A 72089-nucleotide genomic window follows, 5' to 3' on the forward strand; every position below is an offset into this window, starting at 1 on the left:
TAGAAGAAGCTCTCTGGAGGTGGCTGGAGCGCAGGCATCCTGCAGGACCTCTGCCTGAGCTGTTCTCTGCAGCATCCCAACTGCATCCTCACCTTCCAGCTTCTGCACTGTAGCTCTCTCGATAGAGGAAGAGATCCAGAGGACGTTGGTCGACCATGTCTGCAAATGCCTAGAAATGAAATTAAGACAGGGAACAAAGCTCAGCTGTCCCTTGAGGCAAACAATCATCACTGGCAAATGTTGCAAGATGAGAAATTCGGGCACTCAGCTGCCATCTAGGGAGGCAAAGCAACGTTTGGAGTTATCAACAGAATATTCTCAAGGGGGAAATTCAGGCCACCTCCCTCCAGCCCCCCTCTTAGATAACTTAGACCATGTTACAAAAGTTAACAACTTAAAACTAATGACAGTGTGTGGAAGCTGGTGGTGGGAATTGGCAGTTCAGACTCCATCACCCAGAAAATTACCTAAGGGGAGTCCGGGCCACAGGGAAATCACAATTCAAAATGAAACCAAACCATCATCTAAGCATCAAATCCAATCAGCAATTAAGGGAACCCCTGACTTAACGATCCTGCTGTTGGTCTTCATCTTTCCGAGTTTTTGCAGAGTTTGGCTTGGGGCTAGAAAGCCCTTCTATCCAGCTGTGCTCTGAAGTGACCCAGGGAGATGTTATTGTTGACTGCCATTTCCTTCTCAAATCACAGTCACACTTTCACATAAAATGGGCCAGCGTCCAAGCCACCATGTGACTCTTGGAAGTAATAAGTTGTAGCTGACTTCAGCAGCCCCCCAGGAACCAGTTAGCATGGAGAGGCAGCCATGGTGTTTTAACCAGAGTTGCTAACCTACCCAGAAAATCAGGGTATGAGAACCCCATTCACTAGAAATTAATGGTAAGATTTATGGAGCAAACCAACCAAGAGTAAGAAACCCAACATCCAGCCAGGTGTGGTGGTATAGGCTTATAATACCAGTACTTGGGAGGCTGAGACAGGAGGATTCCAGGTTCCAGGTCGGTTTCAGCTACTTAGTGAGACTCTCAGTAACCTAGTGAGATCCTTTTTCAAAACAATAAAATAAAATAATAAAATATAGGGGTATAGGTGGGAGGTAGAATATTCCTGGGTTCAATCAACCATAACAGGAGGAGGAGGAGGAGGAGGAGGAGGAGGAAAGGGGGAGGGGGAGGAGGGGGGGAGGAGGAGGAAGGAAGGAAGGAAGGAAGGAAGGAAGGAAGGAAGGAAGGAAAGGAACCCCAACATCTCCAGATCCACAAAGCAATGATTTAATCACTCCAAATATTTCCCTTCTAGGGAACTTTACCTTTTTTTTTTTTTAACCAACAGCCAAGAAGTAAATAGGATTGCAACCTCTAACAGTCACATTTTGGCTCTCCAAACATTTTCCTACATCAGCCTCATTTAGTAAATAAAATCACAGCTGAGAGAGGACAGGCCGATGCAGTGGGCATCGCTGTTTGGTGAAGAGGTCAGGCTGCCTTTGCCCTCTGCTCCCAGCCCTTGATTGCTGGCCTGGTGCCAGAGGCTGACTCTTGACTGCACATCCGTGGGCCCTCAGAGGTACCACGGCTCTCCCAGAGTCAGCAACATTGACTCCAATTCCTAGATGAAATTTAAAAAAAGAGAGAGAGAGAAAAAAAAACAGCTTTGCAATAAGGATAATTTTTTCGATGCAGAAAAAGTGTTGAAATTCTACAGATAACTTGAAAATCTTGAACATCTAGGCTAGGGTCCCAGGCTCAATTTATAAACTATGGCACCATCCTGTAAATACGCCATGCCAGCATGTCATTTTATAAGTAGATCCTATCAATCAGAAGGGTGGGTTGCTAACAAACAAGAATGAATCAGCATACACATTATCAGCTCTGTAGCAAAAAAAAAAATTAGTTTTAAAGCATGTTTTATGGGCTGAAGAAATTTTTAGCTCTGCAACAGATTGTAGTTTTCAAAGTGGGCAGGAATAAGCTCTCCGACTCCACACATTATTTTTACAGTGAGACCCTTCTAATTGAAAGTCATGATGAGTGGCCCCCTTGAAACTGATCTTGATCAATAGAATATTGCAAAAGTGATGCTATGGGACTTCGGAGGCTGGGTCACCACGCTGAAAGGCTCATCCCCAAAGTCCTCAACTGCCTTGCAAGTTGCCTGGCTCTGAAGACGCCATGTTGTGAGGAAGCACAGTGCAGCGAGCCCCTGCAGAGAGACAGCATTGAGTAGCTCCATGACTATGTGAAGAGAGAGTTGCGTGGCCAGCCCCTAGACACATGGGTTTACTATTAGTTTTAGCACTTGCTGCAAACTTAGGAGAAACTATGAGTTGGAAAAATCCAGGCCTTTTCCAAATTCTTACTCACAGATAACGAGAAATAATACAATTATTGTCATTTCACATACTGATTATAAAATTGAAATACAGATAGAAATAGGTAAGTGGAAAGAAGTTCGATATTTGACCTTTGACTTCTGGGTTAAAAGAAATCAAAGCAATTAAAGACCATGAATCTGTAGGTCAGCTTGCCTGGGTTCAAATTCCATATCACAATATTTGAGCCAAATTTAACCTGGGAGAGTCACTTTTCTGAGCCTCCATCAACTCATTTGTATCTTGAAGATGATAATTATAACAGTTCCTTAGGGTTTTATGAGGGTTAAATTAATTTTTAGCCATAAAATGCTCAGAGCGGTACTTGGCAAATAAAAAGTGTTATCAAGGCTTAGCAGGAGAATCCCAGGTTCCATACAGTCTAAAGCATATACAGTTTCTCCCCACACAAATATATAAAATTACAAACACTGGGAACTCAGCATTAGGCATGGGCTGGGTGCTAGGGATGTAATAGTGACTAGTGACAATTAGTCATAATAGTAAAAGTGACAATATGTCATACAGGAGCTTGTACTTCACAAGTGAAGACAGAAGAGCATGCAGGCATTTACAAAAAAAAAAGCCAGATTATTTTTTTTTAAATATCTGTCTTTGGGCATGCTCATTTTTTCTGAAAGGAGCATAAATCAGCTTTCTTAAGGCACTACCCATGTGCAAAGCAATAGAAATGGGGATTCTACTTTGGGGGATTTATGAAAGGAAATACTCATATAAGATTATATACCTATGATGTGTATATTTTAAATATGTTCTCTCTCTCTACACCATATGTATAGAAAGTCCATTACACATATATTTAAGTGTATTTGTTATTGATGGCATAGATCTCAAAATACATAGTTATTTAACAATGAGGGGGTAACTCATATGCTGCTATAAAATGATCTTTTATTCTAAGGCCTCTAAAGATATTTATAAAATATAATTAAATTAAAAATAGATTATACAATGGTGTGCATGATGAGGAGGGAGAAAAAGGTGTGGGGATGGTTTGGAACACTCCAGTCCTGGGCCCTGTTTTCCTAGGAATGGTGAAATAAGGAAAATGTTTTGAGCTTTTTTCCCTTTCACCCGTAATGTTGTTAAATTTATTCAGAGAAGATATGCCATGCTTGTGCGACAAACATAAATAAATCTAAAAAAAGAAAAAGAATGACCACATCTCACTCAAGACTCGCCTTATTCCTTAAGAGTCATCAACCTGCCTCGTTAAGTGTTCATATTTACCTAAAGCTCTTGACCCATCTTCAACAAACATGCGTATTTAATAAACCATCAGTTTTTCCAGACTTGGAATAACTTTCTGGCTTGGATTTGGTCATGTTAGCATAATAGTGAAATCCAAGTTTGTTAGTCGGGACAGGACATGAGCTAAGAAGACATAAATCCTTTTTGGAATATCTGCCAGTTCAAATCCAAGTTCATGGATGGAGCACAACTACATCCTAAAGATTCTGGATCACACGGTAGGAAATGCTAACAGAGGGGCCAGGGATGTAGATCAGTGGCAGAGCGTGTGATTAGTAGATGCAAGGCCCCGGGTTCAATCCTCAACACCAAAATAATAATAGTAATAATAATAATGATGATGATGATGGTGATGATGGTGATGATTATGATGATTATGATGGTGATGATGATGGTGATGATGATGATGGTGATGATGATGATGGTGATGGTGATGATGGTGATGGTGATGGTGGTGATGATGATGATTATGATGGTGATGATTATGATGGTGATGATGATGATGATGGTGATGATGATGATGGTGATGATGGTGTACCTGAATGCTAACAGTATTGATATAAAATAATGTGTCATCTCTGTGATTTAACTGGATCAGTTTTCTTGGAAATAACCAGAAGCATGTTCATCTCAAGAGTTTTTGGGTCTTGTCTTCTACAGCTGCCACTATTCAAGGGCAGAGGCCTTTCACGTTTCAGGGGTAGCAATGAATGAGTGGCTTAAATGTTTTGGCTTGCAACTATGTACAGGGTTAAAGTTGAATAAAATATAACTCATGTCCGCATGTCTTTCCTTTCTTCCCTTGGTTTTCAAGACAACTGCTGTTTTATTATTATTTATTGTAATAAATAGACTTGTACACTCACACACACAAACTAAGAAGCACTTCTTTAACAAATTTCGGGAATATGGTATAGTGTTGCTAGCTATGTATGATGTTGGGAGATCTTTAGAACCTTTATTATCTGCATAACTGAAACCTTTTGCCTAGTCAGCAGCCACCCTGGTCTGCTTCTCACCCATCCCTGGGCGTCTACTATTCTACGTTTTGCTTCTGTGGACTGGACTACTTTAGATATTTCGTATAAGTAGGGTCTGGCAGTATTTGTCCTTGTGTAACCAGCTAATTTCATTCAACATAATGTCAGCAAGTTTCATCTGCGTTGTTTCACATGCAAGGAGATTCTTATTTTTAAAAGCTGAATATATCCCAGGTGTATGCCTGGTATATACTCTGTTTTCTTCATTCATCTACTGGTGAAGATTTAGTTTGATTCCATGTCTTGGCTATGTGAAAAATGCTAGAACATGGAAGAAAAAGCATCCTAGAGATCCCAACCTCAGTTATTATGAATAAATACTTAGAAGTGGAATTACTGGATCACAGGGTAGGTCTATTTTTGATTTTTTTGAGAAATTTCCATAGCATTTGCACCATTGTTCTTGCCCACCAAGAGTGCATGGAGATTTTGCTGCTTCTGAATAGGAATGAATGCAAAAAGTCAAATTTGGGCAATAAGCACCAGTTCCAGGTATTGGATCAAGAATGGAAAAATATTTATTAATTTTGTGATTGTGATGGGCAAATTCAAGAAGGGCTTAGCTCTGAAGCCATGTAGAGCTCACATCAAGGGACTTAATATTCTTTTATATTTCATTTAATATTTATTAAATCTGTGCTACTCAGAGGATCTTATTCTGGGACCACTGAAGGATTCAATTTTTACTCATTTGTCTGTTTATATCTAGGAGTTCCTGTTCTTTGACAAACACTTAAAAATAGATGAAAGGTTTTTTGTTGTTTTGTTTTGTTTTAAAGAACATTGCAATTTGGAAGTAGGATGAGGATGACCCAAAACCTAACAAATGCCCATGCCAATTCTTCAGCACCCCTCTGCCCACTGACATCCCGCAGTGGAACACTCACCCTCGTCCTTGACTACACTGGAAGATGTCTTTGTCCATCCGTCACGCGCATGGGCTCAGTTCTTCAGCATAATCAGAAGATCCTGCTTCTCCTTTCAACAGAAGACAGCAAAGATTCTTCTCAATTGAGTTTATATAAAAGAGCCTTGAGGTAAGGGGGCATTACTCTTTCCTCTATGTATTTATTTTTTTATTTAATATATTTTTATTGGTGCATTGTCAAACATCTCAATGCAATACAAGACTTGTGAGGATATACAGGCATACATCATCCAATTAGCCGTTATCAATTCCCATCCCATTCCTTCTCCCTCCCTTGATCCCATACTTGATTTAGTGATTAACTTTGATATATTTGTTTAAGTACACTATGCACTTTAAAGAGATTCCATCTTCCCCCATCCCATCCTCTCTGATTGGTCGCCTTAATTGCTCCTCCATAGGGCCCTTTCTTCAACTAGATTTCCTCCTATTGCCCATTTCTTCTTAGTTTTTGCATATTGGGGAAAGCATCTGATTTTTAATTTTCTGTGATATTTCTCTATGTATGCTACATTGAAGGTTCTGATCCCACTCTTGAAGGCCCGGGCACTAGCCTGGCCCCGCAGCAGACTCTGATCCCAGCCTTGCAACACCAACACCAGTATGGCCTCATGGCAGGCTCTGATCCCGGCCTTGGAGGCCCCAGCACTGGCCTTGCCTTAAGGCAGGCTCCTATCCCAACCTTGCTGGCTCCAGCAATGGACTCACTACATGGCAGCTCCTATCCTGGCCTTGATGGCCCCAGCACCTGCCTCACCCTTGGCAGGCTCCGATCCCAGCCTCGCTGGCCCCAGCACCGGCCTTACCCTTCAGCAGGCTCCAGTTCTGGCCTCAGAGGCCCCAGCACCCACCTTGCCTCATGGCAGGCTCTGCTCCTGGCCTCACTGGCCCAGGCACTAGCCTTGCCTTAAGGCAGGCTCCTATCTCGGCCTCACTGGCCCCAGCACAGGCCTCACCACATAGCAGGCTCTGATCCCGGCATCAGAGGCCCTGGCACTGGCCTTGCTGTGCATCGGGCTCTGGTCTCTGTCACTATGAGCAGGTCATCTATAGATGTTCCCTTTTTTCTTTTTTTTTTTTTTTTTTTTTTTTGGTGGTACTGGGGTTCCTGGAAACCCTTCTACCTCTGGGCTACACTCCCAGATACCTATTTTTTTAAATATTTTTATTTGGAAACAGGGTCTCATAAGCCAGCGAGGCTGGCTTCGAACCTGCACAATCCTTCTGTCTCTGCCTCCCATGCAAGGGGATTACAAGTGTGCACCACCATGCCTGGCATTCTTCCATTTTTTTGTTTTGTTTTGTTTTACTATGAGAAAGCAGTACATGTCTTTTGCAAAAGCTTGGATCCCTAATACCTAGTGGCAATAAATTTTGTCTTCCCTCCAAAGGCAGAGGTCCATAGCTTCACATCCTGGCCTCCTGCTCTGCACAGAGGAGTGCGGTGGCCATGAGGGCTGATGTCACCCAGAACACACAGAGTGACGGCATATCCTGGCTATGTGGGGCTCCCTCTGATACCCCCCAAACTCTTTTACCACTTAGCATGTTGTCCAGAATTCCCGAGCAGGTGTGGCAGGAGCAGTCTACTTTTGGGGAGATTTCCTCAAAAGTTCAAGGTGGATTGGACTGGATCTGTCTGCCCCTCCAAATACCCGTCACCACCAACACCGCTGCCACCACCGCCATCTTGGTTCTCTCCTGAACACCTTTCCCATACAGTATGTTTTCCAGAATTCCCAAGCATGTGAGGCAGTAGCAGTCAACCTTTGAGGACATTTCTTTAAAATTTTAAGGTGGATTGGATTGGATCTCTGCCTCTACCAAATACTGACCACCACTGCCACTGCCACAGCCATCTTGGTTCTCTTCCAAGCACCTTATTCACACAGCATGGTGTCCCAAATTCCTGAGCATGTGCAGTGGTAGCATTCTACCTTTGGAACGATTTCTTCAAAAGATCAAGATGGATTGAATCAGATCTCTGCCTCTCCCGAATACTGGACACCGCCATTGCCACTGCCTCCACCATCTCAATTCTCTCCCAAACACTTTTCCCACACAGCATGTTGTCCAGAATTCCTGAGCATGCACGGTGGTAGCATTCTACCTTTGGGGCAATTTCTTCGAAAGGTCAAGGTGGATTGGATCAGATCTCTGCCTCTCTCCCAAATACTAGCCTCTGCTGCCACTGCTATCACTGCCACCACCACCGCCGCTACCACCATCTCACTTCTCTCCCAAACATTTTTCCCACACAGCAAGTTGTCCAGAATTCCTAAGCATGCATGGCCGTAGCAGCCTTCCTGAGGGGTGATTTCTTTGAAAGTTCAAGGTGGATTGGATTGGATCTCTGCCTCTCCCAAATACTGGCCTCTGCCGCCCCTGCCGCTGCTGCCTTCCTCCTGGTTCTCTGCTGAGCTCCATCCTTACATAGATTGATGTCCAGAATTCTTAAGCATGTGCAGCAGGAGCAGTCCTCCTTCGCAGAGATTTTTTTCCAAAAGTTCAAGGTTGATTGGATAGGATTTGTCTGCATCTCCTGAATCCTGGCTGCCGCCGCCACCATCTTGACCCCTCTCCAATATATATTGGTACCTGGGTTTCTGGAAGCCCTTCTACCTCTGGGCTACACTCCCAGACCTATTTTATATTATTTTTATTTGGAAACAGGGTCTCTTAAGCTAGCGTGGCTGGCTTCAAACCTGCACGATCCTTCTGTCTCTGCCTCCCAAGTGCAGATATTACAAGCGTGTGCCACCACCCCCGGCTTCCAATATTTTTTAATAGAAGGCAGTATATGTATTTTGAAGAGGTTATGAGATCGAGCACTCAGCAGCAATGAATTTTATCTCTTCTCCAAGAGCAGAGGCCACAGCCTCACCGTGTAGAGCAGGATCTGTTGTTCCTCGCGCACCACGGCCCCCAGAGCAGCATAGAGGAGCGTGGCGGCCAGGCTCGCTGAGTTCCCTGGGATGTGCGGCTGGGCTTCCCGCTCGGCGCTGCTGGGCTCCCTCCACCATATCCAGGTCATTTTTCTTACAATGTATGTTGTTAAGAGTTCCCCAGCATGCATGGCTGAAGCGGTGTTTTCTCTAATCTCTTCTGGGATGACCTTCCAAAAATCACTTTTCTTGTGTGGCATGCACCTCGTTGTCATCTTGCTTCTAATTCCACCATTATCCACTCTCTCTCCTGTATTCTAGACAGGAAGTCACGGCTGGAATTGTCTCCTTAAGTTGTCCCAATCAGATATTAAACCAAAATCTGGTGTCTAGGGCTTCTCAGAGAAATGCATGTCCTTTTCGGCAGCCGTGGTCACTACTGCGACCGCGGCCGCCGCCATCTTCCAGGTTCATTTCTTTCCTCTATTTAAAATGAACAAAGATGGCTGTTAGTTCAACAATTCTTATTTTTATTTTACTTTTTGTATTATTTATTTTTAGCTTATTTTTTGCAGTACTGGGGACTGAACCCAGGAGCATTCTATCTTTGAGCTACATTCCAGCCCTATTTTTTATTATTTTGAAACGGGGTCTCACCGGGCCTCACTAAGTAGCTGAGGGTGGCCTCAAACCTGGATTCAACTGGTCTCAGCTTCCCACATACTGGGATTACAAGCATGAGCTACTATGCTCAGCTTGGTATTTATTTATTTTGAGACACTGCCTCACTATGTTGCTCAAAGCTCTTCTTGAACTCCTAGATTTAAAGGATCCACCTATCTTGGTTCCTGGGACTATGGGTATGAATGACCACACCTGACTCCCAATTATTTTGGGGACAGATATGAACAGAAGACAATGTCGTGTTTGTGAAATAGCTGATCACTTTCCACGTGTGCTGGCCTTCTAGAATGTATCTAGATATTAGTACAAGTTTTGTCCCCCCAAAAAACTATGATATTTGTTCCTGAGAGTTTTAGGTGACAACAGATGTGATTCTTAGTGCAAGAAAAATCATTGACTACAGATACATTCATTTATCCTTATACTACACAGAGAAAAAAGTCAACTACTTAGGAACAACAAAATTTAGATGAAACAGTTTATGTTTATTGAGATGAAAGAGTTTGAATGTGGGTGTCTGCCAGTACTCAATGTGATAGTATTAAGAGGTAGGGCGTTTGGGAAGTGACTAGGTTACCAGGGCTCCATCCTCATGAATGGGATTAAGAGGCTTGAGAGATTTGCTTTGCCCCCTTCTATCATATTAAAGTGCAGCGAGAAGATACCATTCATGAAGCAGAGAAGAAGCCACATCGTATGGCAAACCTTCTGGTGCCTGGACCATAGACTTCTCAGTCTCTGGAATTGTAAGCAATACATTTCTTTCATTTACAAAGTACCCAGTCTAATGTGCTTTGTTACAGTAGCCTGGGCACACTAAGACATATTACCATGTTGGTAATTTCTAGCTATATTATGTCTCTAATCCAGAATTGAGAAATTCTAAGGGTCAAAGTAACTGAGAACTAATATTTTTCTAAAAAGTTGTACATTATCCCTGGATGAAGGTCTGAAGTTCTAAAGTTGTTTTTGAACTTGACCTTGCTAGTTTATAATATGTTGCATTTTAACTACAGCAATAGGCTGGTGAAAGAAACCTACATCAAGAAAAGCATATGGATTTGATAGTCTAAACTGGAAAATTAAGGCCATCTGTTTTTTTTGCTATAAACATTTTTGAAAGTCTAAACATAAAGTGCTGGTCCAATTAATCAATATTTTGGAATGAATTTAGTTATTCTATGTCATAATAAAATGAGTTTGTGGGGTTTTTTCATAGTTAAAAAGTCAAACATTTCACATTATCAGTTAAAGCCACATTATGAAGAAAGCAAATGTATTTTAAATAAACGTGGTAGAGGTATTCTAGCAGGAAGAAAAATCTCTGAAAGACATACAAATGTATTTTTTAAGAGTTAAAAGAAACACATATCATAGCAACCATTTGCTTATATTTAAAATATTCCTAAATTTTTATACACTGTACTGTATTTATTTAAATTGGCCATACAGTTTTAATTAGTTTCACTCTGGTAGAATTAACTTCATTGAAGTAGGCATGCTTCGCTGCAAAGTGCACAGCAGCCTAATGCACCCACAGATTTCCAACATAAACTATAATTCATAAAGGCCACTACAACTCTTTTCTTTGTAACTGGGTAACCATTTATGTTTGAGGTGAAGATGTTAATATGGAAATTTTGTGAGCTAGGAAAGAGGACGAATGCTATCATTCTAATTTATGACCTTTCATATAAGGCCAAATGTAAAGCCAATTCCAATTGTTTTATATCTCAGGGCCAGCACATAGCAGATGTATGAAATTTGGAGTGTTAGACATAAACTTTTATTGCCAAATTATAAATAATTTCTCCCACTTATAATGTTCACCTTTCAAGTTCATCTTGATTAAAATACAAGGGCAGCTTAGCACTGATTTCACTGAATTTTACAGCCACGAGAGGTTTTCTAGAGTTCACCATGGAGCATAAAGTGTCACAGTATTTGGGAGACTTTATCCCTAGGGACTTAAACCCTGAGCCCATTTCTTTTGAAATTCAAGTCATACCAAAATGATGGCTGATAGAGTCCAAACATGTATGTATGTATGTATGTATGTATGTATGTATGTATTTTTTGCAGGTCTGGGGATGGAACCCAGGAACATTTGACCTCCAAGCTACACCTCCTGCCCTATTTTTTCTTTATTTTGAAACCGGGTCTCACTGAGTTGCAGAAGACCTCACTAAGTAGCTGAGGCTGTCCGTGAACCGCGATCTTCCAGGTCTCAGCCTCCCAAATGCTGGGGTTACAAGCCAAACATGTATTTAAACATTATACCTGAAACCAAGAACCCATGGTGTACAATATAACCCTTCTTTGGGTAAAAACAAAAAATATATATATACTGGCTGTTATGCATTGGCAGAAATGCTCATGTGTTGGCAATGCAGCAAAGTTCAGAGGTGGTGTATGGTTGGACAAGGTAGGTCACTGGGGTTGTAGCTTGCAGGACTATCTTTGACCCTGGCTGCTGTCTTTCTGTCTGTCTGTTTGTCTCTCTGCTTCAGGGCACTACTAGTTGAGTAGCTATCCTCTGCCACGGTCTGCTGCCACATCCATGGACTGAACCTCTGCAACTGTGAGCCTAATAAATCGTTCCTCCTCTAAGTTGCTCTTCTCAGGTATTTTTTGTCACAGTGATGAAACAGCTGATGAATATATGCCTTTCCTGAGAAATCTGCCCATCAGTCAATAAGCTTATGTTACTTCTCAGATGATATTCAACTTCTATAGAGTGTCTCTCTCTTCCATTTTCTTTGACAAAGAATTTTCACATCCATGATGAACAGTCAGCAATAGTGCCTTGGGCATCCAAAACTAGAGCATCACAGCTTAGGTGCTTTTACTGTTCAGTCTGAAGGTCCAGGAAAGGTCTGGGTCCATGCTAGAATTTCATCAGCTGATGTGTTGCTCCAATGAGACCAGCTAGAATTCTCAGAAGCTTAGCATTGTTGCTAGGTATCAAAATCTGCTTTAGAAAGTGTTGGCCAATCTAATTCAATGTTTGTATTCATCATCATCATCATCCAATCATCCACATGTTCACAGAGCTGTTGGAACTTTATAAAATAAGCTAGACATGAAATCTTCTCTTACAAACACTTAAAATATTTAACAATCTTATGTTGGTGCATTAGTTTCACATCATACTGTAAATCATGTTGACATTGACATAGGTGCACATAGCTCTTGGTCCTCCCTCCCCTGCCTTCCCAACTCCTCCCTTCCCAATACAGAGTACTGAGATTGCCTTTGGTATATTCACATATGTACACACAGTCAATGGCAGTATTTCCATTAATGAACCTCAGTCTTCCCCCTCTCCTTCCCTTAGACCACCTCCCTGGAAACATGTGATACTTAAAGACACAGCTATTCAAAATCATAAGTACAAATAACTATATCTAGAGGAGACAGTGAAGTGACAAAAGTCTCCTTAGCACCAGCATTTGTCTATCTCAAGAATAATAGAGCCGGCATGGTGGGGAATGCTTGTAATCCCAGTACTTGGGAGGCTGAGACAGGAGGATGACAGGTTCACGGCCAGCCTCAGCTACTTAGTGAGGCCCTCTGCAACTCAGTGAGACCCTGTTTCAAAAAAAAAAAGAATAAAAAATTGGGCTGCAGGTGTTGTTCAGAGGTAGAATGCCCCAGGGTTCCATCCCCAGTACTGCAAAATAAATAAACAAAATAAAAACAATTGCCTAATAGCCTTAAGGGAATGAGAAGACAAGCCACAGTCTGGGAGGAAATATTAAAAAAAAAATTTGATAAAGGACTAGAATTTAAAATATACAAAGAACTCTTAAAACTCAACAAAAAAATCTGCAACCTAATTTAAAAATGGGAAGATGGCGACCGAGAAAAGCGGGGCTTAAGAGCCCCGCTAACAACCAATCTCCATTACCACAAAATCAGCGCCTTTCATAGCCAGAAAACAGCATCACCAGAGAAATAAAAAAAATCACCAGGCTCCAGAGAGAAAGCGGACTGAGAACAGAGCTCAGAGCCACAGAGGAGATACACCGGCCTCACGCCCGAGGACACGGCAGCAGCGCCATACTGCTGGCGGCAGTGGCAAATTCACCGGACGGCTACAGCAAGCCGAGGTGAGCCACTGCGGAACAGCCAGGCAGGATTTCTCCGCACAGGGAGCATCTAAAGCTCCCAGTGGCTGAGCTCAGCACACGCTGCAGGGATTCAGAGTGGAAATCAAAACCAAGAAGAAATACGCCAGCCTCATGGCCGAGGGCGTGGCAGCGGCGCCATATTGCCACCGGCAGCAGCAGCAACGAATTCACTGAGTCCAGTACAGCTACATCTGCGTACTCAAGAACAGTGAGTCAAATTGCGGGCCACAGAGGAGAAATCCCAGTACTGTACTTCCTGGGACTTGACCCAGTGGGGGAGGGGCGGTGGCAGAGATATCACACCATAGGAGAACGTGCAACCTGGCACCCCCCATAGTCTAAAGCAGCCTCTATTGACTCTCTGGGTCGGAGACTCTGCGATACAACCCAGTAAAGGAGTAGTGGGGTCTGAGATACTACTGACTCGAGATCCAGAACACCTTAAGTGAAGTCATAGTGACCCAAGGGAAGAACCCAGAGAAGGCACAAACATCGGAAATCATGGGAAAGAGGAATAATACTGGAGCAATCAATGCCCACAACCCCACAACATCAGAACCCGATAAAACAGAAAATCAGAGATTTCTAGAAGATCAAATCAGGAAAATAACTGTAAATAATAGAGGTGCTTCGAAAAGAACTCAGAGAGAGCCAAAAAGAGATAAAGGATGCAATTAATGAAGTAAAGGCCTCAATCCAAAGCACAAACAACCAATTAGACCACATGGAGAAAATAATCTCGCTCTTAGAAGATGATCATTCCAAAAATGAACGCATAGTTTCTAATCTAGGAAAAAATATCCGACAGCAGGAATCTGACATTGAAGAAATATGGGCCCATCTTAAGAGAGCTAACCTAAGAATAATTGGAATAGAGGAGGGAAAAGAAAGTTAAACCAAAGGGATCAATAATCTCTTCAAGGAAGTAATAGCAGAAAAACTTCCAAACATAGAGCAAGAGGTTGATACACAGGTCCAGGAAACTTATAGAACTCCCTTTAGACAGGATCAGAGAAGAGGATTCCCCACGCCACATAATTGTCAAAATGACCACTGTGGAAGCCAAGCAGAGAATCTTAAAGGCAACAAAAACAAAGGGCCAAGTGACATTCAGAGGCAAACCAATTAGAATCACTCCAGACTTCCCAAACCAAGTCATGAGAGCCAGAAGGGCTTGGAGTAACAGATTCCAAACTCTGAAAGAAAACAACTTCCAGCCAAAAATGTCCTACCCAGCAAAACTTTCTATCAAATTAGATGGAGAAATAAGAAGCTTCCACGACAAACAGAAACTGAAGGAATTTATGTCTTCAAAACCAGCACTAGAGAAAATACTCAAAGAGATTAACTACAAAGAAGAAATAGGTAACACACACCAGAACCAGAGAAACAAGATTTTCCATCCAACAGACAACTAAGATTGGTTATCTGTGGAGATTCATTACTTATGTTAGTCTTTTACCTATCTCTAAATGGTATTGTTTGCCTTTATTGTTGTTATTTTTTAGGATTTCTAGTTGGAATATTAATATACTTTCAGATATAGCATTTGGAAATATTTTATCCCATTCTATTAGTAACTGTTAACTCTGTTTACATTGTCTTTGGATATACATTATTTTTTTTTAGGGAGTTTGTATACTCTTCTGTTGCCTGTGCCATTGAAATCATATCCAAGAAATCACTGCCAATTTCAATGTTGTGAGGTTTTATGACCCAGATTTTCTCCTAAAAGTTTATAGTATTAAGATTTATATTTAGGTCTTTTATCTATTTTGAGTTAATATTTGTATATGTGTTACGTAAGGGTCCAACTTTATTCTTTTCCATGTAATTATTATTTTTCAACAATATTTAGTTAAAAGATTATTATTTCCACCACCAAATGTTCGTGGAAACCTTGTCAAAAATAACTTGGCAATATAGGGAAGAATTTAGCTCTAGGCTTTTATTTAACTCCAATGGGTTATATATCTGCCTTTAGAATAGTACTACACTGTTTCAATTATTGTAGCTTTATTCTAGCTTTGTTCTTTTTCAAGATCGTTGTGGGTATCTAGAGTCCATATTCCATATTAGGATAGATTTTTTTTCTGAAAAATAAATATATAAATATATGATAGTTTCACCTAAAAAAATAGAAAAAAATATTCTCTGGTAAGAAAGAAAGTAAAAAGAAATATTGAAATGTTATCTTTAAGTCATCAAAAGCTTGGTATCAGACAAATGAAACTGTTATGTGAGATTATCATTTTTAATTTTGGATAAATTGCTATAATACTAGATGTCAACCACTAAGCCAAGCATGGGAGGGAGGGATGGGGAGAGAATGGGGTGGGGATCGGGTGGGGGCTGACTGGGCGATGTGTGCATGTATGTCTACAAAAGTTTATATCCCACTATGATGTATGAATACAGTGCACCAATAAAAAAAAAAATGGGCTGACGATCTGGACTACTCACCAAAGAAAATATACAGAAGATATATAGATGGCAATAGGCATATAAAAAGATATTTATATCCTATGTCATTAGTAAATTGCAAATTAAAACAACAATGAAATACCACTGCATATCTTTTAGAGTGGTCCAAAATCTAAAACACTGGAAACATCAAATATGGATAAGGGTAAGAAGCAACAAGAATCCTCATTCACTGATGGTGGGTGTGCAAAATGGTACAGCCACCTTGGAAGACAGTCCAGCAGTTTCTTTTAAAACAACGAATTTTAGCAGGGTGTGGTGGCATGCACATGTAATTCCAGTACTTGGAAGCTGGTTCGCAGGTTCGAGGCCAGCCTCAGCTATTTAGGGAGGTCCTCCACAACTTAGTGAAACCCTGTTTAAAAATAAAATTTAAAAAAATAGTTCTGAGGATGTAGCTTGAAGATAGAATGCCCCTGTGTTCCATCCCAGGCCCATTAAAAAAAGCTAAACGTATCTAATAATATAGTATTCCAATCACAAGTCTCAATATTTGCCCAAACACATTGAAAACTTAATCCATGGAAAAATCTGCATAGGAATATTTACAGAAGCTTTACTCATAATTGGCAAAAATTTCAAGCCACCAAGATGTCTTGGAGTTATTGAAAGAACAAGTAGACTGTGGTCTATTCAAACAATGTAATATTATTCAGAACTTAAAAGAAACAAGTCGGCATGCTATGGAAAGTCAGGGAGGATGCAAAGAAGCCAACGTGAAAAGGCTGTGCACCAGAGCTGGTGGCGCAAGCTTGTAATCCAGGCATGTGGGAGGCTGAGTCAGGAGGATGACAGTTTGTGGTCAGCCTCGGCTACTTAGTGAGGCCCTTTGCAATTCAGTAAGACCCTGTTTTTATTTATTTATTTATTTATTTATTTATTTATTTATTTATTTATTTGGTGGTACTGGGGTTCCTGGAAGCCCTTCTTCCTCTGGGCTACACTCCCAGACCTATTTTTACACTTTTATTCAGAAACAGGGTCTCCTAAGCGAACCTGCGCAATCCTCCTGTTTCTGCCTCCCAAGCGCGGGGATTACAAGCGTGCGCCACCATGCCCAGCTAAGACCTTATTTTAAAATAAAGAATAAAAAATAGGGTTGGGGTGTAGCTTGGAGCTAGAATTCACCTAAGTTCCATCCCCAGTACTGCAAAAAAGAGTGAGAGAGAGAGAGAGAGAGAGAGAGAGAGAGAGAGAGAACAAAAAAGAAAGAAAAAAAAAGGAAGGATGGAAGGAAGGAAGGAAGACAGCAGTTATGTATGGTGGGATTCTACCTATATGACATTCTGGAAAAGCCAAAACTGTGGGGACAGTAAAAAGGTCGGTGGTTGCCATGGGTTGGGGGTAGAAAGACCTGAATAAGGGGAGCACAGAGGAGTTTTCGGGCTGGGAAACTATTTCTTATGATACTAAAATGGTGAGTACATGACACTGCATTTGTTAAAACCCACAAAGCATACAACACACTAAGAGGAAACTAACGTAAACTCTCGACTTTACATGACAATGATGTCACTGTAGGTTCAATGGTAATAACTAAATGGTTTAAGCTAAACCAAACCTTGCCAAGTTATTTTTGTGATTTTAAGGCTTCTTAATGAGGTAAGGTTTGTGTGTGTTCAGAGCCTTGAACACTCCTTCTCTTGGCTAGGTGTGTGTGTATGTGTATTACTAAGGATTGAACCCAGGGGCATTCTACCTCTAAGCTACACCCCTACCCTATTTATTTATTTATTTATTTTATTTTTAGTGATACCAGGGTTCCTGGAAACCCTTCTACCTCCGGGCTACACTCCCAGACATCTGCAGGATACTCCTGTCTCCGCCTCCCAAGCGCGGGGATTACAAGTGTGTGCCGCCACGCCCGGCTATCCTATTTTATTTTGAAACAGAGTCTCACTAAGTTGTGGAGGACTTCTCACCTCAGACCTGTGATCCTCCTGGCTCAGCCTCCAAAGTACAGGGATTACAAGCGTGCACCACCACGCTTGACTAAAGATTAGTTTTTGAACTAGTATACAGGAAATTGTCTTGCGCATATGTTTCTTTGTGTAGTAAGAGATGCTGAAAAAAAAAACACAACAACCCACAAGTGAAATATGAAAAGTTGTCTGTGAGTTAATAAAGGTCAAGTCTAAGTTGCTGGGGACTTTCTGGGATCAACCACATTTTTAATAAGTTCATTGGTCCAAGCTATTTGTCTCGTTGCAGCCCTAAAGAGAGCTGTGCTCCTAAGAAAAGATGGCAGCTGTTCTTCAGATGAACCTGGTCCTAAAGGCTCATCACCAATCCCGGCCTACAACACCAGGCTTGGAGACTCCACCATGCCGCGGGCAGGGTGAAACCAGCTATGAATCAAAAACTTCTTTTCGGCATAATTCAAAGAGCCACTGAGGAATGTGGTGTCTCTTACACATTAAGTTTTCAGGGTCAGGGTTTTATATACTATGTTTGTTCTTTGCAGTGAGTTAATTGATTTAAATGGTACTTTACTTCAATTTTTAAATTTACATTTTATTTTATGCTGCAAGAACCTCAAATACAGCCCTTCCAATAAACCTGTAACTATATGATCTTTATCCAAACTGAGATTTTTGTAGAGATACAAGAAAATCCTCCTCCTCCTCCTCCTCCTCCTCCTCCTCCTCCTCCTCCTCCTCCTTTCTTCCCCCGAGATTCACCCCCAGACCTATTTTTCAGTATTTTGAAACAGGGTCTCACTAAGTTATGAAGAGCCTCACTAAATAGCTGAGGCTGTCCATCTTCCTGTCTCAGCCTCTCAAGTACCGGGAATAGGAGCCTGCGCCACCAGGTCCAGAGAAAGTCTCCTCTTTTCCAACTTACTACATTTGTTTAGTGTTTATCTAAGCGAGGCTTACAAAAGGGGAAACGCATATTTTTTGTCTTGGGAAAAAATCCTGCGTCTTAGATTCTGTAACACTTAACAGGGTTAAGGATGTGTTATTTGAAGATATCGCTTTGTTTATAGTGTTACATATCACAATAGAATCAGTGTGAATTTTAAACTGATAAGGACTCCTGTGTAGAGAACAGTTTTCTTTTTACTCTACCTTTCTGTTATTTGAAAGAATATTGAAAATTGATGCAAAATTCCCAACCAAGTTCCCATAGCAGCAATTAAATGATATCTGCACACCACCATTCAATTAGAATTAGTTTGTAGAATTAGTTTGTGATGTAACACACTGTATGCCATTATAATTCATCTCCTTTAGTGATTTTAATTTTGTGTCAATTAACATTGCCATGGAAACAATCTCTTTCTAACAGTGACTCGGTCTTCACACTTAACATCCAAAGGTGTATTTAAAGATTTGAGGCTGTTTTATTTGTTTTCAATTATTCCAGGACCTAGCTGGGTACAGAGAGTCCATTATCTTAAAAAATTCTAGTTTCCTACGACTTCAAGTTATTCCTTACACTTCTGTAGAAAAAATCTTACCCAAAATATATTTGGGGGTTTTGTTTTGTTTTTCTATTCGGCTCTCTGTTCGGAAAGAAAAACATTAGCGCTGTATATTTCAACCCCCAAGGCATGGGCTTAGCCAAGGGACAAACCCAGAAGCTTGGATTTGCGCGCTCCGGTCGCGCAGCCTTTTTGGCTCCCGCGGGCCTCCGTAGCGAGGAGAGCACTGATTGGCTGAGGCGGGAAGCACCGCCCCCTGGGCGGTTTCGGTTCTGGCTGCGCTGGTCCGTGGAGGCCGGGCTCGTGGGGCGCCGGGAGTCAGGGCTGTGGATCCCTGCGGCGAGGTGAGCCGGCGCGGGGTGGCGCGCGGCCTGGGTTCGAGGCTCCAGTGTGCTGCCATGTCGGGCGGCGGCGGGGCCCGGGAGCGGCCAGGCGGGGCCCGGCGCCCTTTAAGGCCTAGGGCGCGGAGGGACGCGGGGATGCCGCGGGGCGCGGCGGGAGGCGCCCTGGCCGCCGGAACCTTTCTCTCCGCGTCGTCCAGGTTTCCCAGGGCAACCCGACGCCGACCCGCGGGCTTGGCGGGAAAGCGGACCCAGCTCAGTTCCAGCCTCGCCCGCTTCGGGGTGGCTGTGCCCGACCCCGGGAGCGGGCAGTGAGGCCGGGGCTCAGCTGTCAGCCCAGGAGCCGCAGGTCGCCGGGCCTCCCCCGCAGTCACCGCGGGGCTTCCGAGTCTGCACCCGCGCCCCGGGCGGCTGGGTTTTGTTTGGGGTGTCTAGGATGATTAGGATGGTGACTGCAGCCTTGGTAGTGACTTAGGTGCTCCCGCCCACCACCCCCTTTGGTAATAATACAAGAGCATTGTAGAAAAACTGGAAATACAGAAGACTTTTGGGGAAGAAAAGAATATGTATGGAATCTTACCACCTCCTCGTGTTTGTGCTCGTTTCTATATTAGCTAAGACTCTTGCTGATTTATCATCCGACAGTTTTCCACTTCTATTCAAAAACTTTCCCTTAGTTCATTTCTAATTTTGTTTCTTTTCGTTGGCCGTTTTCTTCGCACTTTGTAGGCCCCAAGAGTTCTTCAGCCATTTTCCCGACCGTGAGAGATTTGGGTTGTTTTTGCTTCATTTTAGCATCGCAGATAACACTTTGATCAACTTTCTTTCCCATTAATCGTATTTCATTGGAATAGGTTTTCAGAAGTGAAATCATTGGATGAGACGCTGTGATCTATTCGGGTCTTTTTAAGGTCTTAATACACATTGCCAAGTTTTTTTTTGTTTTGTTTTGTTTTTTGCGGTACTGGGGATGGAACCCTTGGGTATTCTGCCTCCAAGCTACACCCCAGTCCTATTTTTAATATTTTTTATTTTTTGAAACAGGGTCACACTGAGTTGCAAAGGGCCTCTCCAAGTAGCTGAGGCTGTCTGCAAACCGTGATCCTCTACTCTCCGCCTCCCGAATGCTGGGATTACAAGTGTGCGCCACCATACCCGGTGATTGCCAAGATGTTTTGTTTTTTGTTTTTATTTTTGGTGGTACTGGGGATAGAACCGTTCTACCTCCGGGCGACACTCCCAGACCTATTTTTATATTTTGTATTTGTAAACAGGGTCTCTTAAACCAGCGTAGCTGGCTTCCAACTTGCATGATTCTCCTGTCTTTGCCTTCCAAGGGGTGGGGGGATTACAAGCGTGCACCACCACTACCGGCAATTGCCAAGTTTTTTAAAAAATAAAATTTTATAGCCGGGCATAATCTAGTTTGTAATGCATGCTTGTAATCCCAGCATTTGGGAGGCTGAGACAGGAGGATCGCAGTTTGCAGACAGCCTCAGCTTCTTAGAGAGGCCCTTTGCAACTCGGTGAGACCCTGTTTCAAATAAAGAATAAAAAAAATAGGGCTGGGGGTGTAGCGCGGAGGTAGAATGCCCCTGGGTTGCATCTCAGTACTACACACACACACACACACACACACACACACACACACACACACAAAGTTTTAGTAGTTTATACCATTTATGTGTGATGGGGTGTTTTTCACTAAAACAGGTACCTCCTAATCCATTTTAACCCATCCACTATCAAAGTGTAGCCTCCCTTTAGAATTGTTATCGATGGTGGTGCCTGGCAGTTCTGCTTGCTTGAGTCTTATATGGGAATCTTCAGTGGTGTGTGTATTTTTATATTAGTGGAGTTACTGCATAAGCTAACAGTGTTAGGGCAGGAAGAGACTTCAGTGGCCATCCAGTGTAACTCCCTTATTTTGCAGATGAGGAACCTGGGACCATGAGAGGTGGAATGATGGGTTACCCAAGCCACACAGCTAATTAAGTAGCAGAGCTGGGATTAGAACTCAGGGTTCCTGCCTCCCAAGTGAGTACCCTTATTTGCTGCATCAGGCATTCTCTTACTGAATGTGGCAGACAAAATTAGAGAATTTCAAAAGATGCTTACATCACCTGGATTATTCTCTCTCTCTTTTTTTTAGAATTGCACTGATTAACAGATTTTAATAATCTGAGGGAACTATAATACTAAAAAATGGCAAAATAACCATTTCTATGGCCAGAACTAGAAATTCATTGTTTAGAATGGTAATGCCTGCAAGATTTTGACAGTTGTTTTCAGATTCTCTGTTGGAGTAAAATAGTCCTAATAATTATGCAGTCATCCCTCAGTATCTGAGAGAGCTTGGTTCCAGGAATTCCGTAGATACTAAAATCTATGGATGCTTAAGTTCCTTGAATAGTGTAGTGTTTGCATATTACCTCTGTACATCCTCCCATGTACTTTAAATCATCCCTAGATTACTTAGAATGCCTAGTAGGATGTAAGTAGTTTGTTTAGGGAATAATGACAAGAAAAAAGTCTGTATGCGTTCATTACTTGTACATCTACTGTATAATTGGATTTTTGTAGTTTTTTAATCTGTGGTTGGTTGAATCCACAGATGTGAAACTCACAGTTATGGAGATTTGACTGTATGTTGTGATCCTTCTAGTTTCAATAATATATTAGCTCTCATGCCTTGAAGAGCTTTTTTTTATTTTTTTTTTGAGATAGGGTCTTATTATGTTGTCCAGTCAGGTCTCCACTCCGACTCAGGTGATATTACTGCCTCAGTCTCCCAAGTAGCGGTGACTACAAGTCTCTGCCACTATTCCCTGCTTAAAAGATTTATTTAAAACTCCCTGTTGCTTTGAGATCAGAGAGCACTGTTTGTTTTTTAGTTTGTTTTTCTAAGCAAGTTTTCTTAACCTCGGTCAGCATTTTGGTGACATATTCCTCTATAGTGGACAGATGTCCTGTGCATTAGAGAATGTTTTACAGCAACCCTGACCTCTGCCCACTAGATACCAGTAGCACCACCCTTCTTAGTCATGAGAATTTAGAATGTCTCCAAACATTTTCAAAAGTCCCCAAGGACAAGGTGCAAAAATCACCCCTGGTAGAAAATTAGAGGAATGACCTGGGGAACTTTAAAAATGTAGATTATGGTGCCTCTTGCTTGAGTAGGCCTCAGTATTCTGCATTTTAGCAAGCATCTCTGTAGACTTGGGTGGGTCACTTTTTTGAATAACCCAAATGTTTCTGTTTTCTTTTTATATTATTTGGTGGTCTTCAAAAGAGATATTACTAGGGTAGTAGCTGTTGAAGTACATGCATGATGCTGTACCAGTCACTGAACCCATAGTCGGGTGGGTGTGGGCACAGAGGTGATAGGACAAGGATTTGCCTTGGCATTGGCCTTGAATGTCTCTTCCACAGACTTGAGCAACCTGCTTAGGTACCAAGAACACCAAATGAGTAAGGTTTTCCCAGTCCGCAGTCAGCTTAGAGCCCACTGCGGGAGAACTTTCACAAACGGGAAAGTGACAGCAGCCTGAGCAGGGCTGTGGACCAGGGTGGAGAGATGTGCTCTGAGAGGTCTCCCTTGCCCTTCAGGAGAGGCAGGCTCGCCCCTCCTGCTTGGGTAGGAGGGTTGTGGAGGGCACAAGGCACTCCACTGTCTGAGAAAGAGCTGCTTAGCAAGCTGTTCTCTGTTTGTGATGTTCTCCTTCAGCACAATAAATTAATCCAGTGCTGCACTTACTTGGGTTGTAATGTTATGTTTCCTTGCAAGTTTTTTCACTCCGAACTATATACACTAGTAAACATGCAGTTTTAAGACATTACCCAGGAATAAGGAAATCCTTGCCTTCTACTCAACAGCATAACTCAAAATCACATCAAATGTAATTTTCCCTTGGCCACTGTGTTTCCTTGCAAGCTAATTTACAGTACTTTGTCACAGGTACTTTCCTCCAGTATTACAGTTCCCCAAGGTCTTTCACGGTCTCCATACCCTTCCCTAGGTTTCATGGGAGAATCTCAAATTACTCAAAAAGGCAACTTTTTTTGAACTTTGGGTTCAAGGCTTTCTACCTCATAGGATATTTTTTTCCTTTTTTTTTTTTTTTCCCTTTTGTGGTACTGGGGATTGAATCCAGGGGTATTCTGCTTCTCAGCCACAGCCCCCAGACCTTTTTATTTTTTGTTTTGAAACAGGAACTTGCTAAGTTGCTGAGAATCTTGTTATATTGCTAAGACTGTCCTTGAAGTACTGGGATTACAGGTGTTCACCACCATGCCCGGCTACCTCACAAGGGTTCTATGTGTATTGCTTGTGCATGGCTCAACACAGCATTTGATGAATAAAACTTGGTGCTTTTCTCCACAATCCTTTTTTTTTTTTTAATCTCTTCAGGGGTGTGTACAGATGTCCTTATACTAGACCTCAGTAGCTTCTCACAGACAGAGAGCCATAGAGGGTGATTATGGCTTTAATTTTGAAGGGAGAAGTTTTACCAAGGTGACCCTGCAGCTAGGAGGCCTTTTTCCTCTTATGTGTTTATGGTTCAAGAGTCTTATCTCTTGCTTCAGAAATTGTCAGAACTGTTCCTTCTGCCTTATCCAATTTAAAAGATGAAAACTTAAAATTACTTGAGCCAAGTGATGGGAAAAATTGTGGTGTCAAGACCAATTTACTCACACAAAATGGATTTATGGGCAAGTCATTAAGTAACAGGGAGTACCAAGAAAGCCTAATGAAGACTAATGTAAAAGATATGGCTCTCCTAAAATGATGGATAAGATTCGTTTGGGGCAACCATACTCTTACTCAATAACTTAAAACCGTGTTTTTCAAGAGATCTAGCAGAATATAGATATTCTAGAGAATAAATGAGATGTTTGTTGTTAGCCCCTCCTTTCATGTGGCTTACAGTGTTTTGAGGGAGAAAAGACCTATCTTTAAAAAAAAAAAAAGTAAAGCATATAGGAATAAACAGTGACAGGTTGTATCAAGTACAACCTGAGATGCTGGAACTTCGTGAGACGGCCTGCGCTCTCCTCCACTGCCGGAAGCAGAACGTGGGTCCCAGGCAAGTCCCTGTTTGAAACCTTCCCCTGTTCCCTGGTATCACAGACAACAGTGTTTCCCACACTTGGCAGTTCATGAGACTCTCCTAGGATTGTGCAGACTCTACTGGGTCCTACCCCAGACTGCTGAATATAAATCCCCAAGTGACCCAAGTTGGGGAAATGGACCCAGAGCCCCAAGCTTGTGCTCCCTGTGAATGTATGTGGCTGTCTCCTCGGCCTGTGGAGACTTGACCTTTGAACGCAGGCGCACTGCCTAGTGCCTTTGTCTAGTGGACCGCTCTTCCTTAGTACTTGGTTCAGCTGTCGCCTGCTCCAGAAGTCCTTCACTGATCTGCCGTGCCTGGGCTTCTCTGCACTTTTCATTATACATAATTCAGTCTGATTACATACAGCCTTTGTAATCTCAATGCTTGGGAAGCTGAGACTGGAGGATTGCAGGCTCAGAGACAGTCTTAGCAACAAAATTCTCCATGAATTCCATGTTTTTACCCTCTCTGGATACAACTCCAAGGTCCAAAGGCCGTGTCACATGTTACAGCCTCAGCCTGTGTCTAACACTTGGTAGGTCCTCCATGAGAGTTGGAAGTGTTCATTGCCTTCGGGAGGAGATTGGTTCTAATTGGAATTAAGATGAGTCTCAATGGAAGTGTTAGCTTGGATGAGCTTAGAGGAACATGCCTGTGCTTTTTGAAAAGGTACAGAATGTATTATTAACATTTTTAATGAAGGTTATTAAACCACTGTTATCCTAGGGTTATATTCCTTTTTCCAGTGTTAATTTTGAACTTCTATACAGTTTTTTGCATTTCAAGTTTTTTCTTCCTAAATTGTAAATATTCTAGGAGTAGGTAAAATCACTCATCATTAAAACAATGAATCCCTACAATTATCCATGTGAACTAGGTTTTTTCATCACAGTACAGTTTAGTGTTTTTTTTTTTAAACACAAGATAGACAGTCTTGTTTCAGTTTTGTACATGAAGATACTGGCATAATGGGATTTGGCATCTGTGATGGGAAATGATCCTAAGGCTCATTAGATGGGTCTTTATCATGTTCAGCTCCTAAACAGCACATGTGCAAGACATGGTAGTTTATAGATGAGTGGGAAGACTTGTTTGTTTTTTATAAACTCATTATAGGTACTGAGTTTGTTACAGTATTTACTTTGTAATTTTTCTCCCTCCACTCAAAACAGCACAAATAAAATTGATGTGTGATCTAGGTCTTGAATGAATAGTGATTGTAATTTTGGTTATCAGTACTGCAGAGCTAAGAAAATAAATTGGCAATTCAGTGGAAAAGTTAAATTTACTGAGCAAAATAATCACTTGATCATATATTTTTTAAAAACTTTCAGGCCTTGGGGTGCTGTGGGTGGTCCAAAGGATAGTTTCTGAAATTTGTATTTTACTTAGACTAGGATATTGACTTTTCTTAATTTTTTTTAACTTAAAGTGTGATCACTTTTGTTTACTGATGCCCCTTAGGCAAGGTCTAGATTCTGGGTTCTAAGTTCCTAAGGCCGTGGTGCCTGTGTATGATGTATTCCTTAAGTCCCCTCCTCAGTGTGTGCATATTTGTTGAACACATCAAAAAACCAGTAACTAGAACTCTAAACTGCTCCAGTTTGCACAAACTCACTTTGAGAACTTCTTTAAACTAATCCTAAATGTGAATCAGATCATTGGGAAGATATACTTGGAGTAAAACAAGCCATGGTAATTATGGAAGAGTGTTTAACAGCTCTTTTTTTTTGTAAACAACTGAAAACTAACTTGAGTTCTTGAGAAAAGGCCTTAAAATATCGTATCCATGTTAGTTTTTAAGTCTCAGTGGCATATAGCTACTAAATAATAATGATGATAACTTTGACCAAAACAGAAAAACTAATTTCTAAAGTGTTTTTAAATAAATATGCTTTTATTTGTGCATTGTACTTATACATCATTGGTGAGGTTCAAAGTGATACAAACGTAATGCATGCAACACTTGGTGTGTTTTTACTGTTTTCACTTAAATGACTAGCTTTTACAGTATGTTTATCAAAATATTTAGAGATAGCTATTAGATAATAAGCGTTTTGAAAGTTGTGATGGCCAGCTTCCTATGTCTGATAGGATTAATTTGAGTGTGTAATATTTTCTATTTCAGACTCCTATTATACTTGAATTTAACACCGTTTTATTATGTAGAGGGGATGTCTGCTGTAATCATATTGAGTCCTTGAGAATCTCTGGCTGCATTAGCAACTTTGAAAGACTGTTTAAGATTGTGATTAAGAGTTTGCACTAACTACCCACTTACTGGATATGAGACCTTGAGCAGAGTGTTTAATTTTCTGAGTCTACTTTATCTGTAAAATGATGATAAAGAAACAATACCTACCTCATAGAATAATGAGGTTTAAGTGGAGTAATACTTGTGAAGACCTTAGAAAAGGGCTGCATGTAGTGCACTCAGCTATTAAGTTTCAGTGATAATTATTATTTTTCAAAGATACTGTTTAGGCATCAATTACTCATCAGTGTGCCTACAGTGTGTAGTGTAGGCTTTAAAATGAGACAGATTGGGACTTGACTGTCCATCACATTTTACTTCGTCAGTTTGGGGGCACATTATTTAATCTTTCAGTGACGATTTTCATCAGCGAGATGAAAAGACCATCTTTTCCTGGATGTGAAGACCGTCTCCCCAAGGTTCCTGTAAGGATTAAATTTGCTCGTGTTTCCAAAGATGTCAGTAGAGTGCTCCGCGTAGGGTGTTTGTTTAGCGGAGGGGCGCCGTGGTTGCGCCGTCCCTGTGAGTGAGAGGCTGCTCCAGAGCCAACTGCTCTCTGGTTTGCAGGAAGCACTGACCACATGTTAGCTGTCAGATAGTTGTAGTGGAGTAATCATAATTGAGTCTTCTTACGTGGTCCTTTGATACTTGGTTTCCTATAAATATGTTAAGAGCGTCAAGGTTTTTTGTTGAATAATTAACTTTTGTCTTTTCGTTTATTGCTCCCTTTCATTTTTCTGGTCAGGATTGTTAAAATGAGTCTGCGGAAGCAAACCCCTAGTGACTTCTTAAAGCAAATCATCGGACGGCCAGTTGTGGTAAAATTAAATTCCGGAGTGGATTATCGAGGTAATATTTTTCATGTTTCATCCTCACTGGTGTAACTAAATAAGTAAATGTGGCTTCCTGTTTTTTTATTAACTCTTAAATGTACTCAGTGCACGGAGAAAGCATTGGTCCTCAGCAGTTTTCACGTCTGTCTCTTTTTCCACCTCTGAGATGGTTCCTAGAGAGAAAACTTTAACAGCAGAGTATTTGCTTCTGGCTTCAGTATTATCAGTGTTGATCCAGTGTTCTGTCTGTTTTGAGATTGTGTATACCTAAGTTCTCTGGTAGCAGCTGGGGACTACCCAATCGGCACAGGTGGACAATCGAAGGCCGAGGAGCACCTTGGTCCAGTGTCGCTTAGTTTTGCAGAAGTATTCAAGATTGGCAAGCAGCTGTTTATCAGGGTCATTTTACAGTGTGACCTTCCCACGCATGACTTGCGGAGCATCTAGAGATGCTCTCTACCCTTGGAGAGAATATTCTTTTCGTGTCTCTGAAATTAATTTTCTGGGAAGAATAATATCAAATTTTATTTTTAAAGTTAACTAAATCTCTAATCTTGGAAAGTTAAGATATATTGAATGACCCAGACTATTTCACAAGAATAGATGACAAATTCTTTAGCAAAGTTTTGTGGCCTATCTTAGGATCTCTTTAAATAATGACAGTGATGTCTTGAGCGTTTTCTTTCTACATATGCAAACATAATTTTTTGAGAGCTTACTACAAGCCAGTGGCTAACACTTTAATATGATTTCATTTTATCTCCACATGAGTCCTTTGAGATTTCTGTTGCTCATCTCTGCCTACAGATGAAGGAGCTAGGACTCAGATACGTGTCAGAAACCTGTTAAGAAATCACTAAGTCACTACTTACTGCTTCAGCTCCCTCCATCCATCCCTCCCTCCCTCCCTCCCACATGGGTTCTTGCTGCTTTGCGGAGGCCAGGCTTGAATTCCTGGGTTCAAATGACGCTCCCATCTCAGCCTCCTGAGTAACTGGGGCTACGTGTGCACACCACCATACCTGATTTGCTTTAGTTTCTTGACATTGATAGTGTATCTCTAGTGTAATTTGATTTTTATAGTGTGGATTTATACTGAATGCACTATTATAAAGTCTGTGTGCACTGCTTCTTACCTGCGAACTTCCAGTGGGTCTTAAGGTACTAGACTGCTAAGGGATCTGAGTGTATTCAGCAGTTGATTAGGGAGGGGCATAGTTTTCAGTATTTTCTCGGTATTCACTGTATTGAAGAGCTCAGCCATCTTAACCATATTTTATCTGTATACTTTAGGGAAAATTTTTCTCTTTCTAAAGGTAAAACGTTTTAGTTTTAGAACTTTAAAAGCAAATAGAGCTAGGCACAATGGCACAGTAGCGAGCTGTCTTTGCAGCTACTCAGGAGGCTGAGGCAAGAGGATTGTAAGTTCGAGGCTAGCCCTGGGCAACTTAGTGAGACCCTGTCTCAAAATGAAAAATAAATTGTGGGAATATAGCTCAGTGGCAGAACTTCCCTGAGTTCAGTCCTCAGTACCACACACCAGAAAGACAGAGGGTATGAACTTAATAACAGATAACGGAGAAGAGTATATAGAAGAGAGCACAATCTCCCCAGATTCCTCCATCCAGAGAGAATCTGCCTTACCAGTTCTGATTTCTTTGTATATAAGCCTAATTTCACATAAATGAAATCAGCAGTGCATATAACCTAATTCTTTTATTTATTTTTTTACACGAAACATTACTGAGTTTTGTGACATTACAGAAATTTTAATGGCTGCATAGGAATCCCTTGTGGTACAGGGATTGGTTTGTTAACCAGTTTCTTATTAATGGATACTTAGGTATGTATCAATTTGTTTATTATAAAAACATTCTAGGCTGGGCGTGGTGGCGCAAGCTTGGCGCTTGGGAGGCGGAGACAGGAGGATCGCGCAGGTTCGTAGTCAGCCTCGCTGGCTTAGGAGACCCTGTTTCCAAATAAATAAAAAAATACAGAAAATGGGTCTGGGAGTGCAGCCTGGAGGTGGAAGGGCTTCCAGGAACCCCAGTACCAAAAAAAAAAAAAAACAAAAAAAACAACTATAAACCTGCTTTTACAGCCATTATACATAGCCCTGCTATTTTGAATGTATTCTAAGCACTTGTCTGAGTATCTTCAGGACAGATGGGCTAGAATTTTGGATTTTGCGAGGCGACTGCCCATTAAGTCCCAGATTTACCCTTCTCCTTGTTCTCACAGCCTTTATCTTAGTTTTTATTTTGGCCAACCTAATTGACAACAAGTGAGATCTCATTTTATCTACGTTTTCTTTGTTTACTTAGGCCGAATGGCTTTTCACCTGGTAGTAACCATAGTTTTCTCTATTTATGAATGTGTCTTCATGGTCTATTACTAGTTTTTTGTTTTTTTGGTGGTACTGGGGTTTCTGGAAGCCCTTCTACCTCCAGGCTACACTCCCACAGGATATACTCCCAGACCTATTTTTTTAACATTTTTATGTGGAAACAGGGTCTCTTAAGCCAGGGAGGCTGGCTTCGAACCAGCGCGATCCTCCTGTCTCCGTCTCCCAAGCGCGGGGATTACAAGCGTGCGCCACCACGCCCGGCTGTTGTTTTTGATAGTAGAGGTTGAGCCTAGTGTTCTACCTCTGAGCTACACCCTCAACCTTTTTCACTTTTTTGTTTTTGAAATGGGGTCTTGCCAGGTTCCTGAGAGCGTCACTAACTTGCTGAGGCTGGTCTTAAGCTTGCAATCCTCCTGTCTCAGCCTTCCAAGTACTGGGAATGCAGGCATGTGTCCCCATGCCTGGCTTGGTAGCTCTGTACTATTAAAACAAAATATTTTATACTAAAGAGACCTTCCTAAAAGAATACATTCATTTTGTGGAATAATAATAATCATAATAATGATAATGATAGTAACCTCAGCTGTCGGTGACAGTTCTCTTTAACTTTGAAGAAACTGTCTTGTTTTGTGTTATTTCTAGTAGTTTATCTCTTGTAAAGGGGGAGGGGGCTATAACTCTAACCTTCTGAGCAGGTTGGAATACCCCCGCCCCAGGACTGGGGATTCTACTTCCAAGCTATACCCCCTGTCGTGTTTTTTATTCTTTATTTTGAAACAGAGTCTCACTAAATTGCAGAGGGCCTCACTGAGTACCTGAGGCTGGCCATGAACCTGCGATCCTCCTGTCCCAACCTCCCAAGTATTTGTGAGATTTAGGTTGGGTTTTTTTGAGCAGGTTGGGTCGTTTTCTTTTGAAACCTTTGCTCTAAGAATAGGTATTTGATTTGAAGTAAACATTACATTTTGAAGTAATTCTTTTGGTTAATTTTCACACATATTTGTATATCATGTCTTAGAAGTTTCTCGCTTGTTTGTGATTGTGGTTTAGATGCAAGACAGCACAGCAGGAATCAAACTGTAAAGATTTGTCCTAAGCTCTTTTGCTAGGAAATAATTATTCCTAATAGTTTGCAGTCCATTCTGGCTCTTTGGAAGTTTGCGGCTTCTCTCAGAATTCCGTTAGGTTAACGTCTTGCGCTCTCATTACACACACGCACAATTTTGAAAAGCAACTTTTGTTTGGAGGATAATGGGGGCAGAAGCAGAGAGTGAGGAGCATGTTAATGAAGTTACGACTTTAAATGGAACTCTTGACGCGGTTAATCAAATTGAGTCTGCGAGTGTGTGTCTTTATCTCCTCCCCCTAGAAAACAGCACTTTAAATTAGACTGAGAAATGCGTACGGATATTCATCTTCTGAAAGAAAATAATCTGGTCAAAATTTATACCATCTCTACACAATTAAAGTGATTCACTCAAACTGTTTCCTTGAAAGCTCCCTGGAATGTTTTTAACTGTTTTTCACTATTAGTTTGGATTTGAAAATATCCTAACTGTAACAAAACAGAATGGCTGTGTTACAGTGCAGTATGTTGCCCTGTATTCCCAAGCTGCTCTCGCTGTGAGTCACAGCTTCGAGATGTTCTTTCAGGAGCACCTGCTGTCTCCTCTTCTATTATTTTAACAGATTGTGGAGACTTCCTCTTAACCCTACAGCACATTCATCTGCTGCAGTAGATGTTGAGAAAGAGTGACATAAATCTGCCAGGGCCGTATTTTCCTTAGTAGCTAAAGTAAGAAATGCCATTGGAACCAAGGATCATTTGTGCATCGTTGCCCACTCCTGTCTTCGGCTTCCAGAGAGTGGCATTTGCGTGGTGCTGTTCTTACCCTGCTGCTTTTGTGAAGGCTGGACAAGTTGCTGGGAGATCCTGCATCCTGTGGGTGCGTGTCTGCTCCACACGCGGTGCTCACCTTACTTGGGACTGGCATGGAGCAAAGGCTTGATCTGTGGCTAAGTCCACTGAGTGTCCTTTACCATGTGAATGTTTATAGTATGTATCTAAGAGCTGATGAATAAAGAAGGAGTCAGTTCTCTCTGTTCTGGAAATCTCAGCGCTTACTTACTCTGCATGTCTTTTTGACTGACTGTCTCCAGGGGTCCTGGCTTGCCTGGATGGCTACATGAACATAGCCCTGGAGCAGACAGAAGAATACGTAAACGGACAACTGAAGAATAAGTACGGGGATGCGTTTATCCGAGGAAACAACGGTACCGTCTCCTTATAGTTGCACAGCATTCAAAATAAGCCTTTTGTTTATAACCAGAAGGACCTAAGTGTTTTCTAGATCACTTGAAAGTTCAGTTGTACTGTTTTTTTTTAAATTATTTATTTAATTTTATTATTTATTTATTTATTTGGTGGTACTGGGGTTCCTGGAAACGTTTCTACCTCGGGCTACACTCTCAGGCCTATTTTTTTTTTTTTTTTAATATTTTTTATTTGGAAACAGGGTCTCTAAAGCCAAGGCGGTTGGCTTTGAACCTGCACGATCTTCCTGTCTCCGCCTCCCAAGCACGGGGATTACAAGCGTGCGCCACCACGTCCGGCTTTAATTATTATTTTTTAAATGCTTATGAGTCTCAACTCCAGTGTGATCAGTTCTCTTTTTAGCTGCCTTATGGTATTTTGGAATCAGGGATTTTCTCCTTCTCCTCTTGCTGATACTGAACCAGAGCCCTGTTCTTAAAGATCATTGATCCTGTTACCCCAGCACGTACTCTTGCCCCTTATGCAGCATTGCTATCTTGAATTGACATCATTTGGCACTTATTCTGTTTGTCCTTTTTCTGTTAAGCACTCAGATCCTTTTTGAGATTTGTACCTTTTAGTTAGGTGCCTGTAGTAAAGTACTTTGATATTACTCAGTGCCCCCGCGCACCCCCACCCCCCGTGCTGAGGATGGAACCCAGGGGCATTCTACTCTGAGCTACATTCCCAGCCCTATTTTTTATTATTGTGTGTGTGTGTGTGTGTGTGTGTGTGTGTGTGTGTGTGTGTTGTGTGTGTGTGTTACTAGGGAATGAACCCAGGGGCTTTTCTACATCCAGGCTATACTCCCAGACCTATTTTATACTTCATTTGGAAACAGGGCCTCACTAAGTTGCTCAGAGCCTCACTAAGTAGGTAAAGCTGGCTTTGAACCTGTGTGATCCTCCTGTCTCAGCCTCCCAAGCACTGGGATTACACGCGTGTGCCACCACGCCCGGCTTTATTCTTTATTTTTGAAACAGGGTCTCACTAAGTTGCTGAGGGCCTCGCTAAGTAGCTGAGGCTGGCCACGAAGCCTCAGCCTTCCGCGTACTGGGATTACAGATGCGCGCCATCATGCCCAGTGTTACTTAGCTATTTATTTATTTATTTATTTTTGCGGTACTGGAGCATTCTGCCTCCAAGCTACACCCCAGCCCTGTTTTTTATCCTTTATTTTGAAGGATAAAAATTTAAAAAATAACAGGGCCTCACTAAGTTGCGGAGAGCCTAAGTAGCCGAGGCTGGCTGCGAACCTGCAGTCCTCTTGACTCAGCCTCCCGTTACTGAGATTACAAGTGTGTACCACCATGCCCGGCGTTACTCAGCTTTTTAACTGCTAATATATTGCTATGGTTACTGTGATTATTTTTAAGTACCTCATTCCAAAACACAAGTTAACAATAAAGTCATATTTGTATTTTTGACAGGAAGGGATAATTATGGAAATTGTCCCTGGATCAGTTCTCACATTTTGGTCCCATTCCTCAACAGAGCTTTGGGATTCTCGGGTTGAGATTTTGTATTGATTTCTTTACTTGTGGACAAGGCAGTCTTAATCTCTGTGCTGTGGACTGACATCCTGACTTTTATAATAGGAGCTTTATCCCCTGTTTTTACAGGGAAATATTTTTTCATATCATGTCTATATCATACATATTTTGATACTTTTTAATCTTTCCATTATGTAGTATTTCTCCTTGCATTTTGCATTTTTCCTGTTCTTTATGCCACACAATGTTCCTAGCTGGCCTCCGCTGGGTAGCTGATCGCCTGTCCACAGCAGGTTCTGTGACTAGCTTAGGTCAGCCCTCCGTGAGCATGCCAGCCCAGGACATGCCGTGCCCTGCTTCCTCAGTGCTGGGTACTGGCTCTGATGCTTCCCTTCAGAGCACAGCCCGTGACAGTTATCTTTGGACTCCCAAATTCACGTCTTTGGCTTTTAAAGAGGATCCTGATTTACTGGGTGAATCCGGAGTGTGTTCTCTGGCCAAGACATCTCTTAATGTTTACTGCAAACAAACCCGTCAGAATCTGAGCACCTGGGAGGAGGAGCAGAGGAGATGCATGTCGTGTGGCAACCCCCCCGCCCAGTCATCAGTTGTGTGTTGCTTTCCTGCTGAGTTCAATTTGATGATCACAGGTTGACAAGTTAGGACTAGCTCAGGAAAACGTCCAATAACACCAAGGGTGTTACCATTAGGTAACTCAGAATAAGGACTTTGGTATCTTAAAAAACAGAAACAGCTGGCCATGGTGGCACATGCTTGTAATCCCAGCATTTGGGGGGATGAGTCAGGAAGATCACCTTTTGCAGCCAGCCTCAGCTACTTAGTGAGGCTCTTTGGAACTCAAGTGAGGCCGTGTTTTAAAAATAAAGAATAAAAAATAGTGCTTGGGGGTATAGCCCAGAGGTAGAATGCCCCTGGGTTCCATCCCCAGTGTCTGTGTGTGTGTGTGTGTGTGTGTGTGTGTGTGTGTGTGTGTCTCTCTCTCTCTCTCTCTCACACACACACACACACACACACACACACACTCCTGAGCCTTTTTTGTTTATCCTGTTGGAATGGAAGATAAACAGCAAGTTGAGAGTTTATAGAGGGGAAACAGATGAAAATACGCAATTTATTCTTAATTTGTAATCTAAACCTGGTAGATTTACTGATTTATTTTGAAAATAGCATAATTATTTGTGCTCCTAATTATAAGGTATTGTTATGTTTTATCTTCCTAGTCACGTTGTGCCAGTCCGTCACTTGCATGGGTTAGATTAGGTGCAGGCAGCTCAAAGCCAAACTCAGGTCTAGACTCATAAAACTAGTTGTTGAGTGGTCCTGGAGCTAACTGTATGGTATGAGAATTTCTTTCGTGTGTGTCTGGCCAAAATCCATTTGGTTTTAAAACTTACCACCGCTCTGATGCTTAAGAATAGCTGTTAACATTTTCTTTATTGTTGCCGTTTCAGTGTTGTACATCAGCACGCAGAAGAGGAGGATGTGAAGGCACCAGGGGAATACTGCCTCTCATAGCTGAATATATTTTTTATAAATTTTTTCTAATTTTTGCTTCTTTTGTGATAAAAGTATCCTCTTTTCATAATAGTTGGTGATTTTTCACTGACATATGAGTAAGACAGTTATATAAAATTGTGAGTTGAATTGTAAAGCATTTTTCATATTTAAGTTCAGTTCTTTTACCTCTGTGTCAGTGTAAGAGTGCTTAAAAAAATAAAAAAATAAAAAAAACAAAGGCCAGTCTGTTTCTGCCTACAAGATTATTTAACTTACGTCTCAGGCAGTGTGCTTTCATTTGCTTGGCTTTGCTTACTCATCCCAAATGGTGCATACCTGGCTATGTGACGAACATGCCAGAGGCTTCCTCCTGCCCCAGCCTCTTCTCACTGTGCAGAACACTCAGGTAGAAGCGCTCTGCCGAGGCGCGAGTCCATCTCGGCATCAAGGGCCATGAGGCAAAGGTCACGCCCTGATTCAGTCACCGTGATGAGTTGGGATAACAGGGTCACTTCTGCAAAAGTGGGAATCCCTTTAAGTTGGGGGAGAGTCAGCTTTATGAGCTGCCAACTAGCTGGGTGAAAACCTTTCACCAGTTGCCCTGCGGCTCCTCCTGTGTGATTAGACTTTTAGGTTGAGCAGAAGCATCAGTGTTAATCTCTCTGTTTACGCACAGGAGAGGGGAAAAGCCAAGTGATGGGGGCAGTCGCTTAGATTAAAGCAAAGCCCCAAATTTATAAACTCATTCCAGTTCCAGTTGCTAAGCTGTGATAGGCAAAGAATTTCTCTGGCTATTGCTTAGCAAGTTGCTTTGGGAAGCCTTTCTCTGAAGTCAGGATTGTGTCGAATGTGTTGTCTAGGAGGAGCACCAGCTCTGCTGCTGCCTCTCCTGGTGATGTGCCCCTGCAGAGGGCTTGTGCGGTTTATTAATGAGCCTTCCACCACCCTGCTTTATTTTTTGGACAGTTTTACTCTGTCTCTTGAAACAACAAATAGATTTGTCGCTGTGGTTGATACCAGACAATTGTATGGTCATGGAGCTGGCCCCCTTCCCTCCTGCCCTGTCTAAACAGCAACCCTGTTTCTGGAGCGGGGTGTGATCTGAAGCAGTTGCCTGGTGGGAGGACGTGGAGGGATGGCGGAAGCGGTGTGCTGGTCCTGGAGGGGTGTACGTGGCGTTTGTCTTGTTTTATTTTAAAGATCAGAGAGTAATGGGAAACAATTATTTTTTAATTAATAACTCGGGAAAGGTGAACAGAAACATTTCACAAGGTTTTCCTGTGTGCACACTGAAAATAAAACACTACACTATGCTTCAATAATTTATCACTTCTTGACAGGGGCTTGAAAAGGGTCCAGCCTGTAAGTACAAATCACCAATTTGCTCTTTTATAAATGACTTCTTTTAAGAAGAAAATGGATGTCCCTCCGAGTGGAGCACACATGTTCTCATTTGTTTTGTAGAATATGTGGGGCTGCCAGATTGCCGTGTCCCTCCTTCACTCCATCAGCTGCCTCTAAAGCAATTCTGATGCTGTCTCCCACCAATCTGTAGCCTCCCATTTCTGCTCACTTCTTCTCTGACCTCCCCTCAGCATATACGTCTTTATTTTCCCCTTGCCATCTCTCCAGTTTAATAGCTGTATGTTAGAGGAGTGTTCTCATCCATGGAACTGCTTTTAATCAAGATCGACTTTGGGAAATGCTACCGTTTTTATGGTAATAAAGGACTGTATAACGCATTTGGGCCAGCGCAAGTGGTCCCCTGTGCATACCTTCTCAGAGCAGAACTGTGAAACAAAGTGTAAATGCTAAAATTACTTTTTTCTTAACTGTAGTCTCCTAGAGGTCAGTGAATGATTTCTAGGTTGAGGAATTTTTCACTTGGGTAAATACATTGTCCCCATCCCCGTGCTCCCCCAACCCGGGCTGTTCTGCTCGTGTGCACTCGTGCTCTCGTGCTGTGACAGAACAGAACGTTTAGCAGAGCACAAAATTGTGCTTGATTTTCAGACTATCTGACTTGATTCTGCTTTGCTCTTTGAGCTCTTCCTTGGCTAATCTTCCAACAAGTTGAATTGATTCTTACTTCAAAACTGTTTATCCCAAAACAGAGCTGTTGACAAGTACAAATACAGATGGCAGGCATGTGGTCTGGTTTTCTCTGTTCTCAGCTTTCGGGGAGGGAACCTTAAGAGAGATGGTTTCCATCTCCGCCTCTTGTTGAAGGCGGTATGCAGAGCATGCAAGGAGCTCCTAATTATGTGGCAAATAGGAACACACTGCGGGATTTCCTTGAGGTCTGAGAGCAGCGCAGTACCGACTTGGTGTGGAAGACTTATTACCCTGGAGGCTAGAATGCTCCAGAGATCAGATCAGAGGCAGCCTCGGGGAAATGGTCTTTGATGAGTACATGGCTCTAGTGATCTCAGGACAGCATTCCAGGCCAGAGACCCAGTGGGCCCCTGCTGTGGACAGACACCTTATACTGCCTGGGCGCATGGGATCCTTGGGAGCACTGGCTTGCTCTTGTGGGGAAGGCCATCTCAGCCCTCGCTGTGCTCCGCAGCCAGAGTGCTCACCACTGACATATAGACCTCCTTGGTGAAAGGAACAGGGCTTGCATGCAGTTCCTGGCCTTGTCTGGGGGCCCTGGTGAGCTGCCCACCATCACTGTAGTGGGCTTGGCCATGACCTTCCTGGGGTCCGGATGTCCAGCAGCTACCTCAGCCCCATAGCTGCGGCCTGTGGGCACCAGCACATGCAGTGCAGCCATGACTGTCCGGAGGAGGCACACCTGATTGGATCCCTCAGAGTCTGGTTAGCCAGCGTGGGGAGAGTTATAACAGAAAAACGAACGTTTTCTAGAAAAATCACAAAACTGGAGCAATTGGGACGACTAGTTTTCCAGGCCTACGTTTCAAAACTGCTCAAGTTCACGTGGACTCCGCTCATCCCGAGCTTTGTAATGGAGAGGATGCTGGATCACACCTGAAGGCTGGATTAAAGGGAGGCGGGCTTGTGAAAAGTTATTACAATATCATGTGGAAGATACAGTATTCCACATCACCCTTCTATGCTTATGTCAAATAGAAGTCTTACTGAACTTGCAACAATAAAAAGAAAAATGAAAATTTGTAATGCATAGCTTCTTCACCGGAAGTGGCACATCGCAAATCCCAGTGATTTGAGGCAGGGTGAGCCTCGCTCCAGCCCCGCACTCACAGGGGCCCACAGGTAGGTGAGCCTGCTTGTCACCCTCACGGGGGGCCAGGGTGAGGGAGGCCGCCCTGGCGATTGCACCGGCTCAGCCTGCAGGGGAGAAACATGAGGATGCGTCTGCTTGGACGGGTCACCTGGCACGCCCGCTTCACAGCCGAGGTGAATTTCACGGTCAGGATTTACTTTCAGATTTCAGGAAAATGTATTCCCTTCATGGATGCAGCATAGAAAACCAGAAAGATGGGGAGCATTAGGAAAGCCATGGTGTGTGTAATGGTCACACCTCGCCAGAGAAACAGAGCTGGCAAGATGTATATGGAGAGGTACGTGGTGACCCATTCTGGCCCATGGTCCCAGATGTGGAACACCTATAAAAACAAATATAGCGTATCATACATAATTAGATAATGTGTCACAATTATATAAGGACAATTATGTAATTAGGTTGTGATACTAGCTCTTGAACATGACTTTCAACCTACTTTAACATACCTGTGTTGATTTTGTTGAAATATCTGGAGAATCGAAAACTTAGAACTTAGCCAGGCATGGTGGTATCTGCAGGGTAGGCATGCAGGCTGGAAGAGTTGCACTTTGAATCTGAAGTTGCCCTTCTTCTGTAGAAGAGCAGACAGAGGAGGTCAATGTTTTTCTGTTGAGGCCTTTAACTGATTGGATGAGGCCCATACACAAGATGGAGGCTTGTCTGCTTCACTCACCCTCAGAATCTACTTAAGTGCTAATATCATCTGGAAAATAGCCTCACAGCAGGCTTTAGAATGATGTTTCCAATATCTGGGTATCTGATGTATTAGCCATGTCCTCAGCATTGTCCGTGTTCTTAACCATCCTTCATAAAAGCTTACAGAAACATAAATCTCAGCTTTTGATTGCATTAAAAATCCTTTGCTAAGACTGGAGTCAAAGGTCTGTGTTCCAAGTGCCTTCAATTAATTCATGAGACCAAAGAAATGTAGTAATTGGTTCCTCCATGGTTTCAAAAACTGGATCTGGTTAGATTGGTTTGGTTTGGTTCCAGGTTAACTTGCAGATTCCCAATTAATATATTTCTAGATTTAAAAGAAAATGCAGAGAGTGAGACCAGCCTTTCTTTCCATCGACCAGGTGAATGTCTCAAGCCAAACAACTGTGAGTTGTTCCTATACACCGGGGAGATGACCGCAGAGTCCGGGGCACATCGGCGCCATGCTGTGTGTGAAATGTGTTTGGGTGGTGTGGGGAACCCCGTGTAAGCCTAGCTTTTTGATGCATGAGGTTTATAGCACTGACCTTTCAGCATATGTACAGCCCTGTGCAAGGATCCTGGGTGAGAAAATGAATGTGCTAGCTGCTTCGTCCAAAGATGTGCCATCTGCAGGATGGATCTTCCTGCCTGCTGCTTTTCCTGGTCCTACCTCAGATGTCCGGCAGACATCATGCCTCTTCCTCCTGCCTTGGCTCTTCCAGGACCACCCCATCACCCCAATTTCATTCGCCATCTGAGCCAGTCCTCACTCTTTGGCTCCCCATGGTCGCGGACCAAGACGGTCCTCTTCCAGATGAGGAAACCTGAACAGAGGGGTCGCCGCAACTGCACTGACCGCTCTCCGCTCAAGGGCTGGCCCCTCTTGATTTCTTCTTCTGGTGTGCATTTAGTCAATAAATCAATATCCTCTCCATACTCCCAGTAGCAGAAAGAAGGTAGTTCCAAAATGTGCACACCGACTTCTGTCCCCAACATTCAAAGATGATGTTGCTGACAGCGATTTGTCAGCGCTCGGCTCCAGGTGACAGGAAAGATCAATAGGTGGCCAGGAGCCCTATACACACGGGCCCGGGTAGAAAGCTCCCCTGGCTGCTGTCTGCCGGAACGTGCAGAGAGGAGCGCTTTCTGAGATGATGTTAGAAAGTCGCCCCTCGCAGCGTCCCCTAATCCTAACCACTGTAAGGCCACCTCCCAGCAGCCTGTGTTACCCGTGTCTTCCTGTTACACCAGAAGTTTCCTGAGAGAAGCTCGGCAGGTTCGTGTGAATCAACCGCCTTTTCCTCCCTGGCTCGGCTCTCACTCAAGAGTCAGCTGTGACAGGTTCACTTGCTCAGATGCGAGACCAGGGTTGAAGTTAATACGCCGTGTCAGTGAGAGAGTCCGTGTATCATGGCTGGGGTCTCAAATGCCCTCCAAAGCCCTGTGTTGGGTGGCCAGCCCATGGGAATACTGGGAGTCGGGGCACCTTTGGGAGGTGGGTCCTGGTGGGAGACAGTTGTGGCCTGGGCACGCCCTTGGGGGGCTGGTGACAGGCCAACGGTGGGCTGAAACGTGAGCCAAAGGAAACCTTTCCTCCTCCTAAGTGGATTTTCTTAGGTACTTTGTCACAGCAATGGAAAGCTGATTAATGCCCTGTTTCACTTGATCCTTCCCCAGACCCCTTGCTCACAGGTGCCTAGGACTTTCCCCATCTCCCCCTCCTCCATAGACAACCCCAGGCGCCCAAGCACACCGTACTTGCCCTGCAGCCAGAGCTCACACGGGTGCACCCCACACAGCGCCCGCCATCTTACATCCAGCCAGGCTACGCCGTTGTACGTTTTATGCTAGATATAATTGATTTTATAAATTTACTTAACAATTTTTCTTTCCCTCTCTTGTCATTTTTTTAGTTTACTACAAAACTTAAAGTGAGGGGATAACCCACAAACCTCTCCTCCCCCTCCTCCTTCTCCTCCTCCTCCTCCTCCTCCTCCTCCTCCTCCTCCTCCTCCTTCTTCTTGCAGTACTGGGGATAGAACCCAGGGGCATTCTACCTCCAAGCTACACCCCAGCACTATTTTTTTTAATTCTTCATTTTGAAACAGGGTCTCACTGAGTTGCAGAGGGCCTCACTAAGTAGCTGAGGCCATCTGTGAACCGAGATCCTCCTGATTCAGCCTCCGAAATGCTGGGATTACAAGAGCGCACCACCAAACCCACCTCCCACAAACCTTTTCATTGACAACTGAGCACTTCAAGAACAATAAGAAAAAGAACAGATTCTAAGAGATGTGAAAGGCCTTGATCAAAATGACATTGTGTTTGCATTTCAGGATAAAGGAGGCGGGGTCTGTTTTAAGAACAATTTAAGTCAGCCATGGTGGGGTATTCTTGCAATCCCAGCATTTGGGAGACTGATACAGGAGCATGGCAAGTTCATCGTCAGCCTCAGCTACTTAGGCCCTTTGCAATTCAGTGAGACTCTGTTTCAAAATAAAGAATTAAAAAAAAAAAATAGGACTGGGGTGTCGCTCAGAGGTAGAATGCCCCTGGGTTCCAGCCCCAGTACTGCAAAAAATAAATAAAATAGAGAATGGTGAGAGTTGGAGAGAGAATGGACGCCCTTTCTCATGATTAGAACTGTCTTCCTAAATGAGCCTGATTTGCCTGTGCAAAGAAATAAAATGATTGTTTCAACCCAAAGGAAAACCAGGTTAAATAGTCAAGCCATCGGGATGAGAATTTAAGAACCATCCTTTTTATTAAAAACCAGTGCAGACGTTAATAGGATTACTTCTGTTACACTCATTCATTTTCCTTTAATGAAGCGAAACGTACTCAGAAATTAACATTGTCTCCCTCGTTCCTCTTCTGTGCTATGGAGGGAGCAGCTCTTAGAGTCCGCAGTCCATTCCTCCCCATCCTGCTCGGCTCTCCAGGCGTTATTCCCCTCCAGGTCTGATTTCCTCTCAATATCCGGGCGGCCTGCCCCAGGTTTTCCGGGTGGAGGTGGGCCCGCGTGCTGCTCACTTGTTCCTGTTGAGGCTGTTATACCATGGCTGCTGGCCTCGTGGGCACCTGGTGGGTGACCCAAGTGCTTTGTCAATTGGACAAAACCTAAGAAAAGTCCCTATCCAGCCTCTGTATGTGAGAGACATACTGCTACAGTTAAAGTTAAAACAGGCTAGGTCCGTTTCGCGATTGTAATGGAAGCTTCTTGAAGGCAGAGCTGGGTTTTCTTTGGCCTTTTATGTGCCTGGAGTGTGGGGTTCACTTGCTGTTTTCTGGCCCACACGTAATCACAGAGACACCGCGCTGACGTCCTTCAGCGAGTCCCCTAGGTCTTCGGCAAGGCTGGCTCTTGGAGCTGCTGGGTGGAGCTGTTCTCACCTTCAATCCTGGGTTCCTGGTCACTGTGAGGCGGTTGGTAAACACCCATGCGGGGGCTCACTGCAGCGCAGAGGCATTTTAATTTTCTTGTTATCTGTTCGAATCTCATGCTGCGGCAAGCCGACCCTCTCATGCATTTTTGACTCACCCAGTTTCATTTCTGAGAAATCAGAAGGAACACCAAGGATGGATGAGACTGGATTCACAGAGAGGGAATGCCCACTGGCGGGGAAATGATGGGGCTGGGCAGTAAAGGTGCGTAAGATCACTGTTAAGTGTGGTCAGACCCGCATCCCAGCCTCTATAAAAGCAGATGTCAAATGGTTCAGAAAAAAACTTCTCGTAGGGAGACTCCAAAGGTTTAAAAGCCTTCATAAAGTTTCATCTTGCGAGCAACCTGCAAAGAGAAAGAAAACAAGGGAGCCGGGTGTGGGGGCGCAGGGCTGTAATCCCAGTACTCGAGAGGCTGAGACAGGAGGATCACAGGTTTGAAGTCAGCCTCGGCCGCTTAGCAAGACCCTCTCTGTTTCAAAGAAGAAAATGAGTAAATAAATAAAAATGCTTGGTGATTGCTTTTGGAGGTAAAGATGTCTGTGGGTTCAATTTCCACTGCCCCCCCCCCACAAAAATAGGGAAATAGAGAAAAAGAAAAGAAAAAGGAGGGGGCATTTAGAAGGTTCCAAATAATGATCATCACAGGAAACATGTTTTCAACTGATTTAATCTTCACAAGAGTTCCCTGAGCTAGGTCTCACTCCATTTACAAACGAGGACACAGGAGCACAGGGTGGGAAGGAGCTCCTTTACACCACTCGCTAGTGATGGGGCTGTGGTTTCGATCCAGCCATCTGCTCCCAGGCCACCTGCCATCTGAGCATGTTAAGAAGCCCAAATGTGCTGCGGCTTTTCAGAAGGATGCGAGCAGCAGAGATGGGCCGGCCCGCGGGGGAGCCTGGGAGCCGCACGCGAGGCCTCCTGCCTCCCCTGCACCGCTGAGACTGCCTCCTCTAGGTTGACTCTGGTCCCTGATGGCATTGAATTCCGTCCCAGCGCACAGAGCAACTTGCTGGCGACGCGGAAACTCAGCTCGGAGCCTGTGAGAGAACAAAGAAGATGAAGCGTGAACAAATGTCGTCCTGGTTTTAAAAAAGAAGAAAAGGGAGGGAAACAACGGGCCAGCAAGCTCCACGCGAAGACCTCGAAACACTCAGAGCATTAGAGAGAGACTTCGAAAAAAGGCTTGACCTTTAGAAGACCGTGTGGGTTCACTTACAGAAGGCATGTCAGAACCACAGGCTGTGTTAATAGGTGTAGTTCATAGACCGTTGACCAACAGCATAGCACCCCATAATGATCTACATCTCCATCCGCAGCATCCCGGCCGCTCCTGGGGACCATCTACATCTCCATCCGCAGTATCCCAGCCGCTCCTGGGGACCAGGCTGAGGACCAAACTCAGCATGTGCTGCCTCCTTTCAGAGCCAGCCACCCAACGCCATTGGGATGCTCTCATTCTTAAAATACATAAAAGCCAGAGGGCAATGGCGCATGCCTGTAATCCCAATACTTGGGAGGCCGAGCAGGAGGATCACAGGCTCAAGGCCAGCCTTAGCAATTTAGTGAGGCCTTCAGCATTTTAGTAAGACCTTCTTTCAAAATAAAAAAATATAAAAGGGCTGAGGGTAGAGCTTGGGGGTAGAATGCCTCTGGATTCAATCCCCAGTACCACCAAAAAAATAAGAAAACCAACGAACTAAGCAAACAAAAATAAATAATAGCAATAAGCTGGGCATGGTGGCGCACACCTGTAATCCCTGCGCTTGGGAGGCTGAGACAGGAGGATCGTGCAAGTTTGAAGCCAGCCTCAGCTGGCTTAAGAGACGCTGTTTCCAAATAAAATATAAAATAGGTCTGGGAGTGTAGCCCAGAGGTAGAAGGCCCCTCGGTTCCATCCCCAGTACCATAAAATAATAATAATAATAATGATAATAATAATAATAATAATAATAATAATAACAATAAAACCCAGTGAACAAAATGTCTCAACTTAGTGGTGGTACCTGTTTGAAATCCCAGCATTCAGGAGGCTGAGATACGAGGATCGGTTTGTGAACAGCCTCAGCTACTTAGCGAGGCCCTTTGCAACTCAGTGAGACCCTATTTCAAAATAAAGAATAAAAAATAGGGGCTAGGGGTGTAGCTCGGAGGTAGAATGCCCCTGGATTTCATCTCCAGTACCGCAAAAAAAAAAAGGAGCATATTTAAAATTAAACATCCCTTGACCCCCAAACATGCTGATTCCAGTGCACACTGCCTTAGTAAATGGCATCACCAACTTTTCATTTTCTCATGTCTTGAGGAAGCCCTGGACATCACTTTCGTAGATGCTTCATTAAGTCCATAAACGATACTTGCATCTACTCAGTTTTCTTTCTCTCCATTTTCGACTTATTTGTCCAGTTTCTCATGGGATGATGGCTCTGCCTCCGTTCTCACCGCCTTACAATCCACTATCCTCCCTGCAGCTTGACTGATGTATTCAACAGACACATATGATCATGCAACTTTTCTCTTTAAGACTTCTTCCTGGAATGCTTCCCCACTACCCAGGCCTTTCCCCTCAGTAGTTGCTCTCCATTCTTCTGCTCTCAACTCAAACATTTCAGTAAGCTGTCCAACATTAAGACTTATATACATGGGAAGGTGATATGTTTCAAGATCATCATACCAAATAAAAGGAAATTTTTCTTAAATAGTTTGTAAATATAACACAAGTCCAAGCAAAATATCCAATGGAAAATGGCATAATTTGACACTGAAATTTAATGGTAGCACAAAATTATACAACAATTTAGCTTATTAATATGGAAACAAAAAATCTTTAGTAAAGTAATAGAAAATAAGAATCTCTCTTGTAATGAAGATAACACTCTAGGGTTTAGTAGGAGTTAGGAAAAGAAAAAAAGATGTTTCAACCCTAGAAACTTAATTAATAAATTTATCCTATCAATTGAATAAAAAGCATGTGTCAATTACTGTTGAAAACCCATTTGATTAAAAATACGCACAATCTGTATATATTGGTCAAGTTCCAGTCAGGATAAATAAAAAACACCCAGGTTCAATTAACGAAATTTATTCTAAGAATTGATTTAGTATTGGAAAAACTTAAAGCCAGATGGAGAAGCAAAGCAATGAAGAAATGCACAGTTAGTAAGTGCGGAGAGTGGCTGATGTGAAGAAAGGGAAGAGGCTGGGCTCTTTAGCATAGAGCGTGAAGAGGAGCCCAGAGCTGAGACCTAGACTCCAGGCCTCGGAATGGGGAGTCCTAGCTGGCACTGGAAACTCAGGGATTGGGGGGCACGAGGCCATTTTTGGAAGTGTGTAAAAATCCTAGAAATTGGAACCAACTGCAACAGTCAGGAGGAAGAACAATTAATTCTTTATTGCAGGGTTTACTGACATTTAGGGCCTGTCCTGGCAGATCCTATAGGTAGAGAGTTGGAAAAGGAAAAATGTGAGCAGCAGAGTCTCAGTCCTGTCATCACAATGCAAGAGCGAGCTTGGATCTGAGAAAATGTTTTGATCACCAGCACAATATGTAATATGAAAATGAAAACCCCTAGGCAGTTGGGTTTTGGTATGTGGAGCTCAAAAGAAAGATCTTATACAGAGAGATGAATATTAAAATGACCATTGTTGATGCAGATTGGCACTGTGTGATAGAAATATAATGTAATCTAGCAGGTAATGAAAAATTTTCTATTATCTGTATAAAAATAAAACTGTAAAGTATTTTAAATAATATATTTTATTCGATCAATATACTCATAATATTAATGTTTTAACATGTAATCACCATAAAAATATTAACAAGAAAAAAAAAGAAAGAAAGAAAAATGAAAAAAAATAGAGTTGTCAGTGTGACCAGGGAAGTTGCAGCTGATCACTTAGAAAAGACAATTTACATAAACAAACAGCCAAACAGCCTCATGAACAACTATATTTAAATCATGTCCGGCGTTCTGTGCTTGTTCTATACAGTTGAATGTTCTTATCAATTAATCAAGTAAAGGAATAAAGAATTTTTCACATGATGTAGTATATGGAGGGACAGATAATACTAGGTGTAATAGAATCAAGAATGAAAAAGTTTCAGAAACAAGAATAATAGAATGAAAGCAAGAAACTGGAGAAAAAAAATTGGGGGGTTCTGTCTTTCTATAAAGCTACATAACAACACAGTGTGGGAGGCCCAGCACTATTGCATATTGTCAGAAGGAATTTTTGGTCATCTGGCGCACCCCCAGTGAGTAACTCTAGCTCGGCCTTTGTCAATCTGCAGGATGTGGCGTGGGAAATGAAATCAATTTAGTAGGTAAAGGTCAGCACTAAGACAATATTCAATAGAAATAATCCAAGTGTGATGTGTATAGTAATTATTAGAGGGTTAAACTCTGGTTTCCATTTTATTCTTTGTGTGTACTTGATGGTCATATAAAATATATTTTCTTCTCTAGGTTGTGGCTTAAAAATTTGAAAGCCATTGCAATGGCCAGTCCTAAAACATCTTTCTTTCACTGTTCCATTAATAGACATTGTCTACATGGAAATCTGAAGATTGGTCTGCTTGGTCTTTGTGTGGGTCTGACCTGTATGGAAGAGTTTTGCTTTGAATATTGGCTTTAAATTAGTCTTGATGGAGCTTGAACCCATTGATTGTAACTCAGCCCTGCCACTTACTGGCTCTGCGATCCTGCTCAAATTTCTTTATATCTTTTATTTAAAAGTACCTTTTTGTAAAAATGCAAGTATTATTAATAACAAAACAATACTTTCCAAACCCAGTATGAGGGTAAAAATCAATGTTTTTAAAGATAAGGCACTTTAAAAGCTCTAAAGATTTTACAAATTCTTCTTTCTTTCTTTCTTTCCTTCCTTCTTTCCTTCCTTCCTCCCTCCTTCCCTCTTCCTCCTCCTCCTCTTCTCCTCCTCCTTCTCCTCTTCCTCCTCCTCCTCTTTCTTTTTTCCTGGAGATTGAACCCAGTGACATTCTATCTCCGAGCCACACCCCCAACTCTTTTTATTTTTATTTCTTCATGCGGGTCTGGGGATGGAACCAAGGAGCATTTGACCTCTGAGCCACACACCCTGCCCTATTTTTATCCTTTATTTTGAAACAGGGTCTCACTAAGCTGCGGAGGGCCTCACTAAGTAGCTGAGGCTGTCCGCAAACTGTGATCCTCCGGTTTCAGCCTCCCAAATGCTGGGATTACAAGCATGCGTCACCACGCCACCACTCTATTTTTTTTTTGTTGTTTTTGAAACAGGGTATTACTAAATTGTGGAGGCTGACCTTGAACCTGCCATCTTCCTGTCTCAGTCTCCCAAGTACTGGGATTTCAAGTGTGTGCCACCACATCTGGCTACAAATGCTATTCTTTATAAGCTTCAAGTTTACCTTGAACAAGGCTAATATTTTATTGTCTAACCTTTATCTACTGGAACCTAAGAACTTCTCAAGATGAAATTTTCTGTCTGCTCAGTTCTCCTGAAATACCTGGTTCCGTGTCTGTAAACCACTCCAGGCCCTCTTCTAAATACACTCTGATTTGCATGTTTATTTTATTTACCGTGTAGTGTGCAATATGACAATTATTACACGTTTTTACAAATTATTTTTAATGATGGCATTACCCCCACCTCCCTTAGGAATAAAATTTTGTGCCCATAATTTAACTTCAAAGACAGACTAGTAATCTCAGAGTAAAATGAAACAAGTATATCCCTGGTTCAGGAGCAAAATTGTTCTAAAAAGTACTTTTCTTGATTTGTTTCTTAGAGGCATGTTTTCAACCTAAAACCTAAAGGTATTATTATTTTTTTAATTTCTATTATTATTATTATTTATTATTTTAATTGCTTGCTGCTGAGCCGTAACTATTCCATTCTGGGTTTATGCCAACTTGTTTTCTGACCTAAGAAAAGCATTTAACACTTGTCCTTGTTCAATTTCATCTTGTTAGAATCAGCTCATTGCTCTGGCCCATCAAGACCATTTTTCATCAAAATTGGGTCATGCAGTCGCCTGCCTGGTCCACCCAGTGCCTGGTCGCCCTCAGGCCAGAGCTGCACACTCACCACACCTTCTTCTCCCAGCTCAGGGACCACAGAGATAGTCCCAACGATCAGTGTCCTACAGGGCTGGTCCAGGAGGCTCAGAGCCTGGACTAGCTGTAGGAGTCTGCTTTGCATTGCTGTGGCCCAAAGCCCGGACATGAACAACTTGAAGCTGGACAGATTTCTTTGGGCTCATGGTTACGGTTGTTTCACTCCATGGTCAGTCTGCTCCTCTGTTTCAGCGTCTTCCCCAAGGTTCCACATCCTACAGCGTCTCATAACACCATCACCTGTGGATTCTGCAATGAATTAAGCCACTGATGAGGCCCAAGTCCTCATGATACCCACACTCCCAAGAGCCCCCGCTCTGAGCCATGCTATCCAGGTCCCCAGTCACATCCCAGCCATAGTAGCCATTTGTAATGGCTTGTATTACCAACCTACTATCTAGGTTATTAACGATCTAATAGAAGTAAGAGACCAACACATGTGGTGTAGGAGGATTCTTCACGGAAATAATATCATAGAAGAGGCACAGAGGATCATAGAGAGAGATTGATTACCAAGTCATATTGAAGAAGGATAGAAGACGTCAGAGAAATAGGTGGGAAGGAGACATAAAGGAAGAATAGGAAAACATAACTTTTTTTTTTTTCTTTTTGGAGTACTGGAAATTGAACCCAGAGGCATTCTGCCTCTAAGCGACACCCTCAGCCCTCTTTATTTTCAAACAGGATCTTGCTAAGCTGCTCAGGCTGATCTTGAATCTGTGATCCTCCTATATTAGCTTTCCAAATAATGGGATTACAGGTGTGTGTCACCACACCTGGCAGAAAATGTAACTTTAATATAGAAACCTGTGACAAAATTCCCCAATACCCTTCCCTCTGCCCCCCAGGCCAAGACCGATGGTCCCAAATGTCTGAGGGCTTTACAAATTTTAACTAATCACTGAGCCCTGTTGATTATCCTCAAAGAGATTCCTATTGATCGTAAAACAGAGACCACCCAGAAAGTCTGGAAAGGGAGTCTGGACACCCTGCTGGAAGCACACTCATAAAAACCTTGAATTGTTAGTTATTCAACCTAGGGACAGTTAAGCAAGAGGTACCTGTTGGTCAGAGCCCTGAACTCACACAAAGGAGTAATTTCCTTGGGCACCGGTAGCCATCCCTGAGAGATTTAAACAAAAGAGGTACCTATTGTTACGATACTGAAGGTCCTATCAGGACCCAGAGATGACCAAGTGACTACGGACAGATGCCATCCTCACACACCTCCTCCTACCCCCATCACAAAAGTCTCCTGTCGCCGGGCGTGGTGGTGCACGCTTGTAATCCCTGCACTTGGGAGGCTGAGACAGGAGGATTACACGGGTTCAAAGCCAGCCTCAGCAACTTAGTGAGACCCCGTTTCCAAATAAAGTATAAAAGAGGTCTGGGAGTATAGCCCAGAGGTAGAAAGCCTCTGGGTTCCACCCCCAGTACCACAAACAAACAAACAAACAAACAAAACAAAACAAAACAAAAAAACCAAGTCTCCTGTTAAAGAAGAGCCATGTACCCCCAAATGTGTCTCTCACTCTGGAAGTGGCCTGCATTTTCCCTTGAATATGGATGTCTTGCTTTCCTAAATAAATCTCTGTCTCTGCCTCTGATTGGTGTGTGCTGAAATTCTTTCCTGTCACATCAGCCAAGGAGAACCTCGCTGGCTCCTTCACAGAATCCACCCTTTGTGACAACATGACTGGGGTGCCCGAGAAGTGCCCTCATCTGTTCTCTCTAAGCTGGAGTCCCAGGAGAGCCAGAGACAGTTCAAAGGCCTGAGAACCAAGAGTCCAGGATGAAGACTCCAGTTGGAGTTTGAGGGTGGACACCAACGCCCAGCTCAGTAGTCGGCGGGTTCCACTTTCCTATTTTCTCAGGTTCTCATCTGCTCGGTCCACCCATCACCCACTCGACACACTCCCCAAACGCGCTCACAGACACACCCGGAAATAATGTTTATCCAGTTGTCTGGTCATCCCATGGTCCAGCTAAGTTGGCAAGTAAAATTTGCAAGTCGTAAAAGCTTTTAAAAAATAGATGTAGTTAACCCTGGCATGACAGTGCATGCCTGTAATCTTAGTACTTGGGAGACAGGGAATTGTAGGTTCAATACCAGCAGGTAGTAATATATATATATATATATATATATATATATATATATATATATATATATATTAATTTTTAAATTTTTTTTAGCACTGAGAATAGAACCCAGAGGCATTCTACCTCCAAGTTACATCCCCAGCCCTATTTTTTAGTCTTTTTTGTTTTTGAAACAGGGTCTCACTGAGTTGCCAAGGGCCTCACTAAGTAGCTGAGGCTGTCCATGAACCATGATCCTCTGGTCTCCGTCTCCCAAAGGCTGGATTACAAGCGTGTGCCACCATGCCCGTCTTCAGCAGGTAGTAATTTAATGAGACCTTGTTTCAATAAATAAATAAATAAATAAATAAATAAATAAATAAATAAATAGACTAGGCTGAGAATGTAACTTGGAGGTAAGATGCCTCTGGGTTCAGACATATATACATACATATATAACATATCCGCATAATTTTAAAAACTGCTCTCTAATTTTAGGAAATTTACCCTGAGAGGAAGGAAGTTGAACATCTGCAGTGCTCAGTATTGAGGACTCCTGAGGCCCAGAGAGGCTGCAAGGCTTTTACCTGCAGGCTTGACAGAGTGGGCTCCGCGTCAGTTGGCCGGCTGTAGTAGGAGTGCAGGGTTAGGGTGTGAGTTCTCAGTGAGGGAAGGAAGTTCCAGCTAGGTTTCTTGCCGGGGTGCAGCCCTAGCATGAGTCGAGGTTCGTGTGTTGGTGAGAGAAGGGCCGAGGCCGAATGGGAGAAGAGCTGTCACACGAGACCAGGTTTAAACTTCTCCGCTTTATTCAGGATTTGTTACAATTTTTATATTCTTTTTTGGCAGAAAGCAAAGGCATAACCATGAAAGTAGGACCTCCAAGGACAGGAAAAGTTTTATTTTTATAGACTTCAGGGCCGGGTGTCAGACATTTAAATAATCATAGAAAGTATGCTTTTTCTCACTTCACAAGGCCGACCTGAACTTAATCTTACACATTGGCCCAAACTAAGGTCAGTTTGAACTTAATCTTTGGCCCAAACTTTATCCTTGGGAAAAAACCTTTTCTGCCTCAGCCTCTCACAAGCCGCTGCCCATCAGCTTTAGTTATAATGCTTATACATAAAATTTTCAATTATACCTGTTGATCCAAATAATCCTAAAATACTTTTTTGAAGAAAGGAATGCTAGACATAGTTCATGGGGGGGGGGGTCTACGCCTTTGCGGGTCCCCTGATCCAGCTTTCTCAAGATCTGCATGAGATGCTGTAGCAGTTTCTTACTTAGCCAGACTGGCCGTCCACACCCTGGCTCATGTTGGAGAAGTGGGAACTGAGCCCTTGGTCCTCATCCTTAACTGCCTTTCTAGAACCTTCTAGGGCTGTAGCACACCACTCTCTCTGTGCCCATTTTCTCGACTGTCCCATGGCGATTGTAGCAGGTTGGGGACACGGGCTCCAGCGCTACTCGGCAGGGCTCTCTGACTCAGCTCCTGCACTCCTGAGCAGTGGGGCTTCAGACAAGTTAACGTTTCTGAGCCCGTTTCCTCATCTGTAAAGGGGGTAGGGAACTCGAGCGTGTTTTATAGGACCGTTGTGAGGATTCCATTAAAGCCTTTGCTTTGCTCATGGCACATAGTTTAGCTCAGTAAATGGGAATGATTACTCCTACACCCCTGGAATGGTGGAAGAAGGATGCACTACAATGAATGAATCAAACAGCGCTATGAACAGAGAGATGCACCATGTCTTAGTCTTCCTTAGCTTATGTCTATGCTACTTTTTTTTTTTTTTTTTTGGTACTGGGGATGGAACCCAGGGGCATTGCACCTCCGAGCTACACACCCAGTCCTATTTTTTAGTCTTTTTTTGTTCTGCAGGTCTGGGGATGGAACCCAGGGGCATTCGACCTCTGAGCTACACCCCCTGCCCTATTTTTTTATTCTTTTTTTTTTTTTGAAACCGGGTCTCACTGAGTTGCAAAGGGCCTCACTAAGTAGCTAAGGCTGACCTCGAACCGTGATCCTCCGGTCTCCACCTGCCAAATACTGGGATTACAAGCGTGCGCCACCACGCCCGGCTCTTTGGGGTTTTTGAAAGGAAATTTTTCTTTAAATCCAGGAGCTTGTTTTGCTGGGCTGCTGTAATAATATGTGATCACACCTCTCCTAAGCACTCACCTCATTATTTTGTAATTATCTTGTAATTTATTTCCCTCCATTAGGAGCCCTGGAGGGACAGAGACTCTGCTTTTCATCTTTAGAGCCCTGAGCTCAGGACTGGCACTTGTAGACATTTAGGACAGCTCGCCCGAAGGAGTAAAGGATGCTGAGAGTTGAGCCGGGCGTGGTGGCACACCTTGTAATCCCAGGGGCTGAGACAGGAGAATCGCACAGGTTCGAAGCCAGCCTCAGCTACTTAAGTGAGGCTCTCAGCAACTCAGTGAGACCCGACCCTGTTTCCAAATAAAATATAAAAATAGGTCCGGGAGTGTAGCCCGGAGGAAGGAAGCCCCTGGATTTTTAGTACGGGGGGTCCCATCCCCAATACTAAAAAATTATGTTCAGAGTACGTTTCTAATATATCTAAAACCCAATGCCACCAACTTCCCTCTTTCCGATACTGTAGAGATGATATAATTTGCTCAGGCTCTGTAAATGCCAGTCATTTATTGACCTCCTGTGTGTCTCCATACGGGGATCTCTAGCTCTTACTGACTCTGTCAACATCTCAGTCCCCACCACCCTCTGTCACGTGCGCCTGGGTGGCTACACCATCTCTTCCTCCCACCTCCACCCCTCCATCCCAGCTCCCCCTCTGCTCCCAAAGCCCCGTGACCCCTCCATCTACACAAACGCCAGGGTCCACCGTCTTCTCTGGTTTCTAGTTGAACTGTTCTGGATGTTGTGACCTGGCTCCCCCCTCTCTTGTGCTAATAGTTTCTATTAATGGCTGTACGTCATTGGCAGATGCATTCGTCTTTACAGCATCCTTGTGAGAAGGTTGCTAGTCTTCCCATCTTACTCAGGGGGGACCAGGGATCCCGAGGATGGACATGTCTAAGCCACAAACCAGCCTCCTGTGTGCCTTCCAAGCTTCTTCTTCTACACCTTGCAGCCTCACTTAAGTAAAGTGTCACGTTCTCCAGACTGTTGATACTTTCTTCTATCAGCAGAGGGTCTTCCATGTTGATTTGGGAGCATTCCAATACTAGTTAGTTTGAAAATTCTGTCTGTATTGTTCTTTAAAGAAAGAACAGAGAAGAGGATAACAAGGTAGAATAAAAGTACTAAACCATTTCCTTTTTGTTTTCCATGACAGAGAGTGGTAGTATACATGGACATATATGTTGGACTAACAATTACATTAACATGTACAGGGACAGGATTGGGGGAGGGATAGAGGTAGAGAGAGGGGTGGCATGCAGAGGGAAATACATGAAGTGCTGTGTGCATGTATGTTTTTATCCTTTCTACTTCACTATGATACATAATTACAATGCACTAATGAAATATATATATTATTTATATAAACTGGTAGCATAGAGCATGACCCAAAAGTCAAGGGGACTGCTAAGTGCCCACTGATTTCCCACCTGCATGTAAATTAAAGTTGAGTTTGAAGAGGATGGAGAATATTTTCTCTTTTCTTACATAGACGGTCCCAAAATCTATAGATGTCTTTACTTATATTAGCTAAGAATTAAAATGCTCCTAATAATAATAATGCAAGAATAGTCCACGTCTGCGTAAAACACTGGTCAGTTTCAAAGGAAATTTGTGACTCAGGTATGAAAGGGGAGCACTGTCCTGCTGGGAGACGGTCATGAGTCCCCCCTGCCTGTTGTCCATCCCCGGAGACCTGCGAACTTGAACAAGATGTCCAGGGTCCACCTGTCCAGACACGGTGAGCTCCGCAAGCTCCTCCTGTCAGCTTCAGTGCGTGTTTATGATTTTTTCTTGCAGCTGGCTTTTACATCAGGAGTGATAGGGGAAGGTATTACCCTCACAGGTGATAACCGTGTGCAGGACATTAATCCACATGCCACCTCCAGATGTTTTAAGACTGGCTCCTTCTATACCTTCACGACTACATGAAATATTAAAAGTATGTACAATTCTCTAGCTGGAAGAAATTTAAGAGATTACTTAATTCAAATCTTTTTATTTTATGCCTGCGGAAACTCAGAGAAGTTAAGGGATTTGCCGAAGGACATGGAGTGTCTGATTTATAACCACAAAAGCCACCACAAGAATTTTCCTGTGTGTGATGTTGATATTGCTCGCAGGAAAAACTATGGGTTGCCAAAGCAATGGGCTTAGTCCTGTCAATACATCAAGCCCAGCCAAATCACTGGTGTGAAATTAGCTCCAGCAGATTCACCAAAAAATAATGCTTTCTCCCTTTTGGGGTGCTCACAGCAGGGCTCCCTTGCGTGGGAAGGGGCCGCAACTTCAGCTGGTTGTCACTTCTCTCCTGCTCTGGATTTCCTACTTCCTTCTCTTTCACACCCAGTCTTACCAGCCCTCAAGGAATGTGGGCTGCCTCCTCTGTGATTATTTTCTGAGGAGCCCTCAAAAAATCTGCATGGAGACCTTGCAGATCACCTTGGTGAAACTTCCGACTTGGGTTTGCAGGCGCTGCACTGTCATCATCTCCATTTTGTAGACGAGGCTACACAGATGTTCATTGGTGAGAGGCTCTACCTATCGCAGCATAAAAGCTGCGCGGAAGCCAGGCGTGATGGCTCACGCTTGTAATCCTAGCCTTTGGGAGGCTGAGACAGGAGGATCGGGGTTTGCGGACAGCCTCAGCTACTTAGTGAGGCCCTTTGCAACTCAGTGAGACCCTGTTTCAAAAAATTAGGAATAAAAAAATACCTGTGTGGACTCGGGTAAGGTATGCAAACATTGTGACTCAGTTTCCTCATCTGTGAAGTGGGATGACAACAGTCAAAGCCCGTAGTGTTGCTGTGAGTATGGGGGAGGTTATTTACTAACTAGTTGCTGGCACAGTGGCTGGTCCTGCACAGGCAGCCGTACCCCTACGTGATCCTGCACAAGGTGCCTTTCGGACGCCAGGGCCGACCCACCTCCTGACCTCTTGACCTACCCACTTTTCTGGCATGGACCTGCACTGCCCCTTAGGTGACAACCTACCCAGTGTGGCTCCTGAGCCCCTGGAGGCGGCTGCTGTGAGCTGAGATGGGCCCCAACAGCTGGTCCGTCACAATCCAGGAAGTGCATGGGACCAAGAGCCTACCTGAGGATAAATGGTACCCATGACCTGGGGCCCTAAGAAGATGCTACAAAACATTCATTTATACATATGGAGGCCCCAAGACTTATTTCGGTACTTTAAAACTAACGTAAAAATATACTGGAAAGGAAAATAGCTCACTAATAATTTTTATACTGATTGCGTATGAAATGATAAATTTTCTGGTTTTTTTTTTTTTTTTTGTGTGTGTGTGTGTGTGTGGTGCTGGGGATTGAATCCAGAGGTATTCTACCTCCAAGATACATCCCCGGCCCAATTTTTTTATTCTTTATTTTGAAACATGTTCTCACTAAGTTGTGGAGGGCCTCACTAAGTAGCTGAGGCTGTTCTCAAATCGCCTTTCAAGCATTGGGATTATATGCATGCGCCACCATATCCACCAAAATGATAAACTTTCAATATGGTGAATTAAATAAAAATACGAAGATAAATAACATTTAATAATGTTTAATTTAGTATTTTATATAATTTATTTATTTTATTTTATTTTATTTATTTATTTTTTGCCAGTCTGGGGATGTAACCCAGGGGCATTCGACCTCTGAGCTATACCCGCTGTCCTATTTTTAATTCTTTATTTGAAACTGTTTCTCACTGAGAGCCTCACTAAGTAGCTGAGGCTGTCTGCGAACCGTGGTCCTCTGGTCTCAGCCTCCCAAATGCTGGGATTATAAGCGTGCACCACGCTCGGCTTATTTAGCATTGTATATTGTTTATTTTAGTGAGTTTGTTCTTTCTTTTCATAGGGCTCTAGGAAATTTATTTTTTTTTTTATTTTGTGATGCTGGGATTGAACCCTGAGGACATTCTACCTCTGAGCTACACCCCTGGCCCTCTATATTTTTTATTTTGAAATGGGGTCTCACTAATTGAAATGAGGGTTACATTTGTGGCTTGCATCACACTTATTTTAGCCAGCATGGGGATAGAGTTGCCTTCTATGCTTTCTTGGACAGTTTCCCAGAAAGAGTTTCTGGTTCAGCTCTGTCCAGACAGGGTCCTCCCCTATGACAGTGATGGTCTGGATACCATCAGTAGCGTGGAGACAGCGGTGTGGGGCTTGCTGCAGGCTCATTGAGGGCTGGTTGTGGAAGGCAAGGAGGGCTGTGTCAGGACAGGCCATCCTCCTGGCTTCTAAATAGAAATGTCGCCTGAATGAACAGCGGGGTGATGCCTCCAGCCTTTGAAGGCGCGCTCTCGCTGACCCTTTTGTACACCTTTCCTAACTTGGTAGTTGGGCCTTTTCGATCCTGTCTCAGGGGAGTTGGTGCTGAGGGGCCTACACGGGGGGTTGGTGGGTTTTCAGAGGGCTGCCGTGAAGTAGGTAGATTATACCTGCTAACCAGGGGCGAGGAGATGAGGGTGGGAAGGGAGGAGAGGAAGGAGACGTTGATAAGCCAGCTGTGATGGTGCATACCTGTATTTCCAGTACTTGGGAGGCTGAGACGGGAGGATCAAAGGTTCAAGACCAGCCTCAGCAACTTAGAAAGACCTTTTGCAGCACAGGGCCTCACTAAGTAACTGAGGCTGTCCGTGGACCACAATCCTCTGGTCTTGCCTCCTGAATGCTGGGATTATAAGCGTGCGCCAGCCACCGCACCCGGCGTCTAGTGATTCTTAAATGCATGCAAGTTTGTGGGCTCCAACTTCAGTGCAATCAATATGGAAAAGGGTATGTTCTGTGGTTATAGTTTAGTACCAAACACCACTCTGGGATGTCAGTGCCACTCCGGCAAGGACAACTTCTTCAGCCCACGCCGACTCCAGAAGCGGAGACTGCTGAGATGCCTTTGGTTCAAACACGCCCTTGTTAGAGAGACCAGGAGGGAGACATCCGGCTTGGGCGGAGCTGCCTGTTCCAGTCCTGGTCCAATCCAGTACCAGCTCCTTCTTGGTCTTCAGTGAGGATGTGGCTAGAAACGGGAATGGAGAGCGTGTGAGTGTGTCTTTAAAGAAACTAATACGGCGTCGGCAGAATGTGGACACGGAGGACAGTACCTGCAGGTGCTGAGATTCCTGGCGACATCTGTCATCCTCCCCAGTAGAGGAAGGGCTGAGGGAAGGGGGACTTTTGTTTAAAGGATCTTCTTGGCAGTCCGAGGGCTGGGGGACACAGACCCATGAAGCCTGGAGGAATGTGGTTCCTAGGTGAGTGGGTGGTTTTCTGGGGCCCAGCGAGGCAGGTGCTGATGGGAAAGGAGACCCCTCCCCCATGTCTAACTAAGGCTGGGAGCGTGGGCTTGTTGCTGAGACTGTGGTGCGTGAGGGGGGCTCTCAAGTGCTCCTTCCTCTGTGGCCTGATTGACCTGCCTTTGGAAAGGCAGCAACAAGTCCTCTCTTTTGGGTACTGGGGATCCACCCCGGGGCTGTTCTACCTCCCAGTGACAGCCTAGCCCTTTTATTTTGTACTATTTATTTACTACCTCCTAGATACACCCCCAGTTCTTTTATTTAGTATAGTGGATCGAACACAGGGGCATTATACCTTTAAACTATATCCCCAGCCCTTCTATATTTATTTATTTATTTATTTACTTACTTACTTATTTAGTATTGAAGATCGAATACAGGGGCATTATACCTCTGAACTATATCCCCAGCCCTTCTGTTTTCTATTTGTTTATCTATTTATTTAGTATTGGGGATTGAACCAGGGTCATTCTAACTCCGAGCTACATCTCCAGCCCTTTTTATTTTTTAATTTTAAAACAGGGTCTCACTAAGTGGTTGAGGCTAGCCTTGAGCCTGTGATCCTTCTGTCTCAGCCTCCCAAGTACTAGGATTAAAGGTGTGCGCCACCACGCCTGGCTCAAGAGGTATTTTCTAGGGGCCCTTGTGAGTAAACAGGGCCAGTATAGTGGGCTGTGCAGCCCCCACGAGAATAGATGTGTCTGCCCTTCACTCCTCCCTTCACTTCTAGGAAGGCAAATGCTGGGACGGACTCTAGACCAGCCTGAGGGAACCAGTGGCAGGTGTTGTCCCCATCTCTACACTCACCAGGGTGGTGGTCTGCTGGTGCCTGAGGGATGGATGGGAGCTGAAGGTGTGATTATTGGGTTGTATGAATTATTTCATTAGTCTATTGTTTTTATACCTGGTTTCACCGCAGGCTTTTGGGGATATATATATATATATATTTTTTTTTTCCTTTTTGGTGCTGGGGATTGAACCCAGGGATGGCCTATCTCCAAACTACACCCCAGACCCGTCCTTTTTTTTTTCAGTACTGGGGATGGAACCCAGGCAACTCAGAAGGGCATTCTACTTCTGAATCCTGAGCTACACCTCCAGCCCTATTTTTTTATTCTTTATTTTGAAACATGGTCCCACTAAGTTGCAGAGGGCCTCACTAAGTAACAGAGACTCCTCACAAACCCTTGATCCTCCTGTCTCTGCATCCCAAGTACTGGGATTATGAGCGTGTACCAGCACACCCAGCCCCAGTCCTTTTTATTTTCATTATTTTATTTATTTATTTTTGTGGTACTGGGGTTCCTGGGAGCCCTTCTACCTTCGGGCTACACTCCCAGACCTATTTTATTTTTGGAAACAGGGTCTCTTAAGCCAGCGTGGCTGGCTTCAAACCTGCGCGACCCTCCTGTCTACGCCTCCCAAGTGCGGAGATTACAAGTGTGCACCACCACGCCCGGCTATATTTTATTTTGAAACAGGGTCTTGCTAAGTTGCTGTGTGTCTCACTAAGTTGCTGAGGTTGGCCTCAAACTTGCCAACTTGTCCCAGCCTCCCAAGTATTGGAATTATAGGTGTGTACCACCGTACCCAGCTGAATTTCATCTTTGTTTAACCTCCAGGACCAAAAATGAAAATGGAATTTACTCTGTCGGCACTATTTTTGTATTCTATTTCCAAGCCAATTTTTGTTAATCAATATGTTTAACAAGGTATAGGACGAATCACATTGGGTGTGATTTCTCTATTCACCTCTTTTGCTAAACAGAGCAAAAGAAAGGACCAGGGGATGTCAGAGCATTGCAAACTTAATCGCCTTTAAATAATTGATAGCAGACAGAAGTTTTGTAGCACACTTAACTCTGTAATTTGCAATTGTCCAGGTAAGACACTAATCCGAGTAGCTTCATGTTGTGTTCCTGACCATATTGCAGTGTTGGGTGTTGCTTGAGCAGCTCTGTGCGATAGCTCGCCCTGCCCTCAGAGAGCAGACAGCCCATGAGGAGGGTTCTGTAGGATTCAGACAGTTTGGGGCATTGTTTCTCTGACAATTATCTATTATTCTTTATTATTTATTTATTTTTTGGTGGTACTGGGGTTCCTGGAAACACTTCTACCTCTGGGATACACTCCCAGACCTATTTTTTATATTTTTATTTGGAAACAGGGGTCTCTTAAGCCAGCACGGCTGGCTTCGAACCTGCCTGATCCTCCTGTCAGTTTCCTGACAGTTTCCTGCCGCAGGGTGGGTGTCACCGGCCTGCATCCGTGCCTTTGGTCCCTGCCTGGCATAGAGGATGTTTGCCTGGAGTCTCACTTTAATTTCTCAAAGCTCCTCCATTGCTGTGTTTGGGTTCACCATCGGAGCTGCTGTGCCTTACGTAGGAAGCAGTTTAGAAGCTATTGTCTCCATGTGACAGGAAAGGAAGCTAAGTCGCTTGGTCAGAAGTCGCTCCCAAGGTTATCCCGCGGGATCCTGGCCCGGACGCCATTGGCTGAGGCCTGACCATGATTGCTCACGGTCCTTGTCTCTCTGGGAGGCCTCTGGCCGCTTTACTCAGCTGCTGGTAACGGCCTCCCGAATACTTCAGTTAGGAAAACAATGTTTGCCAGTGACTCCTGCCTCAGTGGGATGTTTAGGAGGATAAATAACATAATGCTTGTGAAAGTGATTTTTACCCGAGAATGGCATTATGCGTGCCAAATAGTATTTAGAAGATGCATGGCTTCTCTCTGATCCTCAGTAGATCTGCAGTTACAATAGGATTGTACAATTGTGCAATAAACTTGTGAGACCTTTAGTTAGTGATGTAATTAGCAGTGTATTAGTAATACCTAAAGATAAAGTTGAACTTGAGCCGGGCGCGGTGGCGCACGCTTGTCATCCCAGCATTCGGGAGGCTGAGACCTGGAGGATCACGGTTCGCGGACAGCCTCAGCTACTTAGAGAGGCCCTCTGCAACGCAGTGAGACCCGGTTTCAAAATAAAGAATAAAAAATAGGGCAGGGGGTGTAGCTCAGAGGTCGAATGCCCCTGGGTTCCATCCCCAGACCCGCAAAAAAAAAAAAAAAAAGATAAAGTTGAACTTGAAAACTTTTATTTGAGTCTAATGTACTTAAGGAGACATCTGTTAGTCAAAATGAATTTTTTCCCCCAGTGCTGAAGTTGGAACCTAGGGTCTCATGTATGATGGGCAAGTGCTTTTCATACATTTGGCCTCCCAGTGAGTGTGTGTGTGTGTGTGTGTGTGTGTGTGTGTGTGTGTGTGTGTGTTACTAGAAACTGAACCGAGGGGCATTCCACCTCTGAGCTATACCCAGAGCTCTATTTTATTTTTTGTTTTGGGACAGTATCTCACTGGGTTGCTGCAAGTCTTGTTACTTTGCTGCGGCTGCCCTCAAACCTGTGATCCTCCTACCTCGGGCTCACAAGTACAGGGATTACAGCCGTGTGCCACTGGCCCAGCCAAAGGAGAGTTTTGATGCCCAACTTTTGATTTCAGGAAGGGCAATTGATTCCGTTAGTTCCTCTCCTATTCTATTTACTTGCAGCCCTTGATTTTGTGTGTATGTGTGTTTTCAAAGAATAAAGTCCCAGGAAGAAAAAAAAAATTCTCTCTACTTCTCTTTATTTAGACTTTTGTTCTTCATTTAGCTTCTAGCATGTTCTCTCCTTGCTCTTAGGATGGCCCAGGTACTACTATCTAAGGGAAATTAAACCTGTGAATCACTGTTCTCCTTCTTCTCCCAAAGCTTATCAGCAGTACAGTCCTATTTTATTTACTGGGCATCGACTGAATCCTCCGTTGTGTCGCAGAGGGCACGGAGCACCTCAGCCCAGAGTCCGGGTCGCCTGTGCCAGCTCCAGAAGGAGTGGCCCCAGGTACGGCCGCCCACCACGCCCATGAGCCTGCTTGTCATCATTACTTTCCACGGATCTATTTTCACGTACAACTTACTGCTGCCAGCTCCCTGTCCCTGCAAAACAAGCAATAAACACCTGCGGTGGCTGACTGCAGGGATCCCAGGGGCAGGAAGGAGGGGCTGCCTGCGGTCGCTTCCTTTGTTGCAGCAAACACACTTTGTCTGGCTCAACCCAACAAATTAAGTTGGACCCTGGGGTGGATGGTTAGAGCTGAGCCTCAAAACCGGAAGACGGCACACACCTTCTACCTACGCTTGCCAGTCGGCGCAGTATTTTAGCTGCTTTTCCCTGGTCCCCCGAAGCTATGCAGGAAGCAAGAAGAAATGAGCTCTTTTTTTCTATTTTTCTTATTTTTTTATATAAAAACCCATCCAGGTTTTATCGTTGCTCTACACCGTGGGCAGCTCTTTGTAGCCGGGGCTGGAGAACGAAATCTAGAATAAGACTGTTTCGGTGAGAATCAGCTCTTTCTTGGATTACTGCATAATGTTATCCTCCACTGGCCAAAAGAAGTTCTGAAGAAAGAGACAAGACAAAATAAACAAAAAACCTCTAACCAGCCAGGGGAGTTTCTGTGTTATGGACCCTGTTCGCGTTAGCTATTTCTCGTTAAGGGCTCTAAACAGAGGCACCATGAAGACACCCAGTTAAACCCACAGAAGACCCACTCCTCAACCTGCTCAAGCACTATTCTTGACTCATTCCTTAATTTTTTGCTAACATTTGTGTGTGTCACGTGTGTGCGTGTGTGTGTGTGTGTGTGTGTGTGTGTGTGCACGCGCGCGCGCGCACATGCGTGCGTGCGTTGTTTTGTTTTGGTTTTTGTTTTAAAACAGGGTCTCCCTGGTCAGGTGTGGTGGCGCGTGCTTGTAATCCCAGGATTCGGGAGGCTGAGAAAAGAGGATCGCGGTTTGCGGACAGCCTCAGCTACTTAGTGAGGTCCTTTGCAACTCAGTGAGAGCCTATTTCAAAATAAAGAATAAAACATGGGCAGGAGGTGTAGCCCGGAGGTCGAATGTCCCTGGGTTCTATCCCCAGACTCAAAGAAAGAAAGAAAGAAAGAAAGAAAGAAAGAAAGAAAGAAAGAAAGAAAGAAGAAAGAAAGAGGAAAGAAAGAAAGAAAGAAAGAAAGAAAGAAAGAAAGAAAGAAAGAAAGAAAGAAAGAAAGAAAACAGTCTCACTAGGTTGCTGAGTCACTAAGTTACTGAGGTTAGCCTCGAACCTGTGATCCTCCTGTCTCAGTCTCCCAAGCACTCTCTCAAGAGGACACTAATTCCATCTATGAGGGCTCTGCTTTTGTGAGATAATTACCTCCTAGAGGCCCCACCTTTCAGTCCTACTGCACTGAAGATTGGGCTTCAACATATGCGTTTTGGGGACCTGTTCAGGCCATAGCAGCAAGAGGAGTCATCGCCCTCACTCTGGTATTAGAGTGCTCATCACATTACCATGTGAATGGGTGGGCCTGTGGGGAATCTCTCTTGCTAGATTTTGATTTGGGGGACAGCAATTACTAAGTAGTCTGCCTCACTCCATGCTCAGCCACTATTGCAATGCCCAGCACACGGTAGGTCTATGAATATCTAAGCGTACCTAGACTTCAGGCAGGGATTCCAGCTGTCACTTTGCTGTGTGTGTCTGGGCGGTGCTGCTCTGTTCTCCTCAATGTTTCTGAGTGATGACAACACTGAACAAAGGCGTGCCTGACGCTGACCAGGGAAACTGCCAACACTGTTTTGGTCACACCACCCGTCATCCCAAGGGTCATGGCTGCAGGCTTCCTGAGTGCCCGGCCCTGTGCTCCAAATGTTTACATCCATGACATCACTCCACCCCTAACAGTAACAGTGCTACGCTGTAGGGTCCGTTATTGGCCCCACTTTGCAAATGAAGGCACTAATGCTCCAGGAGGACTTGGCCAAAGCCAGAATTAGCAGAGTGGAGCCTTGAACCTGAACAATAGTCTGACCGTGAGACATGCACTTGCTTGCTCCCTGCGTGCAGCTGTGTCTAATGCTCAGGACCCTCACCTGGGCCAGTCACAGACGGGAGATCCGGGGAGAAGCACGGTGGAGGGCGATGGTTTTGCCTCAAGTCATTCTCACCAAACTCAGGAGTAATTCCAAGGAAATGTGATATCATTCGCATATACCACAGTGGTTGGAAATACTTCTTTTTGATCCGAATACTTAGTGACCCTTCTGCAGCCTTTCCATTCATCCTTTTAGGACTCAGGATGATCCAAGAATTGATTATTCATTGGAAACTTGCCTGTCTTTGGGTAGGGATGAACAGGTGAGAGCTTAAATCATGAGTGGAGGTCAAGGTTGGTAGTTTGAACCCAGAGTGGGAAGTTCCAGGCTTGGAAAACAGACCCATTAGACTAGCAGCCAACGTTAGAGAGAAGGCAAGAATATGATATACACAAAGTGTTTCTGTACTAATCAATACTAGCTTTTCCTTTCTACGCAGCATCTCTGAAGTTATCGGCAATTGTAGAAATTGATGGTTTTAGTGATTTGTTTTCCCACTTAGCCTTGGTTAATAATTCCTCTCTTCTCTCCCGCACCAGTCCTGCTTTATAACACTGGCCTTGAAACACCATACATGGCTCCAGAGGTTAGATCAATTGGCAATATAAAATATACATGACCCCTGATTTACTTTTCCTTTGAAGTCTTAGAAAGAACACAAAATAAAATATGGTATAATATTCTTACATAAATTTATTGAAACCTACAGTAAGATTAAATGGTCCCTCTTGCACAGGTCCTACCACAAAAAGACACACTCAATGCTTTTGGCCGTGAGAAATTATACAAATTCAGTTGAGAATGGTGGTGTACACGTGTAATTCAAGTACTTGGGAGGCTGGGATAGGTGGATCAAAGGTTCGAGACCAGCCTCAGCAATGTAGTGAGGTTCTCAGTAACCTAGCAAGACTCTATTTTAAAACAAAAACTGAGCCGGGCGTGGTGGCGCACGCTTGTAATTCCTGCGCTTGGGAGGCTGAGACAGGGGATCGCACAGGTTCGAAGCCAGCCTCGGCTACTTAGTGAGACCCTGTTTCCAAATAAAATATAAAATAGGTCTGGGAGTATAGCCTGGAGATAGAAAGCCCCTGGGTTCTACCCCTCGTACCACAAAAAATACATAAAGAAATAAAACAAAAACTAAAAAAGGGGGAGGTGTAGCTCAGAGGTAGAACATCCCTGGGTTCTATCCCCAAAACAGGAGAAGGAAGGAAGGAAGGAAGGAAGGAAGGAAGGAAGGAAGGAAGGAGAAAGGGATGAGCATGGTGGCACAGACTTGTAATCCCAGCATTAGGGAGGCTGAGACAGGAGGATTATGGTTCAAGGACAGCCTCAGCTACTTAGTAAGGCCCTTTGCAACTCAGTGAGACCCTGTTTCAAAATAAGGAATAAAGTGCTCACTTTGGCAGCACATATACAAAATAAGGAATAAAAAAATAGGACTGGGTGTGTAGCTCAGAAGTTGAATGCCCCTGGGTCCCATCCCCAGTATTGCAAAAAGAGAGAAAGAAGAAAGAAAGAGAGTGAGAGAAAGAAAGAAGAAAGAAAGGAGAAATGAAGAAAAATAGAGAAAGAAAAAAAAAAGAAAACAATCCTTACTGGTTTAGAAAACTTTTCAAGGTCCCTAAGTGCACTGGCTCCCCTCTGTGTGAGGGCTCCATTAGCCGCCCCTCCCCATGGATAACAAGTGCATATTTATTTACTTGGTCATTTACACTTGAGCTCTTTCAGGATCAGATGAGAGGCTGGGTTTTCAGCTGTTGTCTGGGAGCCTATAAGAGACGAGTTGGTGATAAAGTTTTGTGGCAAATTGGAGGGAAGATCAGCCCCTTTGGTGTCTTTTTCCCTTTTCTTTCCTAGGACAAGACAGCCTCCAACAGCACCCCGACACGGCCTGCTCTGCACACCGCCCGTCATTCATGGAGCCTCTGGGCCTGGGAAGCATCCACAGGGGTGGGTGGAGCCAGCAACACAGTCCCCAACGTCCCCTCCTCTGGTCCTGCTGGGCTCCCAGCTGCTGGTGGCTGGTCAGACACATCAAGGCCTCTGTCAGCTTCGTGCCTGGGTCACAGCACAGCAGCCCCGACTGGGCCTGGGAGTGGAAAGGGTGGCATGGACTCTGCTGGGCCTGCAGTTGGGCTAGAGGGAGCCGGCACCCACTGGGAACCCTGTTTTGCCTGTCGGCCACCCCGGGTGGCCCCGGGCCGCTGACCTTTGCTACCTGCACAGCTGGCATTGCCACCGGCGGCAGAAGTGTCCTTCGCTGGGGTTGCTGCAGATGCTGTTGCCAGGAGCAACGGAGGCGACACAGTTCGTGTCAGGAAGATCGGGGAGAACAATTTGTTTGGGTTCAAGCAAAACACGTCTGGATCTCTCCTTCTGTGGGGAGTCGGAAGACAGTGCTCCCAGAAGACCCTTGTGCCGGGCCTGTCAGCGGCCTCCCGGGACCGCGGAGCATCACAGTGCAAGCAGAGCAAGTGAGAATTCCCGATGAGGGCCGGGATTCGCAGCCTCAGTCAGCCCGCCTTTAATGGAGGAAGCAGCCAGCCTGGGCTTGATCAACAGAGGGAGTTCTTTTCCCACCTTTGTTGTCTTACCATCTGCAATTTAGCTGTTCCCCCCTCCAACCCCTTTCTGCAATTAGACGTTCTGTTTGAAGAGTTAAACTCAACACAATGAATATTGTATAACCCGCTCATTAACTAGACTCCTGTGGAAACCAAGCTTCCTCTGTTGCCTTCAGCAACCCGCTGAAATAGAAATCGTGTCCCTCCTCTGTGTCTCAGACTCATCTCCTTTAACTCTTAAAAACAACAACAACAACAACAAACAAACCAAGAAAGGAATGTTGGGTTTGGGGGCCCTTGCAAGAAAAAGAGCTGAAGCTGTTTTCCTCTCTGAACCGCCCTAGTTTTCTTTTCAAAACTAGAGTCCAAAAACTGAGTTGGAGCTCTGTGCATTTAAACAGGTGAAGGCGAGAGTAATCCGGTCTTTTGGGAAGTGCAGCAGCCCAGCAAAGCTGCCATGGAAATTGGTCGGAAGCAAGGAAAGTTTTAGAAAGTTGGATTGAACACGTCTTTGGGAAAACACACACTCAGCGCAAGGCCACAGCCCCAGAGTGGGCAAGCAAACCTTTCTATCAGGTGTAAACGGCTCTGAGACTCCCCATCCATTTACACTTGGTGAAAGGACTTGTGTTTCCCAACAGCTAGAGGATAGGTTGCCTTTTGCCAAAGGTCAGGCTAAAAAAAAAAAAAAAAATTATTTTACTGGCAGAGTTTGAAAAATAGCCTTTACTTATCTCCTCAGGGGCTATCAGGAAGGAAGTGTCATGGATGGAGATTATCTGCTCTCTGAACTTTCTGAAGATCACTGAGTTAGCAGTGGTTCCACAGACCAACATGGTATCAAAATAAGAGAGTTGAATATTAACTCTCAAATATGCCCACCTCATATCTAAAACTTTGGAGTCCGCCTCCTCTCCAGTGGTAACTCTACTACAGAGTCAGTACCCATGCTAATGAGGAAAGAAAACCAGCAGAGTGTGGGGAAGGATATTTATTCATCTTGCACTTAACTCAGAGAGGCAGCATGCTAAAAGCTTTGCATATATTTTCACATTTAGTCCCCACAGTCACTTAACGAGCAATAGGCTCAATAACTTTCCCAGGACAGTGAGGTATTTGCAACACCTCGATTCAACGACAAAAACGTGTTTTTAATTGGGTGTGTAGGAGAGACGCTGCTTGTTCCTGCTGTTTTTGCAGCTACTTTAGCTCATTGGGCTTCAGCTGCAGGGCACTTTCTCCTTCTGAATCCTGGACTCAGGAAGAGCTCTGTTCCTTAGTTTTTATCCTAAGCACTTGAAGACCTAGGTAATGTATGTGTTATAGGAATGTGGTGGGGGAAAAAAAAAACACCCAATGTGCTGTACTTCAGTGGGGGCCCACAAATAGTGCTCCTGCAAGCCCAACCCTCCCAAAAGATGTCCTTCCTCCCCAATATGCAAACAAGGGATCCCATGAATGGCGCATTCTAAGCTATATCCCATCAGAGCCAAGCACACCACGTAGAAAGCACCTTCAAGAGCTTCAGATCCTAGAGGAAACTGTCTTGTGTAAATAGACTGTTTTGGTTATCTGTTGATGTAGACCGGATTATCGTAAAGTGTAGCATCTTAAAGCAAGCACTACTTCCATTATTTATTATCTCTCATGATTCTTGGGGGGGCCTGGGCTCAGCTGGGCAGTTCTTCTGCTCCTTCTGAGGCTAGGGAGCTGGGACACCCAGAAAAACTCACTCACATGGTCCGTAGCTGGCGTTGCCTGTTGAACACAGAGAGCAATTTGGTTCTTTTCTTGTACCTTCTTGACACCACGCGGCTGCATTCCAAAATGGAGTATTCCAAGCACAGACAGCCAGAGGCTGGGGGTCTCTGATCAGAGCAGGTCACAGGACCAGTCTTCATTTTTCACAGGGAAAGACAATAGATTTCACTTTTTCTCTTGTTTTATTTTTGTTTAGTATTAGGAAAGAAACTTAGAGGCATTCTACCTCTGAGCTCTACCCCCAACCCCTTTTTATTTTCTGTTTTGAAACAGAATCTCACCAAGATGCTGAAGATCTTACTAAACTGCTGAGAATGGTCTCAAACCTGTGATCCTCCTGTCTTAGACTCCCAAGTACTGGGATTACTCACAGGAGTGTGCCACTGAGCCAAGCTCGATTTCATTTTTTTGTGAGAGGTGTGGCAAAGAATGTGACGCTATTTTTAATAGACTACGCCTTCTCACTAGACTGCTGACCTGCGGTGGGGGCTTTAGGGAGAGTAGGAGCAGTAGTTTATCTCTGGGGGGGCCCTGGGCCACCTCTCCTGTAGCGCATCAAAAGGATGAGAGACAGCCCCAGTTTCTTCCTCCGAGAAAAGTGAATCACATAATTATTCTGCTCGTTGTAAAGGTTAAATGCATATACATTTAGTTATCTGCCTCTAACTAACCCATCGTGTACCAGTATTGGGAATGGCCTAGGAAGATTTGAGAAAGCTCTGGTTATTAATAGATATATTTCAGAAATAATTGTGTCAAAATGGCAGACCTGGACAGAGAAAGGCTTGGCTTTGGTCAGGAAGCAAACAGCTATTGAAACTTAGATTGACTTAGCTAAAAGTAATTAGCAAGTCGATAGGAGAGGGGAGCTAGGACTTTCTCTGTCTAAAGACAGATCTACATGATTAGATAAGCTAGCAGGATGGGAGGAGGGGTCGACCTTCCTGAAAGGAGACACCTTGCCACACCTTGCTGGGGGAAGTACCTTACAGGGACGTTTACTATGTCAGAATTATGGAAACAAGATGGAGGTCATAGGTATAAAAAGTCCGGTCCACGTGCTGTATCTTGGGGGGTGAATTGGCTCAGACCCCCCCCATGCCATTCTGACATGGGGCTGTAACTATCTTTTGTATTTCTTTCTTTTTAATAAACTTCTTTAAATCTTCAACAAGTGTCCGAGCTATGTATACTTATCCTTAGCTCAGGACAAGAACCCGTGTTTTTTCTGTTTCTGTTTTTTGGGGTTTTGTTGTGGTTTGATGGAAATGGTGTCTGGAACCCTAACAGGGGTCCCCTGGGACAGTTTCCTCAAAACCATAACATCTCCCACCCCAACATATTTCACCGTAACCTATCGCACCATTGTTAGCAGTGCCACCCTGCACTGCGAGGCTGTCTTTAAATTTCTCCATAAGATTCTGTGACCGATACTGTCATTCCCTTTCCATGATAGCGCCTTGATTATTACCTAAGACTAATCATTCTTCTATTTAATGCTATGTCTGGCTGCAGCCCCCATCCTACCCCATTTCCCTACAGCTTTTGAGGGGGTCGTGCCACACCAGCTGTCACGGTTACTGCCATGTTATCAGGATGCTTTTGCTGCCACATTTTGACTGAGCTCTGTTTTGGGCCAGAGCACCTGGAGTCTGCAGGCCATGGGTCCAGATGCCCTTAATACAGTCTTGAAGATCCTAGAGGCCTGGCTTTAGGAAAGTCCCTGAGGGGAGGGAGGAGAAAGTGTTAACTTAATCTGCAGGCTGTTACGAAAGCAAGGAACCATTAAATGTTAAAAAAAAAAAAAAGAGCAAAGGACTCAAAATGCAACACCTTAAAATAGCTTTTTTTTTGGTTTTGTTTTGTAAGAATAGCTATAGAATTGTTCAGCCAACCTCTTGCTAGAGGAAAAGAGATTTGGGAATAAATAGACATTTAAGAGAACATAATGGAAAAAACAATAGCTAAAAATTCTTTAAAGTGTGTGTGTGTGGGGGTGTTTACTAGGTGTGTGTTTATTAAACCCAGAAGTATTTGACTTCTGAACTACACCCCAAGTCTTTTTTATTTTTTATTTTGAAATGGAGTCTCGCTAAGTTACTGCAAGGTGGCCTCAAACCTGCAATCCTCCTATCTCAGCCTCCCAAGAATTGGGATTATGGGTGTGCACCAGCTGTGCTGAGCTTTAAAAACTCTTTATATCTCAAACAAGTGGTTTTCTACCTATCATGCTGAGTTAATAACCACAGGTTAGTGATAAAGAGTGGGTCTTAGTCTTTTTGCTTTCAGAGTCTATTTCTATTTCCAATGACCCTTTCCAGAACAGATACAATTGTGGTGAATCACAACCTAATGCCTTACCATAGTGCGGCTGAGCCAGCTCACTGTGGAGGTTGTTGGCATTCATTGGCTTTACAATGTTTGTTTTCTTTTAAAAACTCTAACCAACAACAACAAAAACCCCACAAAAACAGGTCATCAAGGCAGCAAATATTTAAACAAGTGTCAGGGTTTATTTGAAAGGTTGTTTGGAAAGGGCTGGAAATTTCTGAATAAATTACAGATGATGGTCAGGCCCTCTTCCTGTCTTGGACTTCCAGAATTAATCAGTGACCACAGCCTTTCTACAGTGCAGGATGTTTTTCTTTATTTCACTCCGAACTATTTTTCTTCTACCAGTGGTGCCTGGCTAGGAATTTCTTTTATTCACGTAAAGTGAATTCTCATTCACTTGTTTTATTAAACTTGAGCCTTCCTCCATTCTTGTTAAGATATTCTGAAGTACTCCGCACCATTCAGCCCTGGGGTGTTGCACAATCAGCCTAGGCAATGTCTGGGTTAGAACAGGAGGACCTTTATGGTAAAGGAAAAGGCTCATGCTTTTCTTGTTTATTCTGTTCATTCTTTTTGTTTAACTTATTTATTTTTGTGGTACTAGGAATTAAACCACAGACACTTTACCGATGAGCTACATCTCTGGTCTTTTTTATTTTACTTTTTATTTTGAGAGGAGAGTCTCACCAAGTGGCCCCAGCTGGCCTTAAACTTGCCATCCTCCTGCCTCAGCCTCCGGGATAGCTGGGATTACAACACCACACTCCTTTATTGTGTCCTTTAAGTGAAAAACAAAGAAAATGTGAGCATTTGATGAGCATTTGATGATGCCTGGAGCAGCCAGGAAAACTGCAGACTTCAGTTGTCTTTGAGGCTCCATTTATTTACTTTTTTTCTGCACTTAAAATTTAAATTAGTTTAGGGCCAGGATCA

General features: G+C 43.6%; 1 protein-coding gene across 1 annotated transcript; it reads left to right on the plus strand.

Annotated features, from left to right (window-relative positions):
- Nucleotides 1–19563: 19563 nt before the first annotated feature.
- Nucleotides 19564–35462, plus strand: LSM6 (LSM6 homolog, U6 small nuclear RNA and mRNA degradation associated). The gene is made up of 4 exons (XM_080697511.1): nucleotides 19564–19588; nucleotides 27699–27802; nucleotides 32294–32407; nucleotides 35413–35462. Exons 2-4 carry the CDS (start codon nucleotides 27709–27711, stop codon nucleotides 35445–35447), a joined length of 243 nt encoding a protein of 80 aa, XP_080553637.1. The 5' UTR covers nucleotides 19564–19588; nucleotides 27699–27708; the 3' UTR covers nucleotides 35448–35462.
- The last annotated feature ends 36627 nt before the right edge of the window (nucleotides 35463–72089 follow it).

Source organism: Muscardinus avellanarius, assembly GCF_963383645.1.
Source record: "Muscardinus avellanarius genome assembly, chromosome: 6".
NCBI classification, from domain to species: Eukaryota; Metazoa; Chordata; class Mammalia; order Rodentia; family Gliridae; genus Muscardinus; species Muscardinus avellanarius.

Coding starts and splice junctions, on each gene's coding strand:
- LSM6 (XM_080697511.1), top strand. CDS start 27,709: ATGAGTCTGCGGAAGCAAACCCCTAGTGACTTCTTAAAGCAAATCATC. Junction 27,803..32,293: donor TTCCGGAGTGGATTATCGAG/GTAATATTTTTC, acceptor GACTGTCTCCAG/GGGTCCTGGCTTGCCTGGAT. Junction 32,408..35,412: donor GTTTATCCGAGGAAACAACG/GTACCGTCTCCT, acceptor TTGCCGTTTCAG/TGTTGTACATCAGCACGCAG.